This window comes from Elaeis guineensis, chromosome 15 (genome assembly GCF_000442705.2).
Source record: "Elaeis guineensis isolate ETL-2024a chromosome 15, EG11, whole genome shotgun sequence".
NCBI lineage: Eukaryota > Viridiplantae > Streptophyta > Magnoliopsida > Arecales > Arecaceae > Elaeis > Elaeis guineensis.
This window is the reverse complement of record NC_026007.2, coordinates 40,197,997-40,270,085: the sequence shown is the minus strand read 5'-3', so window position 1 is coordinate 40,270,085 and position 72,089 is coordinate 40,197,997.

Below are 72,089 nucleotides of genomic sequence, written 5' to 3'. Positions count from 1 at the left end.
TTTTGATTTGATCCAAACCACCTTCCATGTAAGAAAGAAGAGAGGAGACCTTTTGTGAATGTAGGAGAGATCTGGGAGAGGGCTTTTGTCACACAAAATAAGTGGAGATTGGCGTTGAATAAGAGAGAGGGCGTGGGGAAGGCTTATGTGGCGCAAGGTGGAATCCTAGTCTTACTAGGATTCTATCTTATGACTTGTTTTAATTTGGTTTCCCAAACCAAATCAAACCAAAATTAGATCAACCTAATTAAAATAGGTCTTAAACTAATTAAGAACCTAATTTAATCAGATTAAATTAGATTTAAATCTGATTTAATTTTCTAATCAAATTAGAAATTAGATTGACCCAAGTCCTAGTTGAACTAGGACTAGTTTTTCCTTGCACTTGGCTTATCCAATAAACCAATTGACTTGATCCAATCAAGCCCAAAATAAATTTAATTAAATTATATTTAATTAGACTTAATCTCAGCCCATTGGCTTAATCAAATTAAGCCAATTAGCAATTGAATTGCTAATCGATCCTCCTGCAATACTTGCACTGGGTTAAATGTCAATCGTATTGATCATTTAACCCTAGAACGATTCTTAATCGTTGATCAACCATCCGATCGGATCATGAACTCTAATGTGTGTGACCTCATAGGTCCGAACCTAAGCTGGTAACACAGGAATAAATTTTTGTACCAATCGAAGTGACCATCTAGCAATGGTACCCGATGATCGGATAGGTCGAATGTGTAGAACAACATCCTTAGAATCCATGCGGATATAGTTTTCATATAATTCATCCCCTTGACCAAAATGATCATAGGATACCTCAGAGTTCAACTGTCATCTCTGATCAGGTTGTCCACATTGTATTTCAAAATATCAAATCCATCTGATGGATTATCCTGGCCAAGATTTTGCTAAATTGAAATACAGCGACTCATTCTTCTCCAACTCTTGGAGTGGTCAATCCCATCTCGATCACACTCTGACTTCTCAAGTACTTGACTATGCCCAGAAGCCTTCCTCCCTGAATTAAAAATTCAGTTAGTCCAGTACCAAAGTACAGTGAGTTGCTTGCAAGTCACTGAGGCGATCTCAAGTCTAAGGGACACTTATACCTATATCCATCAGAGACATTCTCGACAACAGAATGCTCTGGAGTTGGTCACGTTCAATAATGATGTACCCTTACATTTACCTGTATGCCATACCAGTGTCTCCACACTCCTTGGTTAAGAGGACAACCAACCCATATGGCCTACAGCGACCTATGCTCGATAGAAGCTGTCGTCCTTATTAACAGCCTATCATTTGGTCGTGAATAATTTTAAGGACTAATCGATAAATCCTCTCTTTATCAACTTAAATAGTCCTAAGGACTTCATCATAACAACGGAGTTCATTAGAAGATGAAAGCTTATATGAAGATGCCAAATATATTTTATTTATTAACAAATCAATTACAATACTTGGTTGCTCAACCGTTAACAGTTTGACATTGGCTTTTTGGGACACATTTTCCAACAACTCCCACTTGTCCTAAAGCCACTCAGCACAGTATCTAATACCCATCTTCGACTTGTGGTTGTCGAACTCCTTTATCGCCAGGGCTTTAGTGAAGGGGTGGCTAGGTTCTCCTTTCCATCGATCTTCTGAAGGTCGATGTCACCTCGATCCACGATCTCTCAGACCAGGTGGAAGCGACGCAAGATGTGCTTCATCCGCTGATGTGCTTTGGGTTCCTTCACCTGAGCTATGGTACCAGTGCTGTCACAGTAGAGCAGGACTGGACCATCGAGGGAGGGTGCTACTCCGAGCTCGTTGATGAATTTCCTCAGCCACACAGCTTCCTTCGCAGCATCCGATGCTGCGATGTACTCCGCTTCACAAATAGAGTCCGCCACAGTATGTTGCTTGGAACTCTTCCAGCAGATGGCTCCACCATTCAGAGTAAAGATATAATCCGACACGCTCCTACTGTCATCATGGTCAGATTGGAAGCTGGAGTCTGTGAACCCACAAGTTTCAGATCTGACTCGCCATAAACCAACCATTGGTCCTTAGTATTTCTCAAATACTTAAGGATGGCTTTAACCACTTTTCAGTGATTTTCTCCAGGATCAGATTGGTATCTACTCACTACTCCTAGTGAGTATGCCACATCTGGTCTTGTACATGTCATGGCATACATGATAGATCCCATGGCTGAACATATGGGACTCACTCATACGCTCTCTCTCTTCAGGAGTTGTCGGACAATCCTTCTTAGAGAGAGAAATTTCATGGCCTATCGGTAGATAGCCCTTCTTGGAATTCTTCATGCTGAACCTCTTCAGTACAGGTCTATGTACAGGACTGAGATAACCCAAGCATCCTTTTAGATCTATCCCTATAGATCTTCATCCCTAGGATGTAAGATGCTTCACCCAAGTCCTTCATGGAGAACTGTGATGACAACCAAACTTTTTTCCCTTAGTGCGGGGATGTCATTCCCGATTAAGAGAATATCATCCACGTACAAGATAAGGAATACCACAACTGGACCATTTGCCCATTTATAGATGCAGGGCTCTTCTCCATTCTTAATGAAGCCATACATTTTGCTCACCTTATCAAAACGCATGTTCCAACTCCGAGAAGCTTGCTTCAGTCCATAAATGGATCTCTGAAGCTTGCACACCTTGGACTCATCTGTGGATGTAAACCCTCAGGTTGTATCATATACACCTCTTCGGTCAGCTCTCCATTCAGGAAAGCTGTCTTTACATCCATCTGCCAGATCTCATAATCCAGATGGGCAACTATTGCAAGCATTATCTGAATGGATTTGAGCATTGCCACAGGGAAAATGTCTCGTCATAGTCAATACCATAACGTTGACGTTACCCCTTGGCAACCAGACGGGTTTATAGGTCTCCACTTTTCGTCTGCACCCCTCTTCCTTTTGAAGACCCATTTACACCCAATGGGTTTAACCCCTTTAGGTGGGTCAACCAATGTCCATACATCGTTGACCTTCATGGACTCCATTTCAGATTCATGGCTTCAAGCCATTTCTCGAATCAGGTCTCTGCATTGCATCCATATAGGTGATCGGATCCTCATTATTCTCATCAAGTTTGATGGGATCACCATCTTGGACCAAGAAACCGTAGTATCTGTCCGGCTGACACGGTACTCTACCAGATCGCCTTAATGGTGCAGGTATATTGGGCTCCGGATCTGATCTAATCATATCCGACTCAGATTCAGCTATTGGTGTCGGTCCTTCTACCTGTTGAACTTCATCAAGTTCAACCTTAGAGGCAACGGTTCCTTCACCAAGGAACTCCTTTTCTAAAAAGATTGCCTTAAGGCTGACGAACACCTTTTGTTCATCAGCATGGTAGAAAAAATATCCTTTTGTCTCTTTGGGGTACCCTATGAATGAGCATTTGTCAGACCTAGGTCCAAGTTTGTCGTGACTAATCGTTTGACATAGGTCGGGCACCCCCAGACCCTAAGGTGTGAAAGTGCTGGCTTACGTCTCATCCATATCTCATATGGAGTCTTAATTACAGATTTACTTGGAACCCTATTTAACAGATAACAGGCCGATTCGAGTGCATATCCCCAGAAGAATATCGGCAAGCTAGCAAAACCCATCATGGATCAGACCATGTCTAACAGAGTCCGATTCCTCCTTTCAAACACACCATTATGCTGTGGTGTTCCTGGAAGATTCCATTGGGAGAGAATCCCATTCTCTCTTAGATATGTGAGAAACTCACTAGAAAGATATTCTTCTCCTCGATCAGATCGAAGAGTTTTAATACTCTTCCCAGTTTATTTTTCTACTTCACTTCAAATCGTTTGAACATTTCAAATGAATCCGACTTATGTTTCATCAGATAGACATATCCATATCAGGATAGGTCATCCGTGAAAGTTATGAAGTAGAAATATCCACCTCTAGCACTTGTGCTCATGGGTCCGCATACATCAGCATGTATTAGGCCCAAGAGCTCAGTAGCTCTCTCACCTTTTCCAGTAAAAGGTGACTTGGTCATTTTACCAAGAAGACAGAACTCACAGGTTGGAAGTGATTCACAATCACTGACTTCAAGGATTCCCTCTTGAGTCAACCTGTTTGTTCTGTTCTTGTTTATATGACCTAGCCTACAGTGCCATAAGTAGATATCTGACACACTATCTAATCTAGGGTGCTTGCCAGTAGAATAGACTCTTATCAGGCTTGATCTTTTTGGTCTGGCTCTGCATAGATGTCCCAGCCTGAACTTACACCTTCTTCACTTTCTTCTTCTTATTCTTCTTCCTTTCTTAAAGGGTCGAGAACTAGAAGACGAACCTCCCACTAAGTTCATTGACTCCTTGAGGAGTTGGTGATCCTTCTCAAAGTTCTGAAGCAACCCCAGTAACCCATGGTAGTTTACTTCAGGCTTTGTCATTCTATAATGAGTGAGGAATGGGAGATAAGACTTGGGCAGCGAGTTCAGTATTGCATCTTTCCCAAGCTGCTCATGCAAGGAAAAGTTGACCTTGCTCAATCATTTCATCAGCTCGATCATGTACAATACATGATCAGTGACAGAGGCACCATCCCGTATTTTGGCGTTGAAGATGGCACAACTAGTCTTGTGCCTCTCCACATCATTGGGTGTGCCAAAGGCATCCTCCAACACTTGAAGCATGTCCTTTGGCTGAGCCGTCTCGAATCTGCGACTGAACTCGTCGCTCATAGCAGCCAGCATGATACAGTGCACTGTGGTCCGGTCACTGAGCCACTTCTAGTAAGTGTCTCTGACTGTTCCACGTGCATTGACAGTTGGCTCCTCAAGTGCAAGATCCATTATCTCATATAGGATCCGTTCATGCTCCAGGACTATCTTCAACTTTCGGTACCAACTACCGAAGTTGGGTTCCACCAACTTATCATTGTCCAACAATGATCGGAGTGATAGGAAAGTGGCCATATTTGCACAAAAAAGAACCATAACCTAATTAGTAATTGATTCATTAAACCTAAAGATTTAAACTTTAATCAAAAGGTTTCTCCCACTATTTTATTCGAATTGGTAGCCTCTACCTCCAATTCGAGGAATTACCCTAATTCCTTAGTGGGTACTAGAATCCACTTAGACTGCACACAAGCCCAACTTTGGTTGGCCAACCCATGTACATCTAAGGGTAGGTTCATAACCAATTGTTTCTCTAAATAATTTTTAGTAATTTTAATTTTGTCCCAGAAACCTAATCAGTAGGCTTTGGCCTCCACTGTAAGGATCCGGTTAGGTCCAACCATTAACATGATCATACTTGGTGTATCTAACCAACGAATGATTAAGTCCAACTTTGGTTGGCTCACCTAACCACCATTAGAGAGACACTTCCAAGTCGTCATATGATGAGTGATAATTTCATTAGTCAACAAGCACCAGACCTTTGGGTCTGCAATGATTATTGAGTTAATGGACTCATTATCAAACACCTTAATGGAAGGCTATGACTCAGTTATCTCCATAACTTTATCATTTTAAGGACCTAATAATTTTAGAAGATTTAAATAATATAGAGGATGAGGTCAGATGAACCAGCTTATCATGATCCTCCCACTGGCTTCACCAAGTCAGCTTAAGGGAGACCAGGGCTGGTCTAGGAGCACCTAAATCAGTCACACTGATTTTCCTAGCTGACATGGGTCAGCTCGAATAGTCAAGTGATCCGATCAGAACATAATTTCACCAAGAGACCAAGTAAGTTCGATCAGTGGGAGGGTCTGCCAAAGCTTGCCTTAGACACCATTAGAAATGGCCAGGTAAGCGGGCTCCCAATTAAAAACCACCGGTTTGGTTTACCTTAGACACCAACTGATTTAATTAGTTTCGATTAGATCAACCTAACAGTTCGTGCTAGACTGCTTAGCCAAGAATCAAGTCCATTTGGTTCTTGTTAAAGACATGGACTTGACCAACTACAACTATTGTAATTGATCTAGAGAATCCTTGACCTAATCTAAGACAACAATTGATTAGATTTAGTCAATTCTCTAATTAAGTCCATCTTTAATCTAACCATAGGTCTAACCCAATTAATGGACCTAATTCCCACTAACCCATTAACCCAATGTGTTATGATTTGTGTCTTAAGTTCTTCAATTCACAATCCTAGAACCTAATCAAACAACTTCTTAATTCTTAATTAAGTTTTGGGCTGAGGGTTGGGTTTGGCTTTTCAAAAAATAATTTTCATATTTGTGAAATAATTTTATAATATGATTCTACCAACCATATTACATATTTGATTCATAATCAAGATACAAGTAAAATAAACATGAAACTACTTTAGATCTAATCTAAACAGGTTCATGTAATTGAAACAGTTTCAACTTTAAATAATTTATTTGCACAAAAATTATTAACAAAGAAATTTTATTTTAGATTTAAATATCTTTTAAATCTAATAAATCATAAATTTAATCTAGATCATATCTAATAAATTTATGATTAAAGATAGATCTACACAAACTAGGACAACTTTTGCACTGTAAGGGGTAAACCTTACAGCAGGACAACCTTGCAGTTTGTGATTGATCTAAAATTTTAATTTTAGATTTAATAATCAGATTATAAATTAGATCTAATCTAAGAAATAATCTAAGCATGTATAATTAATCATGTAATAAAGAACCTGGCTCTGATATCAATTGTAGGAACCAGATCTAGGGTTTCTGGGTTAGATCTTGAAACTTTTTCAAGATCATACAGCGGAAGACTAAAATAAATCAAAATTTATTTTTTAAAATCAGAGAATCCCTAGATCTAAGATCCTATTACATGATTATTACATAGTATTAAATCAAAAATTAAAATATATAAATATAGCATGAACTACATGTTGATCATATCAACATGTTTCTATACCACATCTAATGTATGTATTAAACAATAGATCAGATCTATTACCTTGCAAGTTAGACGCTCTAACCTTGCTGATCTGGGCTTAAGGATGATGTTGCAAGCTGCACATGCATCCGGCCTCTAGGAGTCATCCACACGAGCCCACGAATTTCGATCAGAAGTCCTGCTTCAGGAAATCAGCACAGTATGCTAGTACTGCGCTGATCCTTCTTTGATGGTTGATCAGGTGCTTCTTTCTTCTTGATTTGGACTCCTCCAAAGATAGAAAGTAAAAGGAAGAGTTTCATATCTGAGATGCTCTCAGAAAACTCAAGATGGAGGAGGAAAGATATGAAAACAAAAAATCCTAGAAGAAGACCCTCTTCTTCTTCACATTTTTCTCTCTAGACACCCTAACTTGCATCTTTTATATCTCCATGACACAAAGGTCTTTCTCTTTAATTTTTGGATGACACAAAGGTCTCTCAAATATCTATCTTCTCCTAAAATTTTATAAAGAAACTCATTTTATAGAGAGAGATATGATAGAGTCCTTGTCTAGGTCAAACACCTAGTCAAGGCTTATCCAAACATGGCAAGTTAAGGGGCGCCCAACTCTTGAGCACCTCCTCCATATTTTCATGCATGGATCATCAGCAAAGGGTGCACAATATATACCCTAAAAGCCACAAAAATTTTAAAAAAAAATTGGATAAATTCAGTACAAAATTGAAAGAGTTTTGGATTTCTAAAACTCTATCTCATAGAATTCGAAATCCAAACTTATTCCTTTTTGATTTGATCCAAACCACCTTCCATGTAAGAAAGAAGAGAGGAGACCTTTTGTGAACATGGGAGAGATCTGAGAGAGGGCTTTTGTTGCACAAAATAAGTGGAGATTGGCGTTGAATAAGAGAGAGGGCGTGGGGAAGGCTTATGTGGCGCAAGGTGGAATCCTAGTCTTACTAGGATTCTATCTTATGACTTGTTTTAATTTGGTTTCCCAAACCAAATCCAACCAAAATTAGATCAACCTAATTAAAATAGGTCTTAACCCAATTAAAAACCTAATTTAATCAGATTAAATTAGATTTAAATCTGATTTAATTTTCTAATCAAATTAGAAATTAGATTGACCCAAGTCCTAGTTGAACTAGGACTAGTTTTTCCTTGCACTTGGCTTATCCAATAAACTAATTGGACTTGATCCAATCAAGCCCAAAATAAATCTAATTAAATCATATTTAATTAGACTTAATCTCAGCCCATTGGCTTAATCAGATTAAGCCAATTAGCAATCGAATTGCTAATCGATCCTCCTGCAATACTTGCACTGGGTTAAATGTCAATCGTATTGATCATTTAACCCTAGAACGATTCTTAATCATTGATCAACCATCCGATCGGATCTTGAACTCTAATGTGTGTGACCTCATAGGTCCGAACCTAAGCCGGTAGCACAGGAATAAATTTTTGTACCAATCGAAGTGACCATGTAGCAATGGTACCCGACGACCGGATAGGTCGAATGTGTAGAACAACATCCTTAGAACCCATGCGGATATAGTTTTCATATAATTCATCCCCTTGACCAAAATGATCATAGGACACCCCAGAGTTCAACTGTCAACTCTGATCAGGTTGTCCACATTGTATTTCAAAATATCAAATCCATCTGATGGATTATCCTGGCCAAGATTTTGCTAAATTGAAATATAGCGACTCATTCTTCTCCAACTCTTAGAGTGGTCAATCCCATCTCGATCACACTCTGACTTCGCAAGTACTTGAATGTGCCCAGAAGCCTTCCGTCCCTGAATTAGAAATTTAGTTAGTCCAGTACCAAAGCACAGTGAGTTGCTTGCAAGTCACTGAGGCAATCTCAAGTCTAAGGGACACTTATACCTGTATCCCATCAGAGACATTCTCGACAGCAGAATGCTCTGGAGTTGGTCACATTCAATGATGATGTACCCTTACATCTCACCTGTATGCCATACCAGTGTCTCCACACTCCTTGGTTAAGAGGACAACCAACCCATATGGCCTACAGCGACCTATGCTCGATAGAAGCTGTCATCCTTATTAACAGCCTATCATTTGGTCGTGAATAATTTTAGGGACTAATCGATAAATTCTCTCTTTATCGAACTTAAATAGTCCTAAGGACTTCATCATAACAACGGAGTTCATTAGAAGATGAAAGCTTATGATGAAGATGCCAAATATATTTTATTTATTAACAAATTATTTACAATACTTGGTTGCTCAACCGTCAACAGTTTGATGATTGGATTTTTGGGACACATTTTCCAACACTTTATAGGTTTCCACCTTTCCGTCTGTGCCTCTCTTCCTCTTGAAGACCCACTTACACCCTATGGGTTTTACTCCTTCGGGTGGGTCAACCAATGTCCACACATCATTGACCTTCATGGACTCCATTTCAGATTTCATGGCCTCTAGCCATTTCTCAGAGTCGGGTCTCTGCATTGCATCCATGTAGGTGATCGGATCCTCATTGTTTTCATCAAGTTTGATAGAATCATCGTCCCGGACCAAGAAACCAAGAAACCATAGTATCGATCCGGTTGACGTGGTACTCTACCAGATCACCTTAAGCGTGCTTAAACAATGGGCTCCGGATCTGATCTAATCAAATCCGATTCAGGTTTAGCAACTTGTGTCAATTTTTTCACCTATCGAACTTCGTCAAGTTCAACCTTAGAGGCAACAGTCCTTTCACCAAGAAATTCTTTTTCCAAAAAGATTGCCTTAAGGCTGACAAACACCTTTTGCTCATCAGCCAGGTAGAAAAAATATCTTTTGGTCTCTTTTGGATATCCTATAAAATTACACTTGTCAGACCTAGGTCCTAGCTTGTCCGTAATTAAACGTTTAACATAAGCTGGATACCCCCAAACCCTAAGGTGCGAGAGTACTGGCTTACGTCCTATCTATATCTCATATGGCATTTTGGTTACAGACTTACTCAAAACTCTATTTAGAAGGTAACAAGCCGATTCGAGCGCATATCCCCAGAGGAAGATCGGCAAACCAGCAAACCCCATCATGGATCGAACCATGTCCAACAAGGTTCGATTCCTCCTTTCAGATACACCATTATGCTGTGGTGTTTCAAGAGGAGTCCATTGAGAGAGAATCCCATTCTCCCCAAGATATGTCAGAAACTCATTGGAAAGGTATTCACCTCCTCGATCAGATCGAAGAGTTTTAATACACTTCTCAGTTTGTTTTTCTACCTCATTTCGGAATAGTTTGAACATTTCAAATGACTCCGACTTATGCTTCATTAAATAGACATACCCATACCTCGATAGGTCATTTGTGAAGGTTATGAAGTAGAAATATCCACCTCTTGTACTTGTGCTCATGGGTCCACATACATCAGAATGTACCAGACCCAAGAGTTCACTGGTTCGCTCACCTTTTTCAGTAAAAGGTGACTTGGTCATTTTACCAAGAAGACAGGACTCACAGGTTGGAAGTGATTCATAATCACCTACTTCAAGAATTCCTTCTTAAGCCAACCTGTTTATCCTGTTCTTATTGATATGACCTAGCCTACAGTGCCAAAGGTAGACTTCTGATACATTATCTATCCTAGGGCATTTACCGAAGGTTTGAACCATATTAACAGGTTGTGATAGAAAGTAAACTCCATTATAAAGTTGTCCAATAAACATTGTAACACCATTCAAAATGATATTGCAAACATTTTTTTTATTAAAAATTGATAACCGTTCATGGCCAAAAGGCCTACAGAAATAATATTTAATAAAAAGCTTGAACAATAGTGACATTCACTCAGAATTATATTTCAAGAATTGATTACAAGGTTCATGATTCCTAATGCTAGAACTGAAACTTTGCTTCCATCTCCAACGTTCAGGAACCTCTCACCTTCATCAAATCTCCTACTGACCTACAGACCCAGCATCGAATTGCAAATATGATAAGGACTTTCAGTATCCAATACCCAGGCAGTAGTATCACAAATAAAAAAGTTGCAAGGTATTATCATATAAGTACCTTGCTTCTTCTTTGGCCTGTTCGGGTCCAGTGAGGCAATGTATAGGGGACAGTTCCTCTTCCAGTGCCCCTGCTTCTTGCAAAAGAAGCACTCTACCTGGCTCTGGTCGGGCTTGCGCTTCTTGGTCTGACCCTGTGCAGACATCTCAGTATGCAGCTGTACCTTCTTATTCCTCTTCTTCTTGTTCTTCTTTCCTTTCTTAAAGGGTCAACGACCAGAAGAAGACCCTCCCACAACATTCACCGACTCCTTATGGAGCTGGTGATCCTTCTCAAAGTTCTGCAGCAACCCCAACAAGCCGTGGTAGTTCACTGCAGGCTTTGTCATTCGAAAATGAGCAAGGAAGGGAAGGAAGGACTTGGGCAGAGAATTAAGGATCACATCCTTACCGAGCTGCTCGTGCAGGGGAAAACCCAGTTTACTTAGGCGCTCAATCATTTCGATCATGTATAGTACATGATCAGTGACTGAGGCTCCATCCCTCATCCGAGCACTGAAAATGACACAACTAGTTTTGTACCTTTCAACATTGTCAGGCATGCCAAAAGAGTCGTTCAACATTTGAAGCATCTCCTGTGGCTAGGCGTTCTCGAACCTGCGACTGAACTCATCATTCATTGCCGCTAGCATTATGCACCGAATTTGGTGCCGTCGTTGAGCCACTTCTGGTAAGTGTCTCGACCGTCCCTCTAGCATTCAGGGCTGGCTCCTCAAGTGCCGGATCCGTTACTACATAAATTATCCGCTCATGCTCAAGGATGATTTTTAATTTTCGATACCAGCTATCGAAATTAGGTCCCATGAGCTTGTTATTATCTAATAATGATTGGAGCGACAGGGTAGTGGACATAGCTGTATAAAAAAAAATCAGACCTATATTAGTACATAAATTATTAATACTAAAGACTTGGACTTTAGTGTAAAGTTTCTCCCAATATTTTTACGAATTGGCAGCCTCAACCTCCAATTCGAGGAATTACTTTAATTCCTTAGTGGGTACTAGAATCCACACAGACTACACACGAGCCCAACTTTGGTTGGTCAACCCATGTGCATCTATGGGTAGGTTCATAACCAGTTGTTTTTCTAAACAACTTCTAATAATTAATTTTGCCCCAGAACCTAATCAGTAGGCTTTGGCCTCCACTGAAAAAATCTAGTTAGGTCCAACCATTAACATGATTTGATTTGGTGAATCAGACTAATAAATGATCATGCCCGACTTTGGTCGGCCAATCTAACCACCATCAGAAAGACTCAAACCAAATTATCATACTATGAATGATAATTCCATTAGTCAATAAGCACCAGGCCTTTGGGCCTCCAATGATTATTAAACTAATGGACTCATTATCACTCACTTAATGGGAGGCTATGACTTAGTTATCAATATAACTTAATCATTTTTAGGACCTAATATAATTTTTTTTTGAGAATTTTATTAAAGAATAGATGAGAAGAAAATATCCAGCCAATTTCAATCCTCCCACTAACTTCACCAAGTCAGATTAAAAAGGATTTACTTAAAGTTGGCATTAGGAGCAGCTAAATCAGTCAAACTGATTTACCTAATGACATGGGTGAGCCATAATCACCAAGTGATCTAATCAAAACCTAATTCACCAGGTTGGTCAGGTAAGTGAGATCAGTGGTGGGGATAAGCCATTAACTCGTCAGAGATCGAATCACTGCGAGTAGCTCCCACTTAAAAACCATTGGTCAAACTGCCAAACTTACCTTAGACACCAACCGGTTCATTAGTTTTAATTTGATCAACTTAGTAAATAGGATTCCACCATGTAGCCATGAATTAAGTCCATCTTGGTCTAGTTAAAGATATAGACCCATTCAACTACAACTATTGGAGTTGAGTCTAGAGTATCCTTGACCTAATCTAATTCAACTTTTAATTAGATTTGACCAATTACTCTAATTTAGTCCATTTCTTTAAGCTAACCTTAGGTCTAACCCAATTATGGACCTAATCCATCTAACCCATTGACCCATAAGTTTATGCAATTGTCTTAGGTCTTAATTCACAATTCTAGACCTACTAGACAACACTTAATTCTTTTAATTAAGTATTTGGGCTGATGGGTCAGGGTTTGGCATTTCAAAAATAATTTTTAAATTTGAAAGGTTTTATTTTTTGTTCACCAAATATTTTGACTTATTACATAAATATATCAGCATATTTCATAAATAGCAATCCTATTGCTAATTACATAACAGAAAATAACTCAATCAAAATAAATCATGAATATTTCTTTCACTGCTTCATCTGCATGGGATATAATCACATCGGCACCCCTACCGCCATAGGAGACACCATCGAATGGAAAGAGAGGGCCTTTAAACCCTACTTTTCTCCTATGACCGGACGGCCATGGCAACCAACCCAATTTGATTACTTGCTACTTGGATCAAGTATATCTAAATATACCAATTTTAAAATTTAAATTTCAAATTTTAAATTTTAAATTTTAAATTTTGAATTTTAAATTTCAAACAAATTTCAAATTTCAAATTTTTGAATTTCTAATTTTGAATTTCTAATTTTGAATTTTAAATTTTAAATTTCAAATTTGAAATTTCAACCAAATTTCAAATTTCAAATTTTAAATTTCAAATTTTTAAATTTTAAATTTTGAACAACTTTCAAAATTCAAATTTCAAAATTTAAATTTCAAATTTTAAATTTAAACTTTTAGATTACAACATAATCTATGTATGCAAATATATATATCATATCTAAGAACCTGCTCTGATACCATTTATGGGAAAAATTCAGTGCAGGGGTATAATGGTAATTTTAAAACCTTTTCAAAATCACTATTTTATAGTAAAAATTATTAATTAATCTAATTAATTAATAAAAATTTACCCTATATTAGGATCTAAATATGATATATAGCATGCATGCATTTAAATTTAAAATTCAAATTTGAACAGTAAATACTTTACTGTAATGTGTTCAGAACACAATACCTTTGTGCGGGTAGTAGATCACCGCAATCTGATCTCCGTCGAGAGAGTCTGATCATCGTGATGCAGCCACATAATATGTCTGACCTCTACGGATCATCCACATGAAGCTTTCGGTCTGATCGACTCCTCACGAGTGCTAGCTCGTTGTAGAGTCTTTTCGACGGTCGATGCTGATCGAACTCCTTCGATCGATGTCTACTGATTCTTTGGATACTCTGGATCATCAAAAAATATGCTTGAGAGGATGTTGAAGATCTCCCTAAAATTTGGTGGGCTCACGACACTCGTAGCTCACCTTCTCACTTCCCGAACTCTAGGCTGAAACCTTGAAGAACTCACTGAAACCCTGCGCATACTTTTTCTTTCTTTTCTTTCTTTTTCTCTCGGAAGGATATAGACCTTCACCTTGCACACAAGGATTCCTCACACCCAGATTTTCTCTCAAAAATTTTTCTTTCACACGCCCCACTCTTCTCCTCCTTTTAAAATAATGTCAAACATCTTATCCACGTAAGAGGATAAAGATGAGTAATTGCACATTTGAATTCAAATGGAAACCAATTTATCCCTATCCACTAAGGGCGTCAGAAGAGGAGGGCGTGGCTTAATTTGTGCATGTGTGATTTCATGAGAAACATTTTTTCGTGCAATAAATGGGGTGCTAAAAGAGGATAAGGTCAAGGCGCTAAGATTGGTTGCTCATTCAAATTCAAACTTTGTTTTGAATTTGAATGGCCAACCAATCATCCTTATCCACTCATTTGGTGCATTAAAGTAGGGCGTGAGGAGGGCTTTGCATGAGAAACAATTCATGAGAACTTCCTTCTCGTGAATTCAAATGGGCGTAGTGGAAGTGAGATGGCACAGGGAGAATGGGTGAAGGAGGTTTTATTATTTAAACCAACCTAATTGAACCAAATAAGTTAGGCCCAATTAGACTAATTTAAACCTAACTTAATTAGGCTTAGTTAGACTCAATAAAATTTTAATCAAATCAGGAATTGATTAAGCCCAACCCCTGATCAAATCAGGGACCAAACCATCTCAACGATTAGGTCAACTCTTAACCTAATCGAGTCAAACCCAACTGAATCCAATTCAATTGGACTTGATCCAAAAATAATTACTCAATTAAATTGAGTTAATTAGTGATCAAATCACTAATTAAATCTCTCATAAATATTGAGTCCAAATTCGATGGGTAATTGGGCATCAAAATTCATCGATATGTAACCCTGATCCAAGAGTCCCAAACCAGTGGGACTTTTGACCCCGATACCCAAAATATATGGGACTCATGATCAGAGAATCCTGATTCTTGATCACAGAGTCCCAGACATGTAGGACTCATAGTCCACGAGCATTAGGACTCTTCATCAGCCATCAGATCAGATAGGAACCTCTAATGTGTGTGACCCCGCAGGTTCGAACCTAAGCCGGTAGCACAGGAACCAATTCCTATACTAATTGAAGTGACCATCTAGCAATGGTACCCGATGATCGGATAGGTCGAATAGTCACAATCGCAATACTCAAAATCTACGTGAATATGGTTACTATATAATTCATCCTTTTGACCTCTGTGTTTAGGATGACTCAGGGTTAAGCTGTCAACCCTGATTAGATCATCCGAATCGTGCTCAACTCAAACAGTCATGTGACTCGTCATAAAGACTACCCTGACCAAGGTTTTGCTAAATTGAAACACGACTGTACACAGATCCTAAACTAGAGTGGTCAATTCCATCTTGACACACGCACCGACAAGTCAAGTACTTGACTACACCCAGCAGCCTTCCATCACTAAATTAGAAATTCAGGTAGTCCAGTGCCTAAGTGCAGTGAGTTGCTTACAAGTCACCGTGGCGGTCTCAGGTCGGAGGGACATTTATACCCATATTCCATCGGAGCAAATCTTGACAACAGAAATAGCTCCGGAGTCGGTCACATTCAGTGCAGATGTACCCTTATATTTCACCTGTATGCCAACCAGTGTCTCCATACTCATTGGTTAAGAGGACAACCAACCTATATGGCACACAATGACTTATGCTTGATAAACGTTGTCATCCTTGGTAACAACATATCATTTGATCGCGAACAAATTTAAGGACTCAACGACAAATCCTCCTTTGTCGAGTCTAAATAGTCCTAAGGACTTCACCACAACATAGGAGTTCATTAGAAGATGAAATATTTTGTGATGAAAAATATCAAAATAATTTTTATTAATTCATAATTTATGTACATATACAAAAATGAGCACAACCATCAACAGGCTAACAATTGACTTTGAGATACTATTCCCAACATGTCCTAGGTCTAATACATACTGATGTATGCGAGGCTATGAACATAAGTACCAAAAGAAGATACTACTACTTCATTACGTTTACAGACGACCTATCGAGGTAAGGGAATGTCTATCTTATAAAGTATAAATCATAATTATTTGAAATATTCAAATAATTTCGTGCTAAAGTAGAGAAATAAACTAGAAAGAGTATTAAAATCCTTTGGTCAGATCGAGATGAATACTTCACTAGTGAGTTCCTGACATATTTGGAAGAGAATGGAATTCTCTCATAATGGATCCCTCCTAGAACACCACAATATAATGGGGTGTCAGAGAGGAGGAATCGAACTTTGTTAGACATGGTCTGGTCTATGATGGGCTTTGTGAGTCTGTCAATCTCTTTTTAGGGATATGCTCTAGAAACTGTCTGCTACATTTTGAATAAGGTGCCCAACAAGTCTGTCAATAAAACTCCATATGAGATATGGACTAAGCGTAAGCCAGTGCTCTCACACCTTAGGGTCTAGGGGTGTCCAGCTTATATCAAGTGTTTAAAGATAGATAAGCTTGGATCGAAGTCCGACAGATGCTTGTTCATAGGGTACCCAAAAGAAACTAAAAGATACTACTTCTACCTCACTACAGAATAAAAGGTGTTTGTTAGCAGTCAGATAGTCTTTTTGGAAAAGGAGTTCCTTGGTGAATGAGCTAATGCCCATAAAATTGAACTTGATAAAGTTTATGAGGTGGAAGGACTGACACACATAGAATTGGATTTGATTGGTGAATCAAATTTGGAGCCAGCAGAGGCACCATTGAGGAGATCCAGTAGAGTACCACATCAGTCAAACAGATACTATAATTTTTTGATCTGAGATAGTGATCCCATCGAACTTGATGAGAATGACGAGGATCCGATCACCTATATGGAGGTCATGCAAAGGCCCGACTCTCAGAAATGGCTTGAGGCCATAAAATTTGAGATGGAGTCCATGGAGATCAATGGTGTTTGGACACTAGTTGATCTACCTGAGGGGATAAAATCCATATGGTGTAAATAGATTTTTAAGAGGAAAAGAAGAGCGGACGGAAAGATAGAGATCTATAAAGTCTGTCTAGTTGTCAAGGGTTACCGTCAACATTATGGTATTGACTATGACAAGATATTCTCTTCTGTGGCAATGCTCAAGTCTATTCAAATTATGCTTGCTATCACTGCACACTTAGATTATGAGATCTGGTAGATGGATGTAAAAACCACTTTTCTCAATGGAGAGTTGGAAGAAGAGGTGTATATCATACAACATGAAGGGTTCACATCCACAGATGAGTCGAAAGTGTGCAGCTGAAAAGGTCTATTTATGGATTTAAGCAGGCATCTAGGAGTTGGAACATGTATTTTGATAAGGTGATCAAAATATATAGTTTTGTTAGGAATGAAGAAGAGCCTAGCGACTACAAGTGGGCTTTCGATTCTGTAATCATCTTTCTTATGCTGTATGTGGATGACATACTGTTACTAAAAAATGACATCCTAACTTTGCAGAGTGTGAAGCTGTGGTTATCATCATAGTTCTCCATGAAGAACTTGAGAGAAGCATCCTACATCTTTGGGATGAAGATCTATAGGGATAGATCTAGAAGGTTACTTGGATTGTCCCAATCTATGTACATCGATACCTTATTGAAGTGGTTCAATATGAATAATTTTAAAAAAGGCTATCTTCTGATAGGTCATGGAATTACTCTTTCCAAGAAGAATTATCCGACAACTCCTGAGGAGAAAGAGCGTATAAGTAGAATATCATATGCTTCGACAGTAGGATCTATCATGTACGTTATGACATGTACGAGGTCAGATGTGGCCTATTCACTAGGAGTAGTGAGTAGGTACCAATCTGATCTGGATGAGAAGTATTGGAAGATTGCAAAAGTAATTCTTAAGTATTTGAAGAATACTAAAGACCAATGGCTTATCTATAGAGACACTGATCTGAAACTTATAGGATATACTGATTTTAATTTTCAATCAGATTGTGATGATAGCAGAAGTGTGTTGGGCTATGTATTTACTTTGAATGGAGGAGCTATTTGCTGGAAGAGTTTCAAACAACATACTGTGGCTGATTCTGTATGCGAAGTGAAATATAATGCTACATCAGATGTTGCAACATATTCTGCACCATTATCATCTGGTGCGACAGATCATGAATCGAGGTGACGTCAAACTTCAGAAGATCGACGGAAGGAAAAACTTAGTCGAATCCTTCACTAAAGCTCTCGAGATCAAAGAGTTTGATTATTTTAAATAGAAGATGGTTATAAGATACTGTCCTGATTGGCTTTAGTTCAAGTGAGAGTTACTGAAAATTATATCCTAAAATCAATCGTGTGACGATTGAGTTCATCCTTATATATGAATTATGAATTATTGAATAAAAATTATTCTAACATTTTTCATCACAAAGTAACATCTTTTTTGAGCTCTTATACTGTGATAAAGTCTTTAGAACTATGTTAGTGTATGATAAAGAGAAGATTTATCATATAGTTCTTAAACATATTCGTGATCAAATGATACGTCATTACAGGATGATGACGTTTATCAAGTGGAGGTCATTGTGTGCCATATAGGTTGGTTATCCTCTTAACCAAGGAGTGTGGTGACACTGGTATGGCATACAGGTGAGATGTTGGGGTATATCGTCACTGAACAAGTGACTCACCTCTTGACCATTCTGTTGTCAAGAGCTGTTCGTGAAACACATGGGTATAAGTGTCCTTCAGACCTGAGATCATCATTAGTGACTTGCAAGCAACTCATTATGCTTTGATATCGGACTATCTAAATTTCTAATGCAGTGATGGAAAACTACTGGGTACAGTCAAGTATTTATGAAGTCTGTATGTGGATCAAGATGGGATTGACCCCTCTGAATTATTAGAGTTGATGTATCACTATATTTTAATTTAGCAAAGCCTTAATCAGGATAATCCATGAGATAGATTTAAAAAGTTGAAATATAATATGGATGAAGCAATCTTGGTTGACAGTTAACTTAAGACCATCCAAGAGCATTCAGGGTTAAAAAGATGAATTATGCGGTAACCATGTATATGGATTCTGAAATATTTTTTTATGATAATTCAACCTATCTGGATATTGAGAACCATTGTTAGATGGTATCTCGATTAGTGCAGAAATTGATTTCTGTGCTATCAGTTTAGTATTTGAATCTGTGGAATCACGCACACAAGCTAGACAAAGTAGGAAGGAATTGACCTATGTTTATATGTTCAATTTAGATGTACTTGATTTGATTGAATATATAAGCTAATTTGATTGAGAATTAAGTTATGGGTCAAACAGGATTGAAGAGTTGACTATGTCTAGCTAGCACTACATATGAGATTTAGGTTCGATTTCGAAGATGAACAGTTTCTGATCTATGATCCATGGAGCATATAAAAGATTAGATTTAAGTACTAATTAATTTTAGATTAGATCTGAATTAATTAGACTTAATTGGATCCAAAAATTCAAGTTAGACTTAGTATAAAAGTACTAAAGAGTTTGAGATTGATAGCCTTTCGAAATTATTTCGAACCAGCTTTGAATTAGATTTGAATCAGATCTGTTTTGGATAAGATATGAGAATTCTCACTTGCACTAGGATTCCTCTCTCATGTGGGCTGACCAACACCTAGAATGGTGCTAGTTTGGGGTGTCCCATGTGGGTGAGGGAGTGGGTGCAAGTTGGTTATCATATGTGATGGCAATTCTATCTCATGTAGGAATCCTTTTTTCATGAGTATTGGACTAATTCAAATCAGATTTGAGTTAGAACTCCTATACTTATTGGGTTATGGAATTCATTTATAAATAGAGAGAGTCTCTACCTATGGATGTATAGCAAACAAATCAGATTGAGAGAAGAGAGAAAGAGAGAGAGAGGTGTGAGAAGAGAAGAGCCTTCTTCTTCCCTTGGTCTCTTTCCTTTTGGTGCCGCCCCTCTTCCCTTGGGCATGGATCCTTCTTGGGCATCCCATCTGCTAGTGTGAAGTATCACACCAGCACATCTCCTTCCTCATTTGATTGGATTGCGAAGGAGATTGGATTGGAGTTCATCCTACTTTCTTACAGCATCTGACATACATGGGAAGTAGAAGGTCTATACATCTAGGCTTCTGCAAGGTTTTTATCAGATTATTTGAGATTTGATCTCTAGTTTTGCTACTATTTAGATAAGAATTTGATTCTTAATCATATAGATAAACAAAAAAAATTTTAGATGCAACCTGAGCTTTTCGAAGAGAAATTATTTTTCTTCCTTTCAGTTGGTCGCATCGATTCATATTTTGATATGAGTTGATTTAGTCAAGATCGAATTTGACTCAGTAGTTCGGATCTATTTCAATATGTTAACCTAATCGATTCTAATCAATCAATTGGTGTCTAAGATAAGTATTTAGATGGTGGTTATTTAATTGATCTATGGTCTGACTTGGCCAATTTTGATAGGTCTCTAAAGAAAACAACGGAGGGACCCCCACTCATCTTAACTTACCTGACCATCTTGGGAGATTCAGTTTCATGCTAGATTATTTGTTGACTTGAGTTTACTGATGTCGCTAGGCTGGTTAGACATGTTGATGTGCTGACCTAAATTTGATTAGTCGGATGTCAAATCTGCTGATTTAGAAGAGACCTAAACCTAAATCTTCACACTAAATATTATGTTTAGAGATCTTCCATCATTGTAGAGATGCGGGTGCCTTCCTAATATTGATCATTCTCGACTAGTTATAGTGGGTCAGTTGCATCGAAAAGGTACAATCACTGTATTGATATTTGATGTCCCAGGGTAGAGATGGGCTTAGACCCAATAATTGTTAGGTGAGGGTCCCAATGATGGCTTTGAGCTCGATGGTGAACGATGGGTCTGACTTAACTAAGAAATGTGCCAATAATTGTTAGGGGAGGCCATAGGACTTAGAGACCAAACCCACTGCATCTTGCTTAGTGAAGCAATGGATAAAGTGTTATCCACTCATTAGTCTGTACTCACCAATAACTATTAGATGAGGTATGTATAGATCAATGAGATCGCATTATCCACTTGAAACCGATCGCGTATAGATTTCTATTTCTCCATCCAAGGAGTGTGGAAGATTCGAGAAAATAGTAGGAGCCTTTGTTTATTTTTATAGTTTCTAGAATAAATAATTTTATAAGTACAAACATCTAATTAGAAACTATTCTCTCTATAGATAACCATGTCGAGTTCCAACCCCTTGGCCCATATCCTCGATACCAATAGGTTGACCAGTATGAACTATAAAGACTGGCTCTAAAATTTGAGAATCATTCTCAGCTTCGAAAAGCTTACCCATGTCCTTGACCAAGAAGTGCCTATGTTACCTGCTCATCTATCCCTTGATCAATGAGCCACACTTGAGAAATGGATGGATGAAGATAACATGGAAAAGTATTACATATTAGCATCCATGTCTAATGATCTTCAGTGATAGCATGAAGACATGAGGATTGTTAGAGAAATATTGATCCACCTATAAGAGTTGTATGGTGAGGACAGTCACATAGCTCGCTTTGAGATCTCCGGAAGATTTTTCAGAGTGAAGATGCATGATGCGCAGTCTGTTAATGATCATTGTTTGACAATGATCAAGGACATCGAGGAGCTTCAGAAGCTCGGTATGCACATAGACAAGGAATTGCAGATAGATCTAATCCTCCAATCTTTTTCTGATGCATATGGATAGCTCATCATGAACTATCATATGAATAAAATTGATAGCACTTTATCTGAGTTATTGAATATGCTAGTAAAAGCAGATGGCATCTTGAAAAGTTTAAGGGATACAGTTCTAGCTGTGAAGCGGGTTTCCTCCAAAAGAAAGTCTTCTTTTAAGAAGAAGAAGAAGACTGCAAAGAAACAAAAGAACGAGGCCAAGCCCAAGAGGTAGGTTTCAAAAAAGACTGACGACAAGAGAAAGTGTTTCCATTGCAACGTCGAAGGCCATTGGAGGAGGAACTGCCCAGCCGGCCTACCTGGCGACTGTCAAGAGTAGAAAGAAGAATGAACCTTCTGAAGGTACATTTGAATTACTCATTATTGAAACTAATCTAACATTTTCCTCTTCTTCTAGTTGGATTCTTGATTCTGGATCAAATGCTTATTTGTGCACTTCTATGCAGGGTCTTGAAGAAGTAAGGGGCTGAGGGAAGGCGAGATCACACTCCGAGTCAGTAATGGAGCAAAGGGCTGAGGGAAGGTGAGATCACACTCCGAGTCAGTAATGGAGCAAAGGTTGCTGTTGTGGCCGTCGTAACTTACCCTCTACGACTATCATTAGGACTTAGTTTAATTTTAAAAGACTGCTATTATGTACCTATAGGCAGTAGGAATCTAATTTTTATCTCTGTACTGGTATAGGATAATTATAATTTTTATTTCAATAAAGATATGTGTTTAATTTATTTTTGAAATAAAATTATTGCACGTGCTTTCTTGATGGATGATTTTTATCATTTGCATATGGATAGAGTGTAAATATTAACGAGCAAATTGTGAATGCCATAGGGTCTAAGAGACTTAAAAATAGGATTAGCCAAAAATACCTGTGGCACCTTAAGCTAGGCCATATTGGAGAGAATAGACTCAACAAACTGGAGAAAGATAGTCTTCTCAGATCATTGACCTTCGAGTCTTATCCAGTTTGTGAATCGTGTCTTTAAAAAAAATAGCCAAGCTACCCTTTATGGGATAAGGAGAAAGGGCCACCGAGATATTAGCCCTAGTACACACTGACGTGTGTGGTCTATTCGATGTACAAGCCAAAGGTGGCTATATCTACTTCATAAATTTTATCGAAGATTATTCATGATATGAATTTATGTATTTGACGTACCAAAAGTCTAAAGCTTTTAAAAAGTTCATAAAGTTTAGACATGAAGTAGAAAAATAGATCGAAAAATCTATAAAGGTTCTTCGATCAGATCGAGGAGGAAAATATCTCAAAAAAAAATTTTGAGCCTATCTTAAGGATAATAGCATAGTCTCACAGCAGATACCTCTAGGGACACCTCAGCTTAATGGGGTATCCGAGAGGGGGAATTAGACCCTATTTGATATGGTTTGGTCCATGATGAGCTTCACAGACCTTCCTGTCTTTCTTTGAGGAATGCATTGCTTTCTGCGATTCATCTTTTGAATCAGGTTCCCTCTAAATCTGTTCTTACTACACCATATTAATTATGGCATGGTAAGAAGCCAACTTTTGGATACCTCAAGATTTAGGGATGTCCGACCCATGTCAAACAACAACAGACGGAGAAGTTAGAGGCTAAGTCTTTTAGGGTTCGCTTCATAGGATATCCTAAGAAAATCATGAGATACTACTTCTATGTTTCTGAGGATCATAATGTGATTGTGAGCCATCTATTAGATGTGTGCCCTAGATGCCAGATCGGCTGACACATTCCTGTACAGATCTAAGGGCAAATTTATAATTTTGACTATAAATGAATAAAAGGGTTATTCTTCATCACATTGTGTACATTGTGTTTATGATATATTTTTTGAGTTAGTAGAAATATAAATTCATATTTTCAAGAGTTGAAAATTTAAGGCATGAATTTACATAACTAACTCATAAACAGCTCCTGACCATAGGATCATCACGAGGATGGTGATCGATCCGAAAGGTTGGTGTACGATCACTTTCTTAGGATAAATGTGTCTTAAGTCTATGGTGTAGAGACACCGGAGAGAGAGTATAGATATTCATTGAGAACGAGAGTACTGAGCGTGACCACTTCGAGCAGTCATAAAGAAGTCTACCTTCTCGTCAATGACTAGCTCGATGCTGCAGTTGTGTGTCTAGTTCTTTGATCTGAGGTGTATCGATAGTTCACCTTGAGTGTGTTATAGTTTGACTACACCATAACTCGATCTCCTAGTCATTTGAAACCCTGAGGTGTATGTTGGCTGTAGCATATTCATTGTAGGAACTAGGTCACACCAAGATGGGATCTATCAACCTCGCTAGATGAGAGGAGTAGTCCTATGATAATTGAAAGATTGAGTCCTTAAGCCCATGGCCATGGCAGAGTAAAATAATGAAAAAGAGTTTTCCATTAAGATTTCACATCAGACTCGGATCGATCGATTAACTCGTATGACTGATGTTGGGTTTGACGAGTTCACCTTAACCCTAATTCAGTCGGGACTCATGATAAAGAAACTCAATCACACAGGTAGCTACACCGAGAGATTCATCTTCAGTTCTGATAGGTTGCCACCATATACTGCTAGGTGTCATTGGTGGATTTTGAGAGCAATTAGAATGATATTGATGATCGATCATTCTAATTGTCTGAATCAGAAGAGTTCTCGTCCATCGAAGGGAGTTTCGATGATGTCGATGATGAGATCACGACATGTCTCATTATCATACAGAATTGAACCTAACTGGGTCACACAAATAAGGGTTAGGATCTAAATGTCATCAATTGGGCTAACCCAATTGATTTGGATAAGATCCATTAGGTTCAAGAAAATCATGCTAGCATATGATTGAGCCTAACATTCTCTTCGTGTAATCTTTTCTATCTCTACTGAGCCAAATGTGATTTGACTCATCCAGAGAACCTTAAAAAAGTTTGTTTCCATCTAAATAAAGCTTGTCCAGCTTAGAAAAGGCTTATCTTAATTCAAAAGATGAATTTAAGATAACACCTGCTAATTTCTAGCACCTGCCAATTTTATTTTAGGATATCTGTCAAAAGTTGACATATGGGTCTTAAACTGAAGAGGGCTCATTGGAGGACTTTTATGGAGTGTCCACAAGCGAAGCTATATCAAATTGGGCACCATAATCAGATTATGGTGTGAGCCTAATTGGATTAAAGTGGATGCCCCAAGTGGATAAGGATTGGAGAGTCTTGATCAATTTAAACTCTTGGGCTTATCCAATGTTGGCGCCACCTCTATTTGTGCTTATCCAATGTTGGCGCCACCTCTATTTGTGCTTATCCAATGTTGGCACCATCTTTTGGAGATAAGATAGGGTTCTTATCTAATATGATCATATGACATCACTCCACCAATCAAAATTTTTCCAGAATTTATTAGAATTTTTTGATTGGTTGAATGATGTGGCACTGCGTAGCATACAGGGTCTATATAAACCATACTGTGCCTAGGGTTTCGAGGAAGATGTTGTTTTATGCACAAAACCTAATAGCTGCCACCCCCTCCCCTCTTCTCCATATCCTCCTTGCTCTCCTTCCTCCCCTCTTCATGTCCAAAGAGTTGGACGTCCATCTGGCAAAGATCCAAGGCGTGGTGATGCCTGGAACAGAAGGCTGCAGGACTTCTTCGACAGGCTGCTGCTCCAACTTCAGGAAGACTTTTGAAGATCTTCCTAATCAGATTTAGATCTAATTAATGGAGAATAGATTTGTGAGGAGAATATGTTCTAGGTCCTATCTGAGTGGATACCGGTAGAAGCCAGGCACTTGCATGGCTACATCAGAACCTCGGGCTGTACAGAGATCATCTACAAGGTAATCAGATTACCCTTGAGGTAATTTTTCTTTCATCATAGTTTTAGATTTAATTTTAGATTTAAAATATTAGATAATAAGATTAGATCTAGAGATTTAGATCTAAAATACAAGTAGGATAAAAAATTTTTAAGTTTATTCCGCCCCAGATTTGGTGAAATCTGGAAGATCCTACGAGGAAAAGTGATTTTTCTCCTTCAAATGATATTAGAGCCAGGTTGTTGGCTCTATTTCAGATCTAATTTAGATCTAATTTTAATTTTAATTTATCTGATATTAAAAATTTTAGATATCATATCAGATGTGATAAGATTTGAAATCAAAATATTTAAAAATTAAATCTAAGAAGATCTAACATGCATAAGATGCATGACTAGACTAGGATTAGTTGAATCCATGAATAGTCTTAAGTCTTATGTTTTAATGAGATTAAAATATGAATTAAATCTAATTTATTCTTTATTTTTTTGATATTATAAGTATTATAATTAGATCAAAAAATAAAAAATAAAATTTTAGTTTTTCCATAAAATTGATCTGCTGCATGCCTAGACTAGTTGTAGAATTATTCTAGTAACTTATCTAGAATAGATTTAATTTTGAATAGTTTAATTTAAATCTTATTTTTTAGATATTACATGTGATGTATCAGATCTGAAAGCATGTTAATTAGATTGATTTTTGATACATGAGATGTATGCAAAGCATGTATTAGTTAGATCTTAAATTGTATATGTGATATGTTAATTTAGATCTAACTGGTTTTGTAGTTAAATTTATATTTCTGATTAAGATATTTTTCATGACCGTCCGATCATAAGAATAAAGTAGGATTTTAAGACCCTCTCTTCCCATTCAATGGGGTATTCAGATGACGTGTATGTTGGGAATAGTGTCCCAAAGCCAATCGTTAGCCTATTGACGGTTGTGCTCTTTTTTGTATTTATACATGAATTATGAATTAATAAAAATTATTTTGATATTTTTCATCATAAAATGTTTCATCTTCTAATGAACTCCTATGTTGTGGTGAAGTCATTAGGACTATTTAGACTCGACAAAGAAGGATTTGTCATTTAGTCCTTAAATCTGTTCGCGACCAAATGATACATTGTTACCAAGGACGACAACGTTTATCAAGCATAGGTCATTGTGTGCCATATAGGTTGGTTGTCCTCTTAACCAATGAGTGTGAAGACACTAGTATGGCATACAGGTGAGATGTAAGGGTACATCTGCACTGAATGTGACCGACTTCGGAGCTATTTTTGCTGTCAAGATTTGCTTCGATGGAATATGGGTATAAATATCCCTCTGACCTGAGACCGCCAAAGTGACTTGCAAGCAATTTACTGTACTTAGGCACTGGACTACCTGAATTTTTAATTCAGTGATGGAAGGCTACTGGGTGTAGTCAAGTACTTGACTTGTCGGTGCGTGTGTCAAGATGGGATTGACCACTCCAGTTTAGGAGCTGTGTACAGTCGTATTTTAATTTAGCAAAACTTTGGCTAGGGTAGTCCTTGTGAGGAGTCACAGGACTGTTTGAGTTGAACATGATTCGGATGATCTGATCAGGGTTGACAGTTTAACCTTGAATCATCCTAAACACAGAGGTCAAAAGGATGAATTATACAGTAACCATATTCATGTAGGTTCTGAGTGTTGCGATTGCGACTCTTCGACCAATCCGGACATCGGGTATCATTGCTAGATGGTCACTTCGATTAGTACAGGAATTGGTTCCTGTGCTACCGGCTTAGGTTCGAATCTGTGGGGTCACACACATTAGAGGTTTCTATCTGATCTGATGGCTGATATAGAATCCTACATGTTTGAGACTCAATGATCAAGAATCAGGATTCTCTGATCACGAGTTCCACACATTATGGGTACCGGTGTCAAAAGTCCCACTGGTTGGGATTTTTCGATCAGGGTTACATATCGATGAATTCTGATGCCTGATTGCCCATCGAATTTGGACTCAGTATTTATGAGAGGTTTAATTAGTGATTTGATTATTAATTAACTCAATTTGATTGAGTAATTATTTTTGGATCAAGTCTAATTGAATTGGATTCAGTTGGGTTTGACCCGATTAGGTTAAGAGTTGACCTAATCGTCGAGATGGTTTGGTCCCTGATTTGATCAGGGGTTGGGCTTAGTCAATTCCTGATTTGATTAGAATTTTATTGAGCCTAATTAAGTATAATTAAGTTGGATTAAAATTAGTCTAATTAGACCTAACTTATTTGGTTCAATTAGGTTGGTTTAAATAATTAAACCACCTTGACCCAATCTCTGTGCGCCACCTCACTTCCATTGCACCCATTTGGATTCATGAGAAGGAACTTCTCATGAATTTTTTTCTCATACCAAGCCCTCTCCGTGCCCCACTTTAATGTGCCAAATGAATGGATAAAGATGATTGGTTGGCCATTCAAATTCAAAATAAAGTTTGAATTTGAATGGGCAATCAATCTTTGCACCTTATCCCTTTTTTTACGCCCCATTTATTACATGAGAAAAGATTTCTCATGAAATTACTCCATGCACAATTTAAGCCATGCCTCACGTCTTTAGTGGATAAGGGATGAGTTGGTGTCCATTTGAATTCAAAATTTGATTTGAATTCAAATGTGCAATTACTCATCTTTATCCTTTCTTTTGGATAAGACGTTTGACGTTGTTATAAAAGGAGGAGAAGAGTGGGGCATGCAAGAAGAAGTTTTTTGGAGAAAAATTTTGGGGCGTGAGAAGTCTTGTGCGTGAGAAGGAAGTCCATATCCTTCCAAGAGAAAAAGAAAGAAAAGAAAGAAAAGTGGGTGCAAGATTTCTGGTGAATTCCCTAGAGTTTTAACCTGGGATTCGGAAAGTGAGAAAGTGAGCTACGAGTTTCGTGAGCCCACAAAATCTCAGAATGATCTTCAACATCTTCTCAAGCATGTCTGTTGATGATCCGAAGCATCCGAAGAATCAACAGATATTGATCGAAGGAGTTCGATCAGCATCGACTGTCAAAAGGACTCTACAATGAGCTAACACTCGTGAGGAGTCGATCAGATCGAAAGCTTTATGTGGATGATCCGCAGAGGCCAAACATATTGTGTGGTTGTGTCGCGACGATCAGACTCTTCCGACGGTGATTAGATTGCGGCGATCTACTACCCGCACAAAGGTATTGTGTTCTGAACATGTTACAGTAAAGTGTTTACTGTTCGAATTTGAATTTTAAATTTAAATAAATGCGTGCTATATATCATATTTAGATCCTAGTTGTTGGGTATAAAATACCCATGGTCGAAGTTCTCAACAAGATTTCAGGCTTCGTCGCCAACTTCAGCTGACGGTAAGACTCCGTCCGAACTCCTACGGGAGCCGGACTTCGCACCTGACTTTAATTGTAGGAGGGCTCCGCCCGGACTCCTACGGGAGCCAGGCTTCGTCGCCAACTTCAGCTGCCGGTAAGACTCCGTCCGGACTCCTACGGGAGCCAGACTTCGCACCTGACTTTAATTGCAGGAGGACTCCGCCCGGACTCCTACGGGAGCCGGGCTCCGCCCACGACCCCAACCGTAAGGAGGACTCCACCCGGACTACTACAGGAGCCGGGCTCCGCCCACGACTCCAACCTCAAGGAGGGCTCTGCCCGGACTCCTACGGGAGTCGGGCTTCATCGCCAACTTCAACTGCCGGTAAGACTCCATCCGGACTCCTACGAGAGCCGGACTTCGCACCTGACTTTAATTGCAGGAGGACTCCGCCCGGACTCCTACAGGAGCCGGGCTCCACCCACGACCTCAACCACAAGGAGGAGTCCACCCGGACTCCTACGGGAGTCGGGCTCCGCCCACGACTCCAACCTCAAGGAGGGCTCCGCCCGGACTCCTACGGGAGCTGGGCTTCGTCGCCAACTTCAGCTGCCGGTAAGACTCCATCCGGACTCCTACGGGAGCCGGACTTTGCACCTGACTTTAATTGCAGGAGGACTCCGCCCGGACTCCTACGGGAGTCGGGCTCCGCCCATGACCTCAACCGCAAAGAGGACTCCACCCGGACTCCTACGGGAGCCGAGCTCCGCCCACGACTCCAACCTTAAGGAGGGCTCCGCCCGGACTCCTACGGGAGCCGGGCTTCGTCGCCAACTTCAGCTGCCGGTAAGACTCTGCCCGGACTCCTACGGGAGCCAGACTTCGCACCTGACTTTAATTGCAGGAGGACTCCGTCCGGACTCCTACGGGAGCCGAGCTCCGCCCACGACTCCAACCTCAAGGAGCGCTCCGCCCGGACTCCTACGGGAGCCGGGCTTCATCACCAACTTCAGCTACCGGTAAGACTCCGTCCGGACTCCTACGGAAGCCAGACTTCGCACCTGACTTTAATTGCAGGAGGACTCCGCCCGGACTCCTACGGGAGTCAGGCTCCACCCATGACCTCAACCGCAAGGAGGACTCCACCCAGACTCCTACGGGAGCCGGGCTCCGCCCACGACTCCAACCTCAAGGAGGGCTCCGCCCAGACTCCTACGGGAGCCGGGCTTCGTCGTCAACTTCAGCTGCCGGTAAGACTCCGCCCGGACTCCTACGGGAGCCAGACTTCGCACCTGACTTTAATTGCAGGAGGACTCCGCCCGGACTCCTGCGGGAGCCGGGCTCCGCCCACGACTTCAATCGCCAGGAGGACTCCACCCGGACTCCTATGGGTGCCAGGCTCCATCACCAGCTCTAACCGCTGTCGAACTCCAGCCGACGGATCTGCACTCCCTGGCGCGACATCGCAACCACCACGATCCTTCCTGCGACGTATTCCGCACAGCTCCATCATTCCCTGACAGACCGCTATGACGGCCACGACTCTGCTCCACCTCCTACGACGGATCCCGTGCGGCTCCACTATTCTCTGGCAGATCGCTATGATGCCCACGATCCTACTCCACCTTCTGTAACGGATACTGCACAATTCTTCCATCCGTTGGCAAGTCGCGACAACGGACGCCGCTCCACTCCCTGCAGCAGACTCCACGTGGCACGCTACAGTGAGGGCCACGGGTCTACCCCACTACTCCTCGCAATAAATTCCTACTGACGGTGGGTGGCCCACTACCAGACGGTTACGAACGTCGCTATCAGTCTGTTGAGCCCTCCGCCTATAAAAAGGGGGACCCCAGATACGTTATTTCATAAGCTCTCATTTTTACCTGAAAACTCTGCTAAAATTTTCGTTCGAGCACTCCATTCTTGTTGAGGCAGAGAACTGACTTGAGCGTCGGAGGGTCTTGCCGGAGCAACCCCACCTCCGGTTTAGACTTCTTTTGCAGGTCCCGACGGCGATCGCGACTCCCTCATCTCTAACTTCTCCGGCGCAAGCGGATTTTTGCACCAACAGGATTGGCGCTAGAGGAAGGGCCTGTGTTTTCGCAGCATCCTTGTTCTTAAAGGAGCGCTCAACGGGACCGCCTCCGGTCATCTTCTCCGGCACCCACTCCTCCTTTCTCCACTTGGTCCTTGCTCGATGCCTCCCCGCAGGGCATCCATGCGACGGTCCACGACCTCAGCGGTCAGGTGTCAGGCTCCGGCCTCCCCTCCTGTTTCTCAACCTCCTCCTCCTCCGACGACGACGGTCGATGCGGAGCAGTTTGACCTGCTGGCGTAGTAGGTCAGAGGCCTCACAGAAGATGTGCAGGCTATGCAGTAGCAGCAGCCGCAGGCATCAGTACGCCTGGAAAGGGTGTCTCCGGAACACCAGAACTCGGTGGCAGGGTGGGCCACTTGGGCCAGCTGCCCCGTCCTCCCTGGGAAAGCGAACCCGAGGGTGGAGAGCCCTCAATCGGACCACGACTCCACCCCTGGAAGATCCCTGCCTCCATTCTGCCAAAGGACCCTCGAGACTCAAAGTCGGGAGGATTTCCTGGATCGGAGACTCCAAGAGATGAACCGGCGGATCGAAGAACTCCGCCATGCTCCCCCCGCTTATGGTGAGGATATTTGTACTGACTCTCCCTTCTCTCAAATGATCATGCAGGAACCGATCTCGCCAAACTTCAAGCTCCCCCAGTTCGAAAGCTACGATGGGACTTCGGACCCGGTAGATCATTTGGAAGCCTTCCGGATGATGATGCTGCTTCACGATGCTCCCGACGCCATTCTATACCGGGCCTTCCCATCCACTTTGAAGGGAGCAATGAGAAACTGGTACTCGGCTCTGAAACCGGGTACCATCTTTTCCTTCGATCAAATGAGCCATCAATTTGTGGCCCATTTTGTCGGCAGCCGGCGCCCCCGGAAGGGTTTGGAGTCCCTCATCAATATCAAGCAGAGGGAAGGAGAGTCCATTCGGGCCTACATCAACCGTTTCAACGTCGCGGCACTGGAGGTCTGGAACTTGGACCAATCAGTCGCAATGACCGCTCTGAAGGGTGGCCTTCAGAAGAATGACCTTTTGTTCTCCCTGGAGAAGAAGTACCCCAAGGATTTTGCTGATTTGTTGGCTCGGGCTGAAGGATACGCCCGAGCGGAAGAAGCCTTCAAAATGAAGGATGAAGAGACAGTGAGGGAGCGGTAGGCGGGAGACTCGAGTAAGCCCGCAATCGAAAAAAGGCCAAGAGAAGCCCGACCGCGTTCTCGATCCCCTCTTGGGCACAAGCGTGCCCATACTCCACCCCGGGTGCGCAGGCAAAGAAGTCCGAATCATGGGGTTCGGCGGGGTTCTCCACCGGGGAGATTCTGCAACTACGCCCCCCTTAACGCCTCGAAGGCCCAGGTACTGATGGAGGTCAGGGAGCAGCTTCCTAGGGTGGAGAGGATGCGCACACACCCCGGGAAGTGCAACCCCAACAAGTTCTGTCTCTACCACCGCGACCACGGCCACGACATGGAGGAATGCATCCAGCTCCGAGACGAGATCGAGGAGCTCATCCGGTGAGGTCGACTCGACAGGTTCATCCGACGCAGGCCTGAGGGTAGAGGAGATCGGCCAAGGGTCCTTCCGCAACCTGAACCGCCAAGAAGGGAGGAACAACCCGGGGATCGGCCTCCCATCGGGACCATCGACTCCATCACCGGAGGGCCTCAAGGAGGAGCAGACCCCCCGCAACCGTGGGACTCGGGAAACCTGTAAATGTATCGCTTACGATTTCACCCTGAATCTAAATTCCTTTCTACTTGACATGCTCTTCCCATTTGGCATGGATTTGTCACGACTGGGTATAACCCCTTCAAACGTCTAAAACAAAGTTATGCTAGGAATGGGGGGAGAACCTCATCTTAACATACCTGAAATAAATATCCGATTATCTCGAGATCGGATGGGGGGGGAGAGGCCTTACAACGCCCTAACGTGCCCCCACAGCCATGTCAGGAACAGGAGGAGAACCTCGTGTTGACATGAGCAAAGTCAAAGGCCTGGTTCTTTTAGACCAGATGGGGGGAGAGGCCTTACAACGCCCTAGCGTGCCCCCACAGCCATGTCAGGAACAGGAGGAGAACTTCATCCTGACATGAGCAAAGTCAAAGGCCCGATTCTTTTAGACTGGATGGGGGAGAGGCCTTACAATGCCCTAACGTGCCCCCACAGTCATGTCAGGAACAGGCGGAGAACCTCGTCCTGACATGAGCAAAGTCAAAGGCCCGATTCTTTTAGACCGGATGGGGGGAGAGGCCTTACAACGCCCTAGCGTGCCCCCACAGCCATGTTAGGAACAGGAGGAGAACCTCGTCCTGATATGAGCAAAGTCAAAGGCCCGGTTCTTTTAGACCGGATGGGGGGAGAGGCCTTACAATGCCCTAACGTGCCCCCACAGCCATGTCAGGAACAGGAGGAGAACCTCGTCCTGACATGAGCAAAGTCAAAGGCCCGATTCTTTTAGACCGGATGGGGGGAGATGCCTTACAACGCCCTAGCATGCCCCCACAGCCATGTCAGGAACAGGAGGAGAACCTCATCCTGACATGAGCAAAGTCAAAGGCCCGGTTCTTTTAGACCGGATGGGAGGAGAGGCCCTACGGTGCCCTAACGTGCCCCCACAGCCATGAACAAAGTTGAAGGTCTGGTTCTTTTAGATCGGATGGGGGGAGAGGCCTTACAATGCCCTAACGTGCCCCCACAGCCATGTCAGGAACAGGAGGAGAACCTTGTCCTGACATGAGCAAAGTCAAAGGCCCGGTTCTTTTAGACCGGATGGGGGGAGAGGCCTTACAACGCCCTAGTGTGCCCCCACAGCCATGTCAGGAACAGGAGGAGAACTTCGTCCTGACATGAGCAAAGTCAAAGGCCCGGTTCTTTTAGATCGGATGGGAGGAGAGGCCCTACGGTGCCCTAACGTGCCCCCACAGCCATGAACAAAGTCGAAGGTCCGGTTCTTTTAGATCGGATTAGGGGGAGAGACCCTGGCGATGGCCCTTACGTGCCCCCATGGGAATGGGAGGAGAACCTCATCCTGATAGTGATGAAACCCGACCGCCCGACAAGATCAGGCGAAGGGACAAGGCCCCTCAGCGGCACCTCTACACTCCTGTGCAACCCCGCAAAAGTGAGGGGAGGGCCCTCACTCTGAAAAGAGGAGGGATATTAAGGAGGAAAAGCGGTGAGCTACGGCAGAAATAGATAAAGAACGAACCACACCAAAGACCTAAAGAACCTCGTCTCAACAAAGATGGGGAGCTCCTACCAAACACCCCCGATCTCTGAGAAAACTCTCAACACAGGTCAAGAAGACAGCGACGCCCCCAAGGTAATGCAGAGTTCGGACTGCCAAGCTCGAGCTCGCGGCCATGAACGATGAGGAAGGCAAGCCAACGTATCAACGACGGGGTGCCTCCCAACGATGTCAACATCAGACAGGTCGGACGACAAGAAAAGTTCGACGGACGACAATTTAATACAACATGCGGACGAGGTAACACAAAATTCTCTTTTCATTCCATTTTCGAAATACACACTACAAAGCCCGGAAGGCCAAGGAAAGAAAAGCAAAATGACAAAAGCGGGACGAAACAACGAAAGAGAAAATATATACATGAAAGGACAGAAGGACGAAAAGAGCCCTAGAGAAGCTCTGCTCCCTCTGACCTAGAATTATCTGCTCCACCCCTCATCCAGGACTGCCTGAGATTCTCAATTTCTTCTTCTAGCTCTCTCCTTCTCTGCAGCACGTCCTGGAGCGCCCGACGAAGTTGCTGGCTCTCGGTCTCCACCTCTCGGTGCCTCTTTCTCAAGACCTTAGATTTCGCCTCCGCATCCGTGACGGCCCGCTGCTCGTATGCCAGCTGGATCTTCAGTTGTTGCAGTTGAGCCATCTTTTCCCTGAGGGTGATGGAAATCCCTTCAATGGTTCCTCTTAGGGACTGGAGCTCATCAGAATCCTGAGCGGAAGTAAGCTGAGCCCTGTCAGCCAGCTGCCTCTGAAGACGGGCGACTTCGTCGGTCGCCACATTGAGTCTCCCTTTATATTCATCCACCTGCCTGCCCCAACCGGCCCGATGCACGTCGTAGCTCATCTCGACGTCTTGAAGCTGCTGCTGAAGGGCGGAGACCCTATTCGACCACTCCCGATCGCCGTCGGCCCGGGCCAAGAGCCGGGATGAACTCCCTTCCAGCTGGCCGATCTTCTCCTTCGCAGCCGACAGTTCCACCTTGAGGGCGCTAATCTTGGCGGCTTGAGCCCAAATTCGGTCGTTGGTGCTCTTCTTGCATTCCGCGAGCTCCTTCGTGAAGTCCGCCTTCCTCCGACTATACTCCATGATCCCCTTCACGTGGAGATTCCAAAAATGGGTGGCCTCCGCGGTGGCTTCAGAATGATCTTCTCTCAATCTGCGAAGCTCGCCTTCCATCTTCTTTGACTTCTTTGTCAAGTGAAGGACTTCCTTCTTCAGTCGCTGGATCGTCGACTTCAGCGGGACCCCCAGGGGCAGGGGAAATGCTTCTGCAGGACACTGCCATCGGAAGGCAAAAGTGTCAAAACACGACTCATCAATATCAAGCAGAGAGAAGAAGGGGAGGAAAGAGAAGCCACCCATGATAAAAAATTCAACTTTATTGATTGGATGATTTTTGAAGACAAAAAAAAAAGAAAAATTGTGATGAAATAAAACTACAAGATTGGAGGTCTCAGACCTCAGGGGCCGGGGTTGGAGAACTCGACGTCCCCGGCAGGGGGGCTGCGATGGCGGTGGTAGCAGGCGAGGGGCCGGCCTCATCCTCGGACTCCTCACCTAGGAAGCCAAGGTCGAGCTCCAAAAATTTTTTGGCCACCTTCTCTTGGCAGAGCTCGAACCCCTTGATGAACGCCTCCTGGCCGAATTGGACATTCAGGTCCCTCATCTCCGCGGAGGTCTTGAATTCCTCTACCGCAAGGACTCTGGCCTCCGAGACCAGGACTGGAATCTGCTCAGCCAAGTTGGCGACCTCGGCCTCCGCCTTTCTCGCCGACTCCTCCAAGGTCTGCCTCTCCTCCTCCTGGGCTTGTTTCTCTCTTTCCAGGGCCTCTTGGAGGGCGACTACTTCGGTCATCTTTTCTTGGAGGCGAGCAACCTCGGCCCGGTAGCGCTCCTCCACCTGGACGATGTCCCTCCTCGCACGGCTCGTCGCCTCGATATTGGCAAGGAGCTGGTGCCCAATCTGCAAGGGCAGCTAGGGGATCAGAATGAGGGCCGAATAGCCAGGTAAATGAAGATTTGCTTACCTCAAGGAAGGACCCTAAAGAGTCCCAGGCCCGCTGCTCGAGATCGGCACGGTCGATCCTCTCGATGATGTCGGGCAGAATGCAGCCGTCGATCAACCGCCTGATCAGGTCCCTGTCATTGAAGGGATTCTTCGGCCCCTCCTCGGAGCCAAGGGACTCGTCAGCAGTAGTTCGATGGCTACTCACCCTGTGGGCCACCGACTTTCTTCTCTTCCCCCTCTCGGCTACGGGCGCCTCCGTGGAGCGGACCCCCAAAACGGGGGCCTCAGTAGGCGGACTCCTCGAGGAGGTCCGGGGAGCCGTTGCCTCGACATCCGAGGGAATGTCAATCGCTGGAGCCACCTGGACAGGTGCGGCCAAACTCGACTCCTCCGCTCTGGCCCTCTTCATCGATCTGGAGGTCACGACGCCCTTTCTTTTGTGGGCCCTGAGGCCCCTGGCAAGCATCCGCGCTGCTTCGGCATCCATTCCTTAAAAAAAAAAAAAAAAAAAAGAGAGAAAGAAAAAAAAGCAGACCAATCAATCAAAAGTCAAAAAAAAAAAAAAAGAGGGAAAGAGAAGAAAAGAAGAAAGAGAGGAGAAAAAGAGAGAGAAGGAAGAAGAGTGAAAAAAGAGAAAGAAAAAGAAGAAGGGCAGAAGAAAAGAAGATAAAGGAAAAGATGAAGTACTCGCAAGATCCTGGGGGCTCAGGCCAATGTTGAACAGAAATTGCTCCCTCAGAAGATTGGGAAGGGAAGGAGCGGAATAGGCAAGAAGCTTCCAGGCAGCCTGGAGGTCATCCTCCCCCAGGCTGGGGGCCCGGCGGACAGAATCTCTTAAAGAGCCTCAAGGGGGCAGGCCCAGCCTCAGGGTCGGGCAGTGGACGAAGAGGTATTTCTCCTTCCAATTATGGATTGAAGAAGGGGCACCTTTCAGCAACCCCTTCTTGCCAAACTGAGGGGAGAAGTACCACCAGTCCTTCATCGAAGGATGACGCTTGAAAGTATAGAAGTGCCTAAACAGGAAGAGGGACGGTTGGACCTCGACTACGTGGCAAAGGGAGAGAAATCCTATTAAGAACCTAAAAGAATTCGGGGCCACAGAAGCCAAGGAGATGTCTAAGAAGCGGAAGAGGGCAACAACAAAGGATGGAAGTGGGAGCTAGAGTCCGGCACGGAACGCCTCCTGATACAGGCAAAAATGACCGGGTGGGGGAGTGCTAGCCCGGTCAGAAGGGCTAGGCAGCTCCAGGTCATACTCCGGAGGAACTCCATACTGAACCCTTATCAAAAGGAGTTCCTTCGGAGTCAGGGAACATGGAATGGCGCCCGGCACAAAAATCGGGCGGGGCCCAGCCCCAGACGCAGGTTCATCTACAGAACAAGGGACCTGGGGGTTTGAGGCGGAAGAACTTCCGGAACTGCAGGGAGCAGAAGAGCCGGACGACATTTCGAATAGCTTCGAATAAGGGCTCTAAAAGATCCCGAAGAAGACGGACAGAATAAGGGGCGAGAGGTCGCAGGAAACTAACTCGGAGGAATACAAAAAGAAATAATGGCAAAGAAGAGGTCCCTAAGTGACGGGAAGAAAGATGAAGGTGCTGGAGCTAACCTAGATCGCTCTGAGGGATCAGAGGGACGAAGACAGGAACGATTCGAAGGGCGCCTATGGCCCGAGAAGACACCAACTGAAACAGGGCTCTCGAAGGGAGGGCAGACACTGGTAGAACGCTGGAACGGAATAGGGTCCCTGAAGGTGGAAGGACGGGTTTAAATAGACCCTGGGATCCGACGCCATGATGATCGCGAATCCCCCCAGGCCAGCCCATGCCCGACACGTGTCCCACTCCCCCCGACAGGCGGCTAAAAGTGACTGACGGGTTGGCAGAGCCATTATGGCATCGTACCTGGGCCAGTGTACCGACGGGAATTTCGAAGGGTCCCTTCGTATCGCCCCGATTCGAAAAGACTCCAGCACGCGCACATTTAATGCCGAGATATCTGGGGGCGGTCGTCCGCAGGATTCGAGGGGACAACTTCGGCTATGCCAATCTCTCTGTACTTTTTTCATTCAAAATTTAAACTCAGAAGTAGGGGGACTGGTGTTGGGTATAAAATACCCATGGTCGAAGTTCTCAACAAGATTTTGGGCATCCTCGCCAACTTCAGCTGACGGTAAGACTCCGCCCGGACTCCTACGGGAGCCAGACTTCGCACCTGACTTTAATTGTAGGAGGGCTCTGTCCGGACTCCTACGGGAGTCGGGCTTCGTCGCCAACTTCAGCTGCCAGTAAGACTCCGTCCAGACTCCTACGGGAGCTAGACTTCACACCTGACTTTAATTGCAGGAGGACTCCGCCCGGACTCCTACGGGAGCCGAGCTCCGCCTACGATCTCAATCGCAAGGAGGACTCCACCCGGACTCCTACGGGAGCCGGGCTCCGCCAACGACTCCAACCTCAAGGAGGGCTCCGCCTGGACTCCTACGGGAGCCGAGCTTCGTCACCAACTTCAGCTGACGGTAAGACTCCGTCCGGACTCCTACGGGAGCCAGACTTCGCACCCGACTTTAATTGCAGGAGGGCTCCGCCCGGACTCCTACGGGAGCAGGGCTTCAATGCCAACTTCAGCTACCGGTAAGACTCCGTCCGGACTCCTACGGGAGCCAGACTTCGCACCTGACTTTAATTGCAGGAGGACTCCACCCGGACTCGTATGGGAGCTGGGCTCCGCCCACGACCTCAACCGCAAGGAGGACTCCACCCGGACTCCTACGGGAGCTGGGCTCCGTCCACGACTCCAACCTCAAGGAGGCTCCACCCGGACTCCTACGGGAGCCAGGCTTCATCGCCAACTTCAGCTGCCGGTAAGACTCCGTCCGGACTCCTACGAGAGCCTGACTTCGCACCTGACTTTAATTGCAGGAGGACTCCACCCGGACTCCTACGGGAGCCGGGCTCCGCCCACGACCTCAACCGCAAGGAGGACTCCACCCGGACTCCTACGGGAGCCGGGCTCCACCCACGACTCCAACCTCAAGGAGGGCTCCACCCGGACTCCTACGGGAGCTGGGCTTCGTCGCCAACTTCAGCTACTGGTAAGACTCCGTCCGGACTCCTACGGGAGCCGGACTTCACACCTGACATTAATTACAGGAGGGCTCCACCCAAACTCCTACGGGAGCCAGACTTCGTCGCCAACTTCAGCTGCCGGTAAGACTCCGTCCGGACTCCTGCGGGAGCCGGACTTCGCACCTGACTTTAATCGCAGGAGGACTCCGTCCGGACTCCTACGGGAGCCGGGCTCCGCCCACAACCTCAACCGCAAGGAGGACTCCACCCGGACTCCTACGGGAGCCGGGCTCCGCACACGACTCCAACCTCAAGGAGGGCTCCGCCCGGACTCCTACGGGAGCCGGGCTTCATCGCCAACTTCAGCTGCCGGTAAGACTCCATCCGGACTCCTATGAGAGCCGGACTTCGCACCTGACTTTAATTGCAGGAGGACTCCACCCGGACTTCTACGGGAGTCGGGCTCCGCCCATGACCTCAACCGCAAGGAGGACTCCACCCGGACTCCTACGGGAGTCGGGCTCCGCCCACGACTCCAACCTCAAGGAGGGCTCCGCCCAGACTCCTACGGGAATCGGGCTTCGTCGCCAACTTCAGCTGCCGGTAAGACTCCGTCCGGACTCCTACGGGAGCCGGACTTCGCACCTGACTTTAATTGCAGGAGGACTCCGCCCAGACTCCTACGGGAGCCGGGCTCCACCCACGACTCCAACCTCAAGGAGGACTCTGCCCGGACTCCTACGGGAGCCGGGCTTCATCGCCAACTTCAGCTGCCGGTAAGACTCCGTCCGGACTCCTACGGGAGTCGGACTTCGCACCTGACTTTAATTGCAAGGAGGACTCCACCCGGACTCCTACGGGAGCCGGGCTCCGTCCACGACTCCAACCTCAAGGAGGGCTCCGCCCGGACTCCTACGGGAGCCGGGCTTCATCGCCAACTTCAGCTGACGGTAGGACTCCGCCCGGACTCCTACGGGAGCCAGACTTCGCACCTGACTTTAATTGCAGGAGGACTCCGCCCGGACTCCTACGGGAGTCGGGCTCCGCCCACGACCTCAACCGTAAGGAGGACTCCACCCGGACTCCTACGGGAGCCGGGCTCCGCCCACGACTCCAACCTCAAGGAGGGCTCCGCCCGGACTCCTACGGGAGCCGGGCTTCGTCGCCAACTTCAACTGCCGGTAAGACTCCGTCCGGACTCCTACGGGAGCCGGACTTCGCACCTGACTTTAATTGCAGGAGGACTCCGCCCGGACTCCTACAGAAGCCGGGCTCCGCCCACGACCTCAACCGCAAGGAGGACTCCACCCGGACTCCTACGGGAGCCGGGCTCCGCCCACGACTCCAACCTCAAGGAGGGCTCCGCCCGGACTCCTACGGGAGCCGGGCTTCGTCGCCAACTTCAGCTGCCGGTAAGACTCCACCCGGACTCCTACGGGAGCCGGACTTCACACCTGACTTTAATTGCAGGAGGACTCCGCCCGGACTCCTACGGGAGCCGGGCTCCGCCCACAACTCCAACCTCAAGGAGGGCTCCGCCCGGACTCCTACGGGAGCCGGGCTTCGTCGCCAACTTCAGCTGCTGGTAAGACTCCGTCCGGACTCCTACGGGAGCCGGACTTCGCACCTGACTTTAATTGCAGGAGGACTCCGCCCGGACTCCTACGGGAGCCGGGCTCCGCCCACGACCTCAACCGCAAGGTGGACTCCACCCGGACTCCTACGGGAGCCGGGCTCCGCCCACGACTCCAACCTCAAGGAGGGCTCCACCCGGACTCCTACGGGAGCCGGGCTTCGTCGTCAACTTCAGCTGCCGGTAAGACTCCGCCCGGACTCCTACGGGAGCTGGACTTCGCACCTGACTTTATTTGCAGGTGGACTCCGCCCGGACTCCTGCGGGAGCCGGGCTCCGCCCATGACTTCAATCGCCAGGAGGACTCCGCCCGGACTCCTACGGGTACCAGGCTCCGTCACCAGCTCTAACCGCTGCCGAACTCCAGCCGACGGATCTGCACTCCCTGGCGCGACACCGCAACCACCACGATCCTTCCTGCGATGTATTCTGCGTAGCTCCATCATTCCCTGACAGACCGCTATGACGGCCACGACTCTGCTCCACCTCCTACGACGGATCCCGCGCGGCTCCACTATTCCCTGGCAGACCGCTATGATGCCCATGATCTTGCTCCACCTTCTGTAACGGATACTGCGCGATTCTTCCATCCGTTGGCAAGTCGCGACAACGGACGCCGCTCCACTCCCTGCAGCAGACTCCACGTGGCACGCTACAGTGAGGGCCATGGGTCTACCCCACTACTCCTCGTAACAAATTCCTCCTGACGGTGGGCGGCCCACTACCAGACGGTTACGAACGTCGCTATCAGTCTGTTGAGCCCTCCGCCTATAAAATGGGAGACCCCAGATACGTTATTTCATAAGCTCTCATTTTTACCTGAAAACTCTGCTAAAATTTCCATTCGAGCACTCCATTCTTGTTGAGGCAGAGAACTGACTTGAGCATCGGAGGGTCTTGCCGGAGCAATCCCACCTCCGATTTAGACTTCTTTTGCAGGTCCCGGCGGCGACCGCGACTCCCTCATCTCCAACTTCTCCGGCGCAAGCGGATTTTTGCACCAACACTAGTGTAGGGTAAATTTATGTTAATTAATTAGATTAATTAATATTTTTTCACTATAAAATGGTAATTTTAAAAAAATCTTAAAATTACCATTTTATCCCTGCACTATAGTTTCCCCACAAATGGTATTAGAGCGGGTTCTTAGATATGATATATATATTTGCATGCATAGATTAAGTTGTAATCTAAAAGTTTAAATTTTAAATTTGAAATTTAAAATTTAAAATTTGAATTTTGAAAGTTGTTCTAAATTCAAATTTCAAAAATTTGAAATTTGAATTTTGAAATTCAAATTTCAAAAATTTGAAATTCAAAAATTTAAAATTTGGTTGAAATTTTAAATTTGAAATTCAAAATTTAAAATTCAAAATTTAAAATTAAAAATTTGAAATTCAAAATTTAAAATTTAAAATTTAAAATTTAAATTTTAAAATTGGTATATTTAGATATACTTGATCCAAGTAGCAAGTAATCGAATTGGGTTGGTTGCCATGGCCGTCCGGTCATAGGTGAAAAGTAGGGTTTAAAGGCCCTCTCTTCCCATTCGATGGGATCTCCTATGGTGGTAGGGGTGCCGATGTGATTATATCCCATGCAGATGAAGTAGCGAAAAGAATATTCATGATTTATTTTGATTGAGTTATCTTCTGTTATGTAATTAGCAATAGGATTGCTATTTATGAAATGTGCTGATATATTTGTGTAATAAGTCAACATATTTGGTGAACAAAAATAAAACCTTTCAAATTTGAAAATTATTTTCGAAATACCAAATCCTGACCGATCAGCCCAAATACTTAATTAAAAGAATTAAGTGTTGTCTAGTAGGTCTAGAATTGTGAATTAAGACCTAAGATAATTGCATAAACTTGTGGGTCAATGGGTTAGATGGATTAGGTCCATAATTGGGTTAGACCTAAGGTTAGCTTAAAGAAATGGACTAAATTAGAGTAATTGATCAAATCTAATCAAAAGTTGAATTAGATTAGGTCAAGGATACTCTAGACTCAACTCCAATAGTTGTAGTTGAATGGGTCCATGTCTTTAACTAGATCAAGATGGACTTAATTCATGGCTATGCGGTGGAACCCTATTTAATAAGTTGATCAAATTAAAACTAATGAACCGGTTGGTGTCTAAGGTAAGTTTGGCATTTTGACCAGTGATTTTTAAGCGGGAGCTACTCGCAGTGATTCGATCTCTGACGAGTTAATGACTTATCCCCACCACTGATCTCACTTACCTGACCAACCTGGTGAATTAGGTTTTGATTAGATCACTTGGTGATTAGGGCTCACCCATGTCATTAGGTAAATCAGTTTGACTGATTTAGGTGCTCCTAATGCCAGCTTTAATTAAATCCTTTTTTTAATCTGACTTGGTGAAGTCAGTGGGAGGATTGAAATTGGCTGGATATTTTCTTCTCATCTATCCTTTAATAAAATCCTCAAAAAATTATTAGGTCCCTAAAAATGATTAAGTTATATTGATAACTAAGTCATAGCCTCCCATTAAGTGAGTGATAATGAGTCCATTAGTTTAATAATCATTGGAGGCCTAAAGGCCTGGTGCTTATTGACTAATAGAATTATCATTCATAATATGATAATTTGGTTTGAGTCTTTCTGATGGTGGTCAGGTTGGCCAGCCAAAGTCAAGCCTGATCATTTATTGGTCCGATTCACCAAATCAAATCATGTTAATGGTTGGACCTAACCAGATCTTTTCAGTGGAGGCCAAAGCCTATTGATTAGGTTCTGGAGCAAAATCAATTACTAGAAGTTGTTTAGAGAAATAACTGATTATGAACCTACCCATAGATGCACATGGATTGACCAACCAAAGTTGGGCTCATGTGTAGTCTGTGTGGATTCTAGTACCCACTAAGGAATTAAAGTAATTCCTCGAATTGGAGGTTGAGGCTACCAGTTCATAAAAATACTGAGAAAAACTTTAGACTAAAGTCCAAGTCTTTAGTATTAATAATTTATGTACTAATATAGGCCTGGTTTTTCTTTATGCAGCTATGGCCACTACCCTGTTGCTCCGGTCATTATTAGATAATGACAAGCTCATGGGATCTAATTTTGATAGCTGGTATCGAAAATTAAAAATCATCCTTAAGCATGAGCGGATCCTTTATGTAGTAACTGTAGGAACCAGATCTAGGATTTCAGGGTTAGATCTTGAAACTTTTTCAAGATCATACAGCGGAAGACTAAAATAAATCAAAATTTATTTTTTAAAATCAAAAAATCTCTAGATCTAAGATCCTATTACATTATTATTACATAGCATTAAATCAAAAATTAAAATATATAAATATAGCATGAACTACATGTTGATCATATCAACATGTTTCTATACTACATCTAATGTATGTATTAAACAATAGATCAGATCTATTACCTTGCAAGTTAGACATTCTAACCCTGTTGATCTGGGCTTGAGGATGATGTTGCAAGCCGCACCCACGTTCGGCCTCTAGGAGTCGTCTACACGAGCCCACGAATCTCGATCAGAAGTCCTGCTTCAGGAAATCAGCACAGTATGCTAGTATTGTGCTGATCCTTCTTTGATGGTTGATCAGGTACCTCCTTCTTCTTGATTTGGACTCTTCCAAAGATGAAAAGTAGAAGGAGGAGTTTCAGATCTGAGATGCTCTCAGAAAACTCAAGATGGAGGGAGGAAAGATATGAAAACAAAAACCCTAGAAGAAGACCCTCTTCTTCTTCACGTTTTTCTCTCTAGACACCCAAACTTGCATCTTTTATATCTCCACGACCCAAAGGTATTTCTCTCTAATTTTTGGATGGGACAAAGGTCTCTTAAATCTCTGACTTTTTCTAAAATTTCATGAAGAAACTCATCTTATATAGAGAGATATGATAGAGTCCTTATCTAGGTCAAACACCTAGTCAAGGCTTATCCAAACATGGCAAGTTAAGGGACGCCCAACTCTTAAGCACCTCCTTCATATTTTCGTGCATGGATCACCAGAAAAGGATGCACAATATATACCCTAAAAACCATAAAAATTTCAAAAAAAAATTGGATAAATTTGGTGTAAAATTGAAAGTGTTTTGGATTTCTAAAACTCTATCTCATAGAATTCGAAATCCAAACTTATTCCTTTTAGATTTGATCCAAACCACCTTCCATGTAAGAAAGAAGAGAGGAGACCTTTTGTGAACTTGGGAGAGATCTGGGAGAGCACTTTTATCGCACAAAATAAGTGGAGATTGGCGTTGAATAAGAGAGAGGGTGTGGAGAAGGCTTATGTGGCGCAAGGTGGAATCCTAGTCTTACTAGGATTCTGTCTTATGACTTATTTTAATTTGGTTTCCCAAACCAAATCAAATCAAAATTAGATCAACCCAATAAAAATAGATCTTAACCCAATTAGAAACTTAATTTAATCAGATTAAATTAGATTTAAATCTGATTTAATTTTCTAATCAAATTAAAAATTAGATTGACCCAAGTCCTAGTTGAACTAGGACTAGTTTTTCCTTGCACTTGGCTTATCCAATAAACCAATTGGACTTAATCTAATCAAGCCCAAACCAAATTTAATTAAATTATATTTAATTAGACTTAATCTCAGCCCATTGTCTTAATCAAATTAAGCCAATCAGCAATCGAATTGCTAATAGATCCTCCTGCAACACTTGCACTGGGTTAAATGTCAATCGTATTGATCATTTAACCCTAGAACGATTCTTAATCGTTGATCAACTTTCTGATCGGATCATGAACTCTAATGTGTGTGACCTCATAGGTCCGAACCTAAGCTGGTAGCATAGGAATAAATTCTATACCAATCGAAGTGACCATCTAGCAATGGTACCCGACGATCGGATAGGTCGAATGTGTAGAACAACATCCTTAGAACCCATGCGGATATAGTTTTCATATAATTCATCCCCTTGACCAAAATGATCATAGGACACCCCAGAGTTCAACTGTCAACTCTGATCAGGTTATCCACATTGTATTTCAAAATATCAAATCCATCTGATGGATTATCCTGGCCAAGGTTTTGCTAAATTGAAATACAGCGACTCATTCTTCTCCAACTCTTGGAGTGGTCAATCCCATCTCGATCACACTCTAACTTCGCAAGTACTTGACTGTGCCCAGAAGCCTTCCGTCTTTGAATTAGAAATTCAGTTAGTCTAGTACCAAAGCACAGTGAGTTGCTTGCAAGTCATTGAGGCGATCTCAAGTCTAAGGGACACTTATACCTATATTCCATCAGAGACATTCTCGACAGCAGAATGCTCTGGAGTTGGTCACGTTCAATGATGATGTACCGTTACATCTCACCTGTATGCCATACCAGTGTCTCCACACTCCTTGATTAAGAGGACAACCAACCCATATGGCCTACAGCGACCTATGCTTGATAGAAGCTGTCGTCCTTATTAACAGCCTATCATTTGGTCGTGAACAGTTTTAAGGACTAATCGATAAATCCTCTCTTTATCGAACTTAAATAGTCCTAAGGACTTCATCATAACAACGGAGTTCATTAGAAGATGAAAGCTTATGATGAAGATGCCAAATATATTTTATTTATTAACAAATCAATTACAATACTTGGTTGCTCAACCGTCAACAGCTTGACGATTGGCTTTTTGGGACACATTTCCCAACAGTAACGGATCCGACACCTGAGGAGCCAGCCCTGAACGCTAGACGGATGGTCCAAGACACTTACCATAAGTGGCTCAACGATCGCACCAACGTCCGGTGCATAATGCTGGCGGCAATGAATGATGAGTTCAGTCGCAGGTTCGAGAATGCCCAGCCACAGGAGATGCTTCAAATGTTGAATGACTCTTTTGGCACGCCTGATGATGTTGAAAGGCACAAAACTAGTTGTGCCATTTTCAATGCTCGGATGAGGGATGGAGCCTCAGTCACTGATCATGTACTGTACATGATCGAAATGATTGAGCACCTAAGTAAACTGGGTTTTCTCTTGCACGAGCAGCTCGGTAAGGATGCGATCCTTAATTCTCTGCCCAAGTCCTTCCTTCCCTTCCTTACTCATTTTCGAATGACAAAGCCTGCAGTGAACTACCATGGCTTGTTGGGGTTGCCGCAGAACTTTGAGAAGGACCACCAGCTCCATAAGGAGTCAGTGAATGTTGTGGGAGGGTCTTCTTCTGGTCGTTGACCTTTTAAGAAAGGGAAAAAGAACAAGAAGAAGAAGAAGAAGAAGGTGCAGCCGCATGCTGGGACGTCTACACAGGGTCAGACCAAGAAGCGCAAGCCCGACCAGAGCCAGGCGGAGTGCTTTTACAAGAAGCAGGGGCACTGGAAGAGGAACTGTCCTCTATACATTGCCTTCCTGGACCCAAACAAGCCGAAGAAAAAGCAAGGTAATTATATGATAACACCTTGCAACTTTTCCATATGTGACACTACTGCTTGGGTATTGGATACTGGAAGCCCTTATCATATTTGCAATATGATGCAGGGTTTGCAGGTCAGTAGGAGATTTGATGACGGTGAGAGGTTCCTGAACGTTGGAGATGGAAGTAAAGTTTCAGTTCTAGCTTTAGGAATCATGAACCTTGTAATCAATTCTCATAATATAATTCTGAGTGAATGTCACTATTGTCCAAGCTTTTTATTAAATATTATTTCTGTAGGCCTTTTGGCCATGTACGGTTATGAATTTTTAATAAAAAAAAATATTTACAATATCATTTTGAATGGTGTTACAATGTTTGTTGGACAAATAAATAATGTAATTTACTTACTGTCACAACCTGTTAATGTGGTTCAAACCTCCTGTAAACATCCTAGAATAGATAATGTGTCAGAAGTCTACCTTTGGAACTGTAGGCTAGGTCATATCAATAAGAACAGGATAAACAGGTTGGCTCAAGAAGAAATTTTTGAAGTAGGTGATTGTGAATCACTTCCAACCTGTGAGTCCTGTCTTCTTGATAAAATGACCAAGTCACCTTTTACTGGAAAAGGTGAGCGAGCCAGTGAACTCTTGGATCTGGTACATTCTGATGTATGTGGATCCATGAGCTCAAGTGCAAGAGGTGGATATTTCTACTTCATAACTTTCACAGACGACCTATCGAGGTATGGGTATGTCTATTTAATGAAGTATAAGTTGGAGTCATTTGAAATGTTCAAACTATTCTAAAATGAGGTAGAAAAATAAACTGGAAAGTGTATTAAAACTCTTCAATCTGATCGAGGAGGTGAATACCTTTCCAATGAGTTTCTGACATATCTTGGAGAGAATGAGATTCTCTCTTAATGGACTCCTCCTGGAACACCACAGCATAATGGTGTATCTGAAAGGAGGAATCAGACCTTATTGGAATGGTTTGATCCATGATGGGATTTGCTAGTCTACCAATCTCCTTCTAGGGATATGCACTCGAATCGGCTTGTTACCTTCTAAATAGAGTTTCGAGTAAGTCTGTAACCAAAATGCCATATGAGATATGGATAGGACGTAAGCCAGTACTCTCGCACCTTAGGGTTTGGGGGTGTCCGGCTTATGTTAAACGTTTAATTACAGACAAGCTAGGACCTAGGTCTGACAAGTGTAATTTTATAGGATACCTAAAAGAGACCAAAGGGTATTATTTCTATCTAGCTGATGAGCAAAAGGTGTTTGTCAGCCTTAAGGCAATCTTTTTAGAAAAAGAGTTTCTTGGTGAAGGGACTATTGCCTCTAAGGTCGAACTTGAGGAAGTTCGGCAGGTGGAAAAACTGACACAAGTTGCTGAACCTGAACCGGATTTGGTTAGATCAGATCCGGAGCCTATTGTTCAAGCACCCTTAAGGCGATCTGGTAGAGTACCACGTCAACTGGACAGATACTATAGTTTCTTGATCCGGGACAGCGATCCTATCAAACTTGATGGAAACAATGAGGATCCGATCACCTACATGGATGCAATGCAGAGATCCGACTCTGAGAAATGACTGGAGGCCATGAAATCCGAAATAGAGTCCATGAAGGTCAACGATGTGTGGACATTGGTTGACCCACCCGAAGGAGTAAAACCCATAGGGTGTAAGTGGGTCTTCAAGAGGAAGAGAGGATCAGACGGAAAGGTGAAAACCTATAAAGCCCATCTGGTTGCCAAGGGATATCGTCAACGTTATGGTATAGACTATGACGAGACATTTTCTCCTGTGGCAATGCTCAAATCCATTCGGATTATGCTTGCGATAGCTGTCCATCTGGATTATGAAATCTGGTAGATGGATGTGAAGACATCTTTCCTAAATGGAGAGCTGGATGAAGAGGTATATATGATACAACCTGAAGGATTCACATCCACAGATGAGTCTAAGGTGTACAGGCTACAGAGATCCATTTATGGACTTAAGCAGGCATCACAGAGTTGGAACATACATTTTGATAAGATGATCAAGATGTATGGCTTCGTTAAGAATGGAGAAGAGCCATGCATTTATAAGTGGGCTAATGGTCCAGTAGTAGTATTTCTTGTATTGTATGTGGATGACATTCTCTTAATCGAGAATGATATTCCTACATTACAGAAAATAAAGATTTGGCTGTCGTCACAGTTCTCCATAAAGGATCTGGGAGAAGCTTCCTACATCCTAGGGATGAGGATCTATAGGGATAGATCTAAAAGGTTGCTTGGTTTATCTTAGTCCACGTACATTGATACTATGCTGAAGAGGTTCGACATGGAGAATTTCAAGAAAGGCTATCTTCCGATAGACCATGGAATTTCTCTCTTGAAGAGGGATTATCCGACAACACCTCAAGAGAGAGAGCGTATGGGTAGGATTTCATATGCTTCGACAGTGGAATCAATCATGTACGCCATGACATGTACATGACCAGATGTGGCATACTCACTAGGGGTAGTGAGTAGATACCAATCTGATCCAGAGGAGAATCACCGGAAGGTTATTAAAACCATCCTGATGTTGTGATCTAGGTTGTGTGCCCAAGGCCCAGGAGACCAAGGCTAAGGCCAAGGTCCATCATTCATGAGGGATTCATGGAGGCTCTAGGGCTAGTTGGGCCCTAGGTTGAAAGGCTGTGGGCCTTTCGGATTCTTGAGGTCTAGGTTATGTGCGCCTCAAGGGACCAACTCTTTATGGGCCAGGTCTGGGCCTAAGATAGGTGAGATTAGGTCGAGTCATAGGTGTACATGGGCTTGGGTTAACCTAATCTCCCATAGAGTTGGTCAAGGGAGTTTTGGGTTTGGGTCACTTGACCCTGTGTTTATATATACATGTACTGTGTATAGGTTTGATTAAGCCAAGGAATAGATGACTCTTTCTCCCAAGTCTCTCTCTCTCCCTTCTCCCTCTCTCTCCAGCCATCCTCCACACCCCAGGAGCAAGAAACCCTAGGGTTTCTTGCCACCAGGTCCAGATAAGGAAAGAAAAGCAAGGAGGTGCTAGCCCCTTCCCCCTTGCAGCTGCCAACCAGATTGCTTCCCTCCTCTCTTGCAGTCACCCAAACATTAGGTCCAGGATCTGAAATCTCTTAAGAAGAGGTTGGTACAAGTCTCTCTCAGATCTGAAGTTGATCTGAGGTCGTTTGAGGTACGGGTGAGATCTCCATCAACAGATCTACAAGAAAGGCTGCAGCAGGATAGATCTGCAAGGTCTTTCTCCATCAACCTTCTTCCCTATCTAGAATATCCTGATTTGAGATTTATGAATTGAAGAACCTCGGTCCTGGTCTGATCTGGTTGGGTACCAGATCTTGGATTTTTTAGAGGTGATTTCAGAGGCATTCTTCATCTGGAACAAAAGGCTGATGAAGAAGACAACAACCAGGTTGATTTCGTAAAGGGCCTTGGATCGAGTCCAGAAGTCTCTAGATTTGTTTGTTGCTAGTTTTGCTACACCCAAGGTCCATGGGAGGAGCCGGGATCATGCTCCAATAGTTGGTATCAGAGCCACATTAGTGAGGAAGCGGTTCCAAGCGCGAGAAGTTGAAGATCCCAAGTGCTGAAAATTTTCAGCAAGGTACCATCAAGGTATATTCTACACTTCTTGATTTTATATTGCTTGTTTGGCTTGGATCTAGTCATGGGCAGTAATATGAAGGTCGAGTTTGAGAAGTTTGATAGCAAGGAAAATTTTTTCATGTGAAAAATCTGGATGGAGGATCTTCTGGTGCAAGCAGATCTGGATCAGGCTTTGGATGAAAAGCCTGAGGGAATGACAGATAGACAGTGGGCATCGTTGGAGAAGAAAGCATGCTCGGTGATCAGAGGATGTTTGGTGAATGTGGCATTGTATTTGGTGTTGGAAGAAAAGACCCCGAAGGGCCTTTGGTCGAAGTTGCACACCATGTATATGGGGAAGAATATGTGCAACAAGCTGATGCTGAAGAAGAGGTTGTACAGTCTTCGGATGCAGAAGGGATCTGATGTGATTGGCCACATTCAGAGGTTTGATTAGTTGTGCACGGAGTTGATGAATATCGGGGTGAAGCTGGATAAGGAGGACAAGTCCCTGTTGCTTTTGTGTTCACTACCAGGATCGTATGTCTCTTTGGTGACTACACTGCTCTATGGCAAGGAGACTCTGGAATATGAGGACATGATCACGGTGCTGAGGTCTAATGAGCAGAGGAAAAAGTTGACCAGAGATCGGGCTCCCCAGGAGGGTTTAGCAGTAGGGGAGAGGACAGGTAGAGGCAAAGGCAGAAGCAAGTCCAGGGGGCGGTCCAAGTCCAGGAAGGAAAAGAAAGAGGTGAAATGCTTCAAGTGCAAAGAGTTCGGGCACTTCAAGCGAGAATGTCCACTATGGAAGAGCAAGAAGGGAGAAAGAAGTGGCTCAGAATCAGTGAGTGCAGTTGCTGGGCAGCAGGTGGAGGATGATCTACTTGTGGTATCAGATGGTCATAGGCATTTCACAGAGGAGTGGACACTAGACTCTGCATGCTCACATCACTACACACAACACAGGTCTTGGTTTGCGACATACACCAAGACAGATGAGGGATCAGTGACTCTAGGCAACAATCATCCTTGCAAGGTGGCTGGGATAGGGACAGTCAGGGTGAGGATGTTTGATGGGATTGTGAGGACATTGACAAATGTAAAACACATCCCGGAGCTGGAAAAGAATCTGGTGTCACTAGGCTACTTGGAGCGCAGTGGATACAGCTTCAGCAGTTAGGGCTAGAAGCGGAGTACTAAACATCTCCAATGGAGCTATGGTAGTGATGAGAGGCAGGAGGTTGGAAACTAACCTCTATCGCATGGAGGGATCTGTGGTGATCGGACAGTCTGATGCAGCAGCTGCAGCACAGGATCAGCAGGGGACTTATAGGATGTGACACTACCGCCTAGGCCACATAGATGATAGAGGGCTGAGGGAGTTGAGTAGGAGAGGACTCATCTCTGATCTGGAGGATGGTGCTACAGGGGAGATCTGTGAGCCTTGCCAAATGGGAAAGCAGAGGAGAGTTCAGTTCAACATCAGTACAGCCCGCAGTGCAGCCCCTCTGGAGTTAGTACACACGGATGTGTGGGGACTAGCCCTAGTTTTAGCTAGGAATGGGGCCAGATACTTTATGACCCTGATTGATGATTTCTCAAGAAAACTCTGGATTTACTTTATGAGAGAGAAGTCAGAGGTCTTCACCAAGTTCAAGATCTGGAGAGTTGAGGTGGAGAAGGAGCAGGGGAGGAGCGTGAAGTGTTTGAGGTCAGATAATGGCGGGGAGTACACCAGCAGAGAGTTCCAGGACTACTGTGAGGAGTGTGGGATCAGGAGATACTTCTTAGTAAAGAGGACTCCACAGCAGAATGGGGTGGCCGAGAGGATGAACAGAACACTTCTGGAAAAGGCACGATGCATGAGGCTGCAGGCAGGGCTTCCAAAGGCGTTCTGGGTTGACAAAGTTGATGCAGTCGGTTACTTGGTCAATCGGTCACCTCACACCAGGTTGGATGGCAGGCTTCCAGAGGAGGTGTGGTCTTGGAGGACAGTTGGGCTGGGTCATCTACAGGTATTTGGGTGCACGGCCTATGTGCACATTGGAGCTGGTGAGCGGAGCAAGCTAGACGCCAGATCATGCAAGACAATGTTTCTAGGCTATCCGCGAGGAGTCAAGGGATACAGGCTGTGGGATCCCTTGGAAAAGAAGGCCATCATTAGTTGGGATGTGACTTTTGATGAGGAGTCAGTCCTACAGAGGCGAGCAGACATCGAGGAGCAGCAGGAGTAGGAGGAGGTCCAGCAGGGAATTGCTGGACAGCTAACCTCTTTGATTTTGCCTCTTGCAGGTACTACGGGAGGACATGACATTCAGGTGGAGAACCTACTTAAGGTGTCTCCATAGGTGGAGAGGACTTGGATGGATGATTGAGGTGGAGAGGTCCAGCAGGAGCGAGCTGGATCGAGGACTGATATCGGTGTTGCCCTACACAAGCCCAAGAGGACCATCAGGCAACCGGACCGATATGGCTTCGAGGAGACGCTGTCATATGCCCTGGTGACAGTGAATGGAGACCTATATATGTATCAAGAGGCTATTGAGAGCCAGGATAGAGAGCGGTGGGTCTAGACAATGTCTGAGGAGATGCAGTCTCTCCACAAGAATCAGACATGACAATTGGTGCAGTTGCCATAGGGGAAGAGGCCCATTGACTGCAAATGGGTCTACAGTCGCAAGGACAGAGTGGAGCTGGTTGAGGCTTTGGGACACCAAGGTGGAGATTGTTGTGATCCAGGTGGTGTGCCTAAGGCCCAGGGGACCAAGGCTAAGGCCAAGGTCCATCATTCATGAGGGATTCATGGAGGCTCTAGGGCTAGTTGGGCCCTAGGTTGAAAGGCTGTGGGCCTTTCGGGTTCTTGAGGTCTAGGTTATGTGGGCCTCAAGGGACCAACTCTTTATGGGCCAGGTTTGGACCCAGGATAGGTGAGATTAGGTTGAGTCATGGGTGTACATGGGCTTAGGTTAACCTAATCTCCCATAGAGTTGGTCAAGGGAGTTTTGGGTTTGGGTCACTTGACCCTGTGTTTATATATACATGTACTGTGTATAGATTTGATTAAGCCAAGGAATAGATGACTCTTTCTCCCAAGTCTCTCTCTCTCTTCTCCCTCTCTCTCCAGCCATCCTCCATGCCCCAGGAGCAAGAAACCCTAGGGTTTCTTGCCGCCAGGTCCAGATAAGGAAAGAAAAGCAAAAAGGCGCTAGCTCCTTCCCCCTTGCAGCCGCCAACCAGATTGCTCCCCTCCTCTCTTGCAGTCACCCAAACACCAGATCCAAGACCTGAAATCTCTTGATAAGAGGTTGGTACAAGTCCCTCTCAGATCTGGAGTTGATCTGAGGTCGTTTGAGGTGTGGGTGAGATCTCCATCAACATATCTATAAGAAAGGCTGCAGCAGGATAGATCTACAAAGTCTGTCTCCATCTACCTTCTTTCCTATCTAGAATGCCATGATTTGAGATCTATGAATTGGAGGACCTTAGCCCAAGTCTGGTCTAGTTGGGTACCAGATCTTGGATTTTTTAGAGGTAATTTCAGAGGCATTCTTCATCTGGAACGAAAGGCTGACGAAGAAGACAACAACCAAGCTGATTTCATAAAGGGCCTTGGATCGAGTCCAGAAGTCTCCAGATTTATTCGTTGCTGGTTCTGCTGCACCCAAGGTCTGTGGGAGGAGTCGGGATCATGCTCCAACACCTGAAGTATTTAAGAAATACTAAGGACCAGTGGCTTGTTTATGGTGAATCGGACTTGAGACTTATAGGGTTTACAGACTCCAGTTTCCAGTCTGATCACGATGACAGCAAAAGTGTGTCAGGATTTATTTTTACCCTTAATGGTGAGGCTATCTACTGAAAAAGTTTCAAGAAGCATACAATGGCTGATTCAGTTTGCGAGGCGGAGTATGTCACTGTATCAGATGCAGCCAAAGAAGCAGTGTGGCTGAGGAAATTCATCACCGAGCTTGGAGTAGCACCCTCCCTTGTTGGTCCAGTTTTGCTCTATTGTGATAGCTCTGGAGCCATTGCTCAGGCGAAAGAACCAAAAGCATACCAGCGGATGAAGTATATTTTGCACCGCTACCATCTCATTTGGAAAATTATGGATCGAGGTGACATCGATCTTCAGAAGATCGACGGGAAGGAGAACCTGGCTGACCCATTCACTAAAGCCATTGCGGTGAAGGAGTTCGACAACTACAAGTCGAAGATGGGTATTAGATACTGCACCAATTGGCTTTAGGCCAAGTGGGAGATTGTTGGGAATAGTGTCCCAAAGCCAATCGTCAGTCTGTTGACGGTTGTGCTCTTTTTTATATTTGTACATAAATTATGAATTAATAAAAATTATTTTGATATTTTTTATCATAAAATATTTCATCTTCTAATGAACTCCTATGTTATGGTGAAGTCCTTAGGACTATTTAGACTCGACAAAGGAGGATTTATTGTTTAGTCCTTAAATCTGTTCGCGACCAAATAATACATTGTTACCAAGGACGACAACGTTTATCAAGCATAGGTCGTTGTGTGTCATATAGATTGGTTGTCCTCTTAACCAATGAGTATGGAGACACTGGTATGGCATACAGGTGAGATGTAAGGGTACATCTGCACTGAATGTAACCGACTTCGGAGCTATTTCTGCTATCAAGATTTACTTCGATGGAATATGGGTATAAATATCCCTCCGACCTGAGACCGCCACGGTGACTTGCAAGTAACTCACTGCACTTAGGCACTGGACTACCTGAATTTTTAATTCAGTGACGGAAGGCTGCTGGGTGTAGTCAAGTACTTGACTTGTCGGTACGTGTGTCAAGATGGGATTGACCACTCTAGTTTAGGAGCTGTGTACAGTCATATTTCAATTTAGCAAAATCTTGGCCAGGGTAGTCCTTGTGAGGAGTCACAGGATTGTTTGAGTTGAACATGATTCGGATGATCTGATCAGGGTTGACAGTTTAACCCTAAGTCATCCTAAACACAGGGGTTAAAAGAATGAATTATACAGTAACCATATTTATGTAGGTTCTGAGTGTTGCGATTGCGACTCTTCGATCTATCCGGACATCGGGTACCATTGCTAGATGGTCACTTCGATTAGTACAGGAATTGGTTCCTATGCTACCGGCTTAGGTTCGAACCTGTGGGGTCACACACATTGGAGGTTCCTATCTGATCTGATGGCTGATGTAGAATCCTACATATTTGGGACTCAGTGATCGAGAATCAAGATTCTCTGATCACGAGTTCCACACATTATGGGTACCGGGGTCAAGAGTCCCACTGGTTGGAATTTTTCAATCAGGGTTACATATCGATGAATTCTAATGCCTGATTGCCCATCGGATTTGGACTCAGTATTTATGAGAGGTTTAATTAGTGATTTGATCGCTAATTAACTCAATTTGATTGAGTAATTATTTTTGGATCAAGTCCAATTGAATTGGATTCAGTTGGGTTTGATCTGATTAGGTTAAGAGTTGACCTAATCATCGAGATGGTTTGGTCCCTGATTTGATCAGGGGTTGGGCTTAGTCAATTTCTGATTTGATTAAGATTTTATTGAGCCTAATTAAGCCTAATTAAGTTGGGTTTAAATTAGTGTAATTAGACCTAACTTATTTGGTTCAATTAGGTTGGTTTAAATAATTAAACCACCTTGACCCAATCTCCATGCGCCACCTCACTTCCATTGCTCCCATTTGGATTCATGAGAAGGAACTTCTCATGAATTTTTTTCTCATGCCAAGCCCTCTCCATGCCCCACTTTAATGTGCCAAATGCATGGATAAGGATGATTGGTTGGCCATTCAAATTCAAAATAAAGTTTAAATTTGAATGGGCAATCAATCTTTGCACCTTATCCCTTTTTTTACGCCCCATTTATTACATGAGAAAAAGTTTCTCATGAAATCACTCCATGCATAATTTAAGCCACGCCTCATGCCTTTAGTGGATAAGGGATGAGTTGGTGTCTATTTGAATTCAAAATTTAATTTGAATTCAAATGTGCAATTACTCATCTTTATCTTTTCTTTTGGATAAGACGTTTGATGTTGTTATAAAAGGAGGAGAAGAGTGGGGCATGCAAGAAGAAGTTTTTTGGAGAAAAATTCTGGGGCGTGAGAAGTCTTGTGCATGAGAAGGAAGTCCATATCCTTCCAAGAGAAAAAGAAAGAAAAGTGGGTGCAAGTTTTTCGATGAATTCCCTAGAGTTTTAACCTGGGGTTCGGGAAGTGAGAAAGTGAGCTACGAGTATCGTGAGCCCACAAAATCTTAGGAAGATCTTCAACATCCTCTCAAGCATGTTTGTTGATGATCCAGAGTATCCGAAGAATCAACAGACATCGATCGAAGGAGTTCGATCAGCATCGGCCGTCAAAAGGGCTCTACAATGAGCTAGCACTCGTGAGGAGTCGATCAGATCGGGAGCTTCATGTGGACGATCCGTAGAGGTCAGACGCACTGTGTGGCTATGTCGTGATGATCAGACTCTCCCGATGGTGATCAGATTGCAGTGATCTATTACCCACACAAAGGTATTGTGTTCTGAACACATTACAGTAAAGTGTTTACTATTCGAATTTGAATTTCAAATTTAAATGAATGCATGCTATATATCATATTTAGATCCTAGTGTAGGGTAAATTCATGTTAATTAATTAGATTAATTAATTTTTTTTACTGTAAAATCATAATTTTAAAAAAGTTTTAAAATTATCATTTTACCCCTGCACTGAAGTTTCCCCACAGTGTAGGGGTGCCGCACATTCATCCTTAATCAGAAATCAAAACTTATTTTTCTGCAAAATCCTAGATCCTAAAATCCTAGAATTTATTTTACATATTTTGTTTATGAACCCAAACTTAATTAATGAATTAAGCTTATGAAATTAAGTTAGGTCTAAAATTAAGAATTTCAGATCTAAGACATTTTCACAAAATTGGATTCGGGTTTGGGTAGCTCAATTAGGTCTAGCGGTTGATCAAATCGAATCAAGAGTTGGTTAGATGGGATCATGAAAGCTAATAATTGACCAGCCTAATAGAATTAAGTCTGGGTCAAGGTCGAATCACATTTAGATGTGACTCAATCAAGTTAAGACCTAATTTGGCTCAGTGGTTAGAGCCTAGATTGTAGGCTAATCCAATTAGTTTTGGTTCGACAATTTGGTGTCTCAGGTAAGTTGGGCAGATGCGATCGACTAATTTTTAATTGGAAGCTACTCGACTCGAATGTGTTCTTGTCGAGTTAATAGCATATCCCTCCCACCAGTCTCACTTACCTGACCATATGTGTCGACTTAGTTCTAATTAGAGGTGGCTAACAATTCAAGCTAACCCATGCCACTAGGTTAGTCATAATTGTTATGACTATGTCAAGTCAAGTTTAATGAGACCTAAATCAAATCTTCCTAAAAAAATATTAAGTCTAGGTCTTCCACCATTGTGGATGTGCGGACCCTTCCCGGGGTTGATTATTCTCGGCTAGTTACAGTGGCTCAGTTGCACCGAGAAGATGCAACTATGTCCATTAGGCATTTGTTGCCCTGCTATGCAACCCAAGATGGGGGGGGGGTGAATTGAATTTCTAAAAATTTTAAACTTTCCTTACAACTTATGAAGATTATTTAACAATAGCTAGATAAGTAAGGAGAGTGTAATTGATTCAAGGCTACTGGTTGAATGCAAGAATACAAGAGAATAAAGAAGTTCTAAAAGGAGAGCAATTAAGCACAATACAAACAAGAGGATTTATAGTGGTTCAATGCCAACCTTGCACCTACATCCACTCTCCAAGCTTCTACTTGAGAATTTCAATCCACTAATCTGTATTCAACTTGAATACACTCGTCGGAACCTCCGACTTTAGCTATCTCAAGCTGGAACACTTATTTTTCGAGTACAAGCCAACCCAATACAATCCGATTCAAGGTTCGAATCAACCTTCCCATATTTTGGAACCCTTCCAAAATAAAAATAATAACTCAAAATGACTATTACAATTAATTGCACAAAAATACAGATGAAGCTCCTTTAATGAGCGAATGAAGCTTTAAATACACTTTACTCAAATAGAAGAAAGCTCTTTCTGATTTTCTCAAGGTGGTTGGAGACTTGAATGAGCACTTGAGGAGTTGGTGAACTTGAATTAAAAGCTTCTTGAATGCTTTAAGAGGGCTTTTGCTTAGGGTTGAAAAGAATGCTTGAAGAACCTTTTTCAAAAATCTCTCTTTCTCTTTTTTCTTGATTCTCTCCTTTAAGTCCCTTCATATAACTTCAAATAATGGTGGAGAGTAATTTGGGCTAAAATAGAGCCGTTAGAGTACATTAAATGAGCATTAAATGCAATTGAAACAGGTTAAAAACTAGCCATTGCGGAACTTTTTCGTCACAGGGGTCGACTCATAGGGTCGACTCATGCTCATGAGTTGACTCATAGGGTCGACCTCTGTGGAACAGAACAGAAAATGATTGTTCTGTAATTTTGGCCTGCAAAGCAATAGAGGTCGACTCATAGGGTCGACTCACAGAGAGTGCCAGCTAAAATTTCAGCATGCCGTTCAGCTCTTTAAGCCATGAGTCGACTCATGGGGTCGACTCAAAAATAAAAACTTAGTTTTCTTACAAAATATACTTCCAAAAATGTTAAAATTTCTCCAGTAGACTGTACGTTTTTTGTTCTTGCTCTTGAGGCTTCTGAATCAGGTATTGATAAAATTATGATTTTGCCCCTGAAATGCAATAAGTCTTTTTTTAAGCCAAGATCATTAGTAATCCCCTCAAATGCTTTGTAATCATCAAAATCAATTCAAGGAGCAACAATCTTCCCCTTTTTGATGATGACAAAACACTTGAACAAAAGCATATATAAAGCATTGAACATGAATTTCAAATTTATAAAGATGCATCACTTAAATATCATAGCCAAGTATTGGAACAAAATGCATCATAAGCAATTTGAAATTTGCTATAAATTTGAAATTTGCTTATAAATTTGAAATTTGCTTATAGTTCAATCTATATTGCTCTTATTGCTCAATCTCGATTTTGATTTTTGAATTTTTGCTCAATCTCAATCTTAATGTTCAATCTTTACTGCTCTTATTGCTTTGCTCAATCGTATCAATCTTGGTTCTCTACTCTCCCTTTTTGACAACATCAATTGAGATTCTCTACTCCTTTTTTTTTGAGTATATTTTCTATTCCCTCCTTTTGATGGGATCAATTTTACTTCTTTAGCTTTCTTCTTTAATTGTTTGTTGCTGTATTGCTTATTGTTTTACTCCCCCTTAATATAGCAATCGTAAAAGATATATCAATTTGGTCATTGAAAAGATATTGCTATTCAAGTATTTCATAATTTAAAAGTAATTCAAGTTGATCACATTCAGAGATATTCATTGAAAGTCAAAGTGTATATATATATATATTCAAAAGATGAGTAAGTACAAAGATGTTTTAATACATAAATGTGGACTTAGAGTACAAAAGACATGGATAGAAACTATCCAAGAGTCAAACAGTCAACATTGCATTACATGGCCTACAAGATAGATCCTAGACAAAAACTAAAGAAAAGACTGACTACACTGGATCTAGTAGATATCATGACTGGATGGATCAGAGTCTGATGAATCAGAGATAGGGTGAGGAGATGAAGGATCATGTCCACGAGCTCGACCTCGACCGCGTCTGCCTCTGCCACGGGTAGAGGTGCCAGCACAAGTGGAGGGGTGAGAAGATCCTGAAGGCTGAGAAGCAAAAGACTGAGCTACAAGAGATAGTCTGATGGTGTCCAGAAGGTTTAAAGCTCTCAAAATAGATTGTAGCAGTGTAGTGAACTGAGTGGAAGCATGCTCACTAGAGCCCTTGATCTCTCTCCTCAGAAAGTCAAAGTCACTCTCCAAGACTCCTCGCAGTCTGGCTGCCTCCACAGATAGGTCTAAGACCTCAGTGATGTCCTCATGTGGCTGTGGATGGGCTAGAGCTAGTACTTGCCTCTGCAAGTCGAATACTCTGCCAGTCAGTCTCACTATCCAACCCTCAAGCTGCTCGATGCAAACTGACTGATCAAAAATCATCTGAAACACAGTGGAGATGTGGGGGATCAGTGTCTGATCAGATACATCATGAAATGTCGATCCCTGAGCAAAAGCTGAAGTACCCATCTGACGAGTATGGAAGCTACATGCTGAGATATCATCTCTATCTGGTCATCAGCCAATCTGATCTCTGAGGGATGTACTCTGCTGTCCGGCTGCTGGACTGAAGTGTGCCTCCTCATAGACTCTGACAGTCCAGCCTCATGGTCAGAAACAAACTGAATGTCTGGAGATACAGCCCTATGATCATGGAGAGGTGATGATAGTCCTTCCTCCTCTGCTCTATCCTCAGCTCTGTCTTCCACACCCTTTGTCCAACCACCATCAGTCTTGAAAAATCCCATGCGGTGCAGAGTATGGCGGTTGATAGTGTCGGAGTGAGAAAGCCTAGCTACTGCCTCCCCCTCAAAGCTAACTCCAAACCTCCTGAATACTAAAGTGAGAGCCATACCGAAAGGCAAATGTACCTTGGACCTATTCAAGGTCTCTCTCATAGCTTCAATCACCAATGTCGGGAGGTTCAGGGGGGTTTGAGTAATAACATGATACATAATGCAGATGTCCTGGCCAGAGAGGAGATCATGTCTACCACTTCTAAGGAAGAATAACTTAGTTACCATTTGGTGTAGTAGCCTCATCTCAATGGAAAGGATCTTGGCCTCTAATTTGTTTAGGCTTCCCGTGAAGGTTCTTCCTAGAATTACATTTATTCCCTCCTCCTTAAGTGGGAGTTCCATGTTTGTGTATCTCTCACAGGGTAAATGAAGAATTTCTCCCAAAAGCATAGGATCTAGGTTAATTTCTACACCCTTTACTGTGGAATTTACTGTTTCATTGCTGTAGCTTAAGTTCAAATAAAATTCTCTAGCAAGATCTACATAGGTATTTTTTTTAAGTGAGCAGTAGAATTTCCAACCTTGGTCCTTAATTTTTGATCCGATAGAGAATCTTTCCTTTTCAAAAAATTTGAAATCAATGCTTTTGCCGAGCTCTACCTTCCTATCGGAGAGGGGTATCTTACTGGGGCTAATTGGAGATCGAGATGTAGCTGGAGCAAATGCAGGAGCAGGGTTTGAAGCTAATGTGGTCTCGGTTGCTTGTTTCTTTCGGTGCACACTTTCTTCCAACCCGCGGACTGATTTTCTCCTCTATGAAAGCTTCATTTTCGGAGCCATTTGCACAACCAGAGCTAGCAAGGATCTTAGGAGAGCAAATGTGTGGAGAGATAAAAAGTTTTTAGGGGAAGGGTAAGGATTTTGGAGAAGAGGAGTGCCGATTTGGAGAAGACGGGTGAGTCTAGGGCAAGCTTGACTCGCTCAAAATGAAGAAGGAGAAAAGGGAGGAGCTTGGTTCCAAGAGAATGATTTTAAGAATGAGAGATGGTGGGAGAAGAGTTTTTGGGGAAGAACTTGGGTTTGAGAAAGAAGAGAGGGAGTCTTTTGGCCTGGTGGAAGGAAGAAGACGAAGAGTTGGGTCGGCTCAAGGGAGGTTTTCCAACAAAAGGAAGCGTCCAAAATATTTGGTCAAAAATTACAAGTTTACCCTAGGGTCGACCCTGGGGGTCGACTCATGGCACAGAGAAATTCAAAAAAATGATGAAATAATTTCAAAAAAATTTAAAATATTATGAGAAGGATGTATACCCAAAAATTGATTATAAGAATAATTATTTTGGACGTTTGAGCTCAAAAGATGAGAATTAAGCTAAAAAAAATTTTCATATTGATATCATAGAATCAGAGAGACACCTAAGTAGATGGATCAAGGATTCCTAGTTCTCTCCTAATTTTACAAAATCTATCTTCACTTAAGGCCTTGGTAAAGATGTCAGCTAATTATTTTTTAGTACAAACATAGTCAAGAATTATGTCTTTATTTTGGACATGTTCTCTTATGAAATGATGCCTGATTTCAATATGTTTTGACCTAGAATGTTGAATTGAATTTTTAGTGAGATTTATAGCACTAGTGTTATCACATCTTATGGGAGTTTCATTAAGTTTGATACCAAAGTCTTCAAGTTGTTGCTTAATCCACAAGATTTGAGTACAATAATTTTTGACTGCAATGTATTCGGCCTCGGTCGTAGACAGTGCTACCGAATTTTGTTTCTTGCTAAACCAAGAGATTAGGTTTACTCCAAAAAATTGGCAAGTTCCACTAGTATTTTTTCTATCTAATTTACATCCAACAAAATCAGCATCTGAATATCCTATTAAATCAATTAATGAGTCCTTAGAATACCATAATCCTAGAGTTTGTGTACCATTTAGATATCTAAGAATTCTTTTAACAGTATTCAAGTGTGATTCTTTTGGATTTGATTGAAATCGAGCACACAGGTAAACACTAAACATGATATCAGGTCTACTAGTAGTTAAATATAATAGAGAACCAATCATGCCTCTATAAAATTTTAAGTCTACACTCTTACCTTCTTCATCCTTGTCAAGCTTACATGTTGGGCTCATGGGTGTGCCAATTAGTTTGGAGTTCTCCGTTCTAAATCTCTTGAGTAATTCTCTAATGTACTTGCTTTGGGTGATGGAGATTCTTTCCTTTGTTTGTTTTATTTGGAGTCCGAGAAAGAATGTAAATTCTTCCATCATGCTCATCTCGAACTCCCCCTGCATGAGCTTTACAAAATCTTGACAAAGAGTTTTATTAGTAGACTCAAAAATAATGTCATCAACATATATTTGTATAACTAATATATCATCTTGATTTCTTTTAATGAAAAGTGTTGTGTCTACATTTCCTCTTAAAAAGCCATTATTAAGTAGAAATTTGCTTAACCTTTCATACCAAACCTTGGGTGCTTGTTTCCAACCATATAGAGCTTTATTTAATTTAAAAACATGATTGGAAAAAGCATGATTTTCAAAATCTGGGGGTTGTTCTACATAGATTTTTTCAGCAATATATCTATTTAAAAATGCACTTTTGACATCCATTTAGAATAATTTAAATTTTATAAAGTAAGCATATACAAGTAGAAGTCTAATTGCCTCTGATCTAGCAACAGGTGCAAAGGTCTCATCAAAATCAATTTCTTCTTCTTGATTATAACCTTTTGCAACTAATCTTGTCTTATTTCTTATCACATTTCTTATCACATTTCCATGTTCATCCAATTTATTCCTATATACCCATTTTGTGCCAATTATTGAGTAGTTTTTAGGTCTTGATACTAAGGTCTATACACTATTTCTTTCAAATTGATTAAGTTCTTCTTGCATTGTATTAATCTAATTATAATCTTTTTCAGCTTCGTTTATAGTTTTAGGTTTAAGATGAGAGACAAAAGCACAATGATTGAATGCATCTTTAAGAGAAGAACGAGTTCTTATCCCATGTGTAGGATCACCAATGATTAGTTTCTTGGGGTGATTGTGATCATACCTCCATTCTTTGGGTAGATTATTTGTACCTTAAGGTTGTTCTTGTCGTTCTTCACCTTTCTCATCTTGTTTGTCTTCATATTCTTCATCATCTTGAATTGTTAAATCTTTTAGAGTGATCTCCTTCATCCCTTCTATAAGAAGATCTGCATCATCAGAACCTTCATTCTTCCTTGAAGGAAGATCGTTAGTTTCATCAAAGACAACATATATTGACTCCTCTACTACTAAGGTTCTTTTGTTAAAAACTCTAAAGGCTTTACTAGAAGAGGAGTAACCAAGAAAAATTACTTCATCAAATTTTGCATCAAACTTTCTTAATCTTTCTTTACCATTATTTAACACAAAACATCGACAACCAAAAATATGAAAATATGCAATGTTTGGTTTTCTTCCTTTCCAAAGCTCATAGAAAGTTTTCTTTAAAATTTATCTAATTAAAGCACGATTTAATATGTAACATACTGTGTTAATAGCTTTCGCCCAAAAGAATCTTGGAAGGTTGCTTTCACATAGCATCGTACGGACTATTTCTTCAAGGATTCTATTTTTTCTTTCTACTACCCCATTTTGTTGGGGTGTCCTAGGTGCTAAAAAATTATGGCCTATTCTTTTTTCATCACAAAACTTTTTGAAATCTTGATTTTCAAATTCGGTTCCATGATCACTTCGAATATTTTAAATTAAAAAATCTTTCTCATTTGTGACTTTTCGATAAAATTTAGAGAAAACTTGAAAAGTTTCATCCTTGTGTGCCAAAAAGAAAATCCATGTAAAACGAGAGAAATCATCAATAATTATAAAATCATATCGTTTTCCTCCTAGACTAGTAGTTCTGGTAGGTCCAAATAAATCCATATGCAATAGTTCTAATGGCCTAGAAGTTGAAATAATATTTTTAGATTTGAATGAAACTCTTGTTTGTTTACCTAGTTGGCATGCATCACAAATTCTATCCTTTTTAAAATTTAATTTGGGTAAACCAATAACCAATTCTTTCTTAATGAGTTTTGAAAGTGAGTGCATGCTAATATGTGCAAGCCTACGATGTCAAAGCCAACTAGTTTCATTAATCTTGGCATTCAAGGATACTAGGCATTGCATGTTTATTTTGGATAAATCATTTAAATCTACCATATAAACATTACCATGTCTATGCCCAACAAATTTAATACCTTCATTAATAGGACTAGTTACAATGCAAACAGAAGATTCAAAAAAAACTTTATATCCTTTGTCACAAAATTGACTAATGCTTAATAAATTATGTTTTAAACCATCTACTAATAAAATATTTTTAATAAACTTGGAGGGAGTGATACCAATGTTACCTATACCGATGATCTTTCCTTTGTCATTGTCTCCAAAGGTAACCATCCCTCCATTCTTAGCATCAAGTGTGATGAATTGAGATTCATCACCAGTCATGTGTCTCAAGCATCCGCTATCAAGATACCATTTCTGGTTTGCTCCTTGGGATGCTAGACACATCTGCAAGCAAAAATCAAGTTTTTACTTTAGGTACCCAAGCTTTCTTGGATCCTTTTTGGTTAGTCACAATGGTTCCTTTTGGAACCCATATTTTCTTTGCATTAGAATTTATGGATTTGTTAGAGAGACATGTGTATGACTTGTGACCTATTCTACCACATTTGAAGCAAGTGATGTTTGAGAACTTGTTGTTTGAAGAGTTTACATATATATTTTTTAGAAACTTTTATTTCTTTAAGGGGTTGTAACCAAGACCAGCCTTATCATAAACAGCCTTTTGATTTTTAAGAATCATATTAAGTTTATTAGAACTTAAGATGAATTTTTCAACTATTAGTTTTAGCTTGATAATTTCATTCTTTAAGTTCAGATTTTCTTGAAGCAAGGTAGATTTTTCATTAGAAATGCTTTCATTTTGTTTTAGTAAAGATTGATTCTTTGATTTTAACTCTTTGTTCTTTGCCCCTAGTTTCTTTAGTTCATTAATTAAATTACAAAAAGCATCATGAAGTTCTTCAAAAGTAAAGTCAACAAGAGTTTCAGAATATACCTCATTTTCATATGCCATAAGGCATAAGTTGGTTTGTTCATTTGAGTCTTCTTCTTCAGAGCTTGACTCATCACTTCTACTCCAAGTAGCCATCATGGCCTTCTTCTTCTACTTCTTGGGACCCTTCTTTAGTTACGGGCATTCAAACTTAAAATATCCCAATTTCTTGCATTCATAGCAGATAAGGGGTTGGTCTTTATCCTTTTCTTTGCTATATTCTCCTTTTGTGGGTGGCCTCTTCTTCATTCCTTGTTTCTTTTTCTTCAAAAATTTTTTAAACCTTTTAGTAATAAGAGCCATTTCTTCATCCTGCTCTTCATTTTCTGTATCATCAGTTTCTTCATCAAGTTGAGCCATGGATTTGAGGGCGATTGTCCTCTTCTTTTTGACTTTTTCTTCTTAGTGTTGTTTCATGCTCAACTCATGAGTCATCAGTGATCCTAGAAGCTCTTCCAAGGGTAGAATATTCAGATCCTTGGCTTCTTGGATGGCGGTCACTTTGGCTTCTCAAGTTCTTGGTAAGGACCTAAGAATCTTCCTCACGAGGTCACTGTTAGAATAAGACTTACCAAGACTTTTCAGACCATTTATAATATCAGTAAAATGGGTAAACATTTCAGTTATAGATTCATCATGCTTCATTTTAAAAAGTTCATATTTATGCACGAGCATGTTAATTTTGGATTCTTTCACTTGATTAGTTCCTTCATGAGTTACTTCTAATCTATCCCATATTTTCTTAGCAGACATGCATGTTGAAATATGATTGAATTCATTAGCATCTAGTGCACAATACAAAATATTCATGGCTTTAGCATTTAGTTGGACCATTTTCTTATCAACCTCATCCCATTCTTTTTCGAGTTTGGTTGATTCCACACCATCAATAATTTTAGTGGGTGTGTGAGGGCCGTTTACTATGATACTCTACATATCATAGTCAAGTGCTTAAATGAAGATTTTCATCCGAACTTTCCAATAGGTATAGTTGGATCCATTGAAAAATGGAGGTCGGTTAGTGGACTGCCCCTCAGCTAGAGAAGTGCCGACTTGAGTTGCCATAGATCTTTAACTCTTTGATGGTTAAATCAAAGTAGGGCTAGAGCACCGGGCTCTGATACCACTTGTTGCCCTGCTATGCAACCCAAGAGGGGGGGTGAATTAGATTTCTAAAAATTTTAAACTTAACTTACAACTTATGAAGATTATTTAACAATAGCTAGATAAGTAAGGAGAGTGTAATTGATTCAAGGTTACTGGTTGAATGTAAGAATGCAAGAGAATAAAGAAGTTCTAAAAGGAGAGCAATTAAGCACAACACAAATAAGAGGATTTATAGTGGTTCGGTGCCAACCTTATACCTACATCCACTCCCCAAGCTCCTACTTAAGAATTCCAATCCAGTAAACTGTATTCAACTTGAATACACTCGTCGGAACTTTCGACTTTAGCTATCCCAAGCTAGAACACTTGTTTCCCAGGTACAAACCAACCCAATACAATCCGATTCAAGGTTCGGATCAATCTTTCCATATTTTGGAACTCTTCCAAAATAAAAACAATAACTCAAAAAGAGTATTACAATTAATTGTACAAAAATATAGATGAAGCTCCTTTAATGAGCGAATGAAGCTTTAAATATACTTTACTCAAATAGAAGAAAGCTCTTTCTGATTTTCTCAAGGTGGTTGGAGACTTGAATGTGCACTTGAGGAGTTGGTGAACTTGAATTAAAAGCTTCTTGAATACTTTAAAAGGGCTCTTGCTTAGGGTTGAAAAGAATGCTTGAAGAACCTTTTTCAAAAATTTCTCTCTTTTTTTTCTTGATTCCCTCCTTTAAGTCCCTTTATATAACTTCAAATAATGGTAGAGAGTAATCTGGACTGAAATAGAGCCGTTAGAGCACATTAAATGAGTATTAAATGTAATTGAAATGGGTTAAAAACTAGCCATTGCGGAACCTTTTCGTCACAGGGGTCGACTCATAGGGTCGACTCATGCTCATGGGTCGACTCATAGGGTCGACCTCTATGGAACAGAATAGAAAATGACTGTTCTGTAATTTTGGCCTGCAAAGCAGCAGAGGTCGACTTATAGGGTCGACTCATGTCAATGGATCGACTCATAGGATCGACTCACAGAGAGTGCCAGCCAAAATTTTAGCGTGTCGTCCGGCTCTTTAAGCCATGAGTCGACTCATGGGATCGACTCAAAAATAAAAACCTGATTTTTTTACAAAATATACTTCCAAAAATATTGAAATTTTCTTCAGTAGACTGCACATCTTTTGTTCTTGCTCTTGAGGCTTCTGAATCAGGTATTGATAAAATTATGATTTTGCCCCTGAAATGCAATAAGTCTTTTTTCAAGTCAAGATCATTAGTAATCTCCTCAAATGCTTTGTAATCATCAAAATTAATTCAAGGAGCAACAGCATTGGATGCTACAAATTAGAGGATGAGTTGGGCTCAATATTCTGGATACGGTGAGGGAGCCAATCAGAAATCTAGTTTGTGCAAATGGTGGGTCTGACTTAACTAAGGATTGGAGCAATATCTCGGGCACGGTGAGCTTCATGAATTAGAGATCAAGTTTTGGGTGCACCATGATTAGAGAATCATTGGACAAGAGTTGTCCACTCATCGGTTGACCCATCACCAATAACTGTTAGGTGAGGTGGTGAGCCAGTCGGTGAGACCGCACCACCCACTAAAAATCACTGATCACGGAGATTTTCACATCTCTACCAAGGGAGTGTAGGGATGTGAGAAAGTAGTGGGAGCCTAATTTGTTTAAAAATGAAACCCCTAAACAAATTGGTTAAGTCTGATTACAAAATCTAACTAGAAACTTTTGACCCTCTATAAGAAACATGTCTGCCTCAAACCTCCTGACTAAAATATTAGACACCCATAGATTGACTGGACCCAATTTCAAAGATTGATTAAGAAACTACAGAATTATTCTGGATTTCAAAAAATTGACTCATGTTTTGGACCAGGATCCACTTGCGACGCCAACACGTCCGACTGCTGAACAGAGAGCATCTCTGAAAAAGTGGATGGATGATGATAACAAAGTAAGGTACTACATATTGGGTGTAATGTCTGATGACTTACAGCGCCAACATGAGAATATTTTGACTACCCACCAAATGTTGGCTCACCTGCAAGAGTTGTTTGGTGAACAGAGTCGCACAGCCAAGTATCAAGTCTGTCAAAGACTTTTTAAGGTCAAGATGCATGATGGGCAGTCAGTCCAAGATCATTGTTTGACAATGATCAAGAATCTTGAGGAGCTTGAGAAGCTCGGTATCATTTTAGACAAGGATTTTCAGATTGATGTGATCCTTCAATCCTTATCCGATACATATGGTTAGTTCATCATGAACTTTCCTATGCATAAGATGCAGTGTACCTTGGCCGAGTTAATGAATATACTGGTTACGGTTGAGCTTTCTATGAAGGGTTCAAAAGGCTCAGTTCTTATTGTGGAGTGGACTTCTTCCAAGAGAAAGTCTTTTGGAAAGAAAAAGAAGTCTGCGAAGAAGCAGAAGGTGGATGGCAAGAAGAAGAAGACAGAATCGAAGAAGAAGGCTGCTGATAAGAAAAAATATTTCCACTGCCAATCAGAAGGCTGCTGATAAGAAAAAATATTTCCTTCTGGAGGTATGCTCATTTTAGAGTCTAATCTTACGATTTCTTCTGCATCCAGTTGAGAGCTTGACTCTGGTTCTAGTGCTCATTTGTGCACTTCTATGCAGGATCTTGAGGAGAGCAGGAGGCTGAGGAATGGGGAGATGATCCTACGAGTCAAAAATGGAGCAAGAGTTACTGCTGTGGCCATAGGAATCTACCCTCTGCGATTACCGTTAGGATTAGATTTATTTCTTAGAAATTGTTATTATGTGCCTGCAGCAAGCAGGAATTTGATTTCTGTTTCATGTTTAGCACAAGAAGGCTATGTGATTAGCTTTCATAAGGACCATTGTAATATTTTTTATAAAAATAATAAAGTTGTAGATGGTTTTTTTATTAACGGTCTCTATCAGCTACATATTGATGTATCTGTATTTAATATTGAGCAAAATGTGAATGCCATAGGAATTAAAAGGCCTAGAGATAGTCTAAATGATAAGTATCTGTGGCACCTAAGGCTAGGTCATATAGTGGAAGACAGGGTTAACAAATTGAAGAAATCTGAGCTATTGAGTTCGTTGACTTCTGAGTCATATCCAGTTTGTGAATCATGCCTTCAAGGCAAAATGATCCAGCTTCCTTTTATGGGACATGGGGAAAGGGCCACAGACCTACTTGTCCTAGTACATACGGATGTGTGCGGCCTATTTGATGTGCCGGCTAGAGACAACTACATCTACTTTATTATCTTTACTGATGATATGTCTAGGTATGGATATGTATTTCTAATGAAACACAAGTCTGAAGCATTTGAAAGGTTCAAAGAATTCAGACATGAGGTAGAAAAACAAACAGAAAAGCCCATTAAGGTTCTTCGATCAGATCGAGGAGGTGAATACCTTAGTCGAAAGTTCCTAGACTATCCTAAAGATAATGGCATAGTTTCTCAATGGACTCCACCTAGAACACCTCAACTCAATGGGGTTTCAGAATGGAGAAATTGGATCCTATTAGATATGGTCCGTTCCATAATGAGCTTCACGGACCTCCCCGAATTTCTTTGGGGACATTGTCTCATGACAGCAATTTATGTATTGAATAGGGTTTCCTCTAAACCATTCCTACCACACTATATGAGATGTGGCATGATAAGAAGTCAAGTCTGAATCATCTCAGAATTTGGGGTTGTTCGGCTCATGTCAAGAGACAACAGGCGGACGAGTTAGAGTTCAGATCTTTTAAAGCTCGATTCATAGGATGTCCTAAAGAGTCATTAGAATACTATTTTTATATTTCGAAAGATCATAATGTGATTATGAGTTAAAATATTATTTTTCTTGAAAAATAGTTTATTCAAGATGGTGGCATCGGAAGAATAATTAAGCTCAAGAAGAATGTCTCCCAAGAGCAACGAGCTAAAGAATCTAAGGAAACTAATCAATCAGAACCAGTCTTAACACAACCTCTTCCACCTCGTAGATCGACTAGGGTTTTTCGTCCTCCTAAAAGGTACTTAGGTACCATACAAGAGGATGTAGAGGAAATATTCCTCACGAAAAATGGGGCTCATGGTGATGACCCCAAGACCTATGATGAGGCGATATCAGATATCGACTCCAAGAAATGGTTAGAGGCAATGAGATCAGAAATTGACTCGATGCACTCAAACCAAGTCTGGACCTTGGTAGATCCACCTGAAGGTATTGTACCTATTGGGTG